Below are 72089 nucleotides of genomic sequence, written 5' to 3' on the forward strand. Positions count from 1 at the left end.
CGGCGTTGGATGGCGGGCTAGGAGGAGCCCAAAAGCGATGGAGCTTGCATGGGTAGAAGTCTTAGTTCATGGTTTTCGATGGCTTTATCCAACTTGGCCATAGGAGCATTAAGCAGTGAGTTGTTTCCATCCAAAGGGAGTGCTTAAAGGTGTGTTTTATATGCACCCCTTGGGGGTTTTCAAAGAGTTGGGAGGTTGGAGCACCATGGAGGATCCACGTGGCACCACATTTGTCCCACATGCAAAGGCCAGCAACAAAATGCCATGGTATACATCCTCGAGGGTTTCACCATTCAATACCCCCCTATATAACGTGATTTCACGCGGTATTAAAAAACCCATCTTTTAATATGTCTAAATGAATAAAATGACCCCTTATTTTAGGATTTTTTTTTGAACTTGAGTATAAGAACACCTTATTTCAATGTGTCTCTATTAAATTGCATAAAATTTGCACATTTTAAAACTTTCATTTTGAACTCACATTATACATTAACATGATTACCTAGTGCACCCCTCGAGCATATAGCCTAAGGCATGGTCCCTTTATGGTGTATCACTTGGAGAGGGAGGATCTCTCCCTTAGCATGGCCATGGCGATCACGCATGAGCGCTGTTGCGTGTTGCAGCCTGCAATTTTGGGCGGTGACGTTTTGCTAAGATAGTGATGATGTGGAACTGCTCGCTTGGTAGGGTTCCCAGGAGGCCTCATAAAATGGCCCTCCTTTTTAATTGAAGAGGAGGCGCTTAGAGGTGGTCACGGCATCGTGACATCCCCCAGGGCTCAAGTAAATGATTCTCAAAGAGAGAGAGAGAGAGAGAGAGAGAGAGAGAGAGAGAGGACTGAGGTGTTGGCACACTATCCAATGTACTAAAATGGGTGTCAAATGGGGTCCCAATTCAAAAAAGACGCTCTCTAGAGGTGCACGTGTAAAAAATCCACTTTTTTTTTTTTGCTTTCTTCTTGGAAGTAAGACTCCTTATAACAGGGATTTTTTAAGAATTGTGAAGGCTTTTTTGCCAAGGAGTCTTTTGGAGGAGGAGAAGAAGAGCATTGTTGTTGACAGGCCAACCTTTCAACAATGTTTCCACAAAGATTCCTTAAAGATTCTCTAAAGATTCTATATGAAGATGTTGATGAAGTGATGAAGATAAAGATGGATGCTGTAATGTGAAGATACAAGCTCATGGACATCATCGAATATCCCGTTATTATCATTTTGAGCCATTATGGCCACTTTTGTAATGTTTACAGGAACTTCATATTTTAAGTCGGCAATTGTATTTTGGCCGCAGAGCTTGTTCAATGAGCAAAGCCAGCTCACGGTGTTGTAATTAAGCTCTATAGGAGCCTAGGGACAAATCAGGTCATTTTGGCCTTACATTAGGTTTTCTAAGGTTTAGTATATAAACCAAAACCTAAAGCTTTGTAAAGGGGACTTCTAATAATCTTATCTTCTGTGTCGACTGGGAGACTGCGAGAGAGTGAGAGAGTGTGTGTGTGTGTGCTACAAGAGCTACGGTGGTCGGAATCGCAAACGGAGAGCAACAGTGTGTTGCCCACGAGGAGAGCTACACATCGATGCTTACATCACGTGCATTCATATGTGTTTTGGCAGATTCACCAGCAAGCTACTTTTGGAGTTTCGATGAGTAAACGTTGTCCGTTTTTGCATTTCAGCATATCCACGCGATCACAGCGAGTAGAGATACGCATTAGGCATGTTAGATTTTAGAACAATGACGTGTAAAATCGGACCAGACATACTACGCGTTTTCTACACGGAGGGTATTGGGTTAGGATTTGTGGTCAAAGACCTAAGGGATAGCGACTTTCCAGTCTGTATAGGACTTCCCTTGAGTTTTGTGAAGTTTCGAGATTGTTTGATGGGCTTTTGGCTTGAGGTAGCATCATAGGAGACTCTCACATTCACAGAACCGATGGCATGTAGATTTGATATCTCTGTAAGAAGTAGTCATTAGTCGGTCGAGTAGAGGTTGACACCCTTTTCTTGATTCCACGTGCCTGCGGGTCGAGCTTCGTCCTCAATTGACATTATATGTTAGGTGAGTTCTCGCTATGTTCACGTTCGTCGCGGCGTATCCGTCAACATTGGCGTAGGATGTCTATCTGCTCCAAATGATCCATATTTTGTCCCACTTAATCCCCTAGATCTTGGAAACACTCTGGTGATACCAGTTTTGCAAAATGTTACCCCAAAATGGCCATAGAGACATCCTATGCGTAGTATGTCTCAAGGCTAGATTTGGGGGGTCATACCAATTTTTGACCAAACCAAAGTGTTTCTTAGCATAAAAGAAGCCTTCACACCAAGTTTGGACAAAATTGGAAATCATTTGAAATGGTAAACAGCTTGAGGAAACCCTAGAATCTGAAGCAAACTCTTGAGGTTTGACTAGCTCAAAGTTGTCAAAATCACCAAATTTGGACATATTGGGAATCAACACACCAAGGAGAACCTCTGGACCAGATCTTACTTCATTTTGAGAAAAATAAAATTTGGGCGTAGTATGTCTCCAGGGCCATTTTGGGCAGGAATTTGACAATTCTGAGGTTGCCAGATTGTTCAAAGGGTAGGTTTTACCCTATGTACACCTTGAAACAACAATCTTGACCTTATTTTGGCCTCAAAAAGGTAAAAGACGGGGAAGATCAAACATCCTACCCATCTGGTGTTTGATGAATGAAAGGAGACCCAAATTACAAGTTGACCTATACACATGTTCTAAAAGTGTTTCTAAGAGTGTCTACCAAGTTTCATCTCATTTGGACACTTAAACTGGGGTGAAGTGGACTTTAGCGTTTTTGGAAAGATTGTGTCCGGAAGAGCCATTTTGGATGATTTTGACATCCAATTGAATTTCTGAGCATATCAGTGTGTTGCTAGACTTCAGGAGAATCTTTGAACCAGATCTTGCTTCATTCTGAGCAAAAAGAAAAATGGGCGTAGTATGTATCCAGGGGGTTTTTGGGTAGGAATTTGGGAATTCTGAGACCACTAGTGTGTTCAAAGGGTAGGTTTTACCCTAGGAACATGTTGACTTGAGTGTTTTTCCATATTTTGGTTGACCAAAAGTTAAAAGACAGAGTCAAAAAAACGTAAAAATTTCATAAAGTGCTTGAAGTGAGTGATTTTTGCACATTTTTTTCATTTGTGGAGCTTACTAGCACTTTCTGTGACCATAAGGAAGCATCAGGAGCACTTCAATCTAAAAGAATAGGCAGTAGACATCCTACCCATAGGATGTCTACAGGGTGATCTGGGCATAATTTTGCAATTTTGAGGTCACCAGAGTGTTTAGAAGGTAGTTTTTACCCTATTTACACTCTCAAACCAGGAATTTGACCTTATTTTGACAGATTAAAGGCAAAAGACGAGAATTGCCAGACATCTTACCCAAATTGTGTACAAGGGGTGATTTTGAGACCAAACCATAAGTTGACATCATATGCATGTTCTAAATGTTGTATTGAGTGTATGTGACAAGTTTCATCTCAGTTGGATGAGTAAAATTGAAGATTAAGCGAATTTTAGCGTTTTGTACCAGACAAAGGCAAGAATAGCCAGCTTTGGGAGCTTTTGGCACCCAAACCTATATCTGAGCATACCATTGGGTTGTTGGACACAGGGAGAGTCTTGGGTTCAAATTTCGGCCAATTCTGAGCAAATAGACATCCTACCCGTAGGATGTCTCTTGCATGATTTTGAGGCCAAAACCCTTCTATGACCATACCATAGTGTTGTATAGCCTTATATAAGCCTGCTAGTCAAGTTTGGTCCAGTTTGGAGCTGATTTGACTTGGAAATTCACCAGATCGGACATCTGGCTTCTGCAACTGATACTTGATCATTTGACCAGTCTACAAGTGTCAGAATCCAAAAGTGAGAATAGTTGTGTGTTTAGCACATCGAGGGGAGCCTTCGATTCAATTTTGGGCTAAATCTGAGCAAAAAGATATCCTACCCGTCGGATGTCTCAAGGTCATTTTTAGGTCCAATTGAAATTTTGAGCATACAAGTGTGTTGTTAGACTCCAGGGGAACCTGTGGTTCAAATTTTGGCCAAATCTAAGAAAAAAGACATCCTACCCGTAGGATGTCTCCAAGTGCTAAATGAACTTCTGGGGAGATTTTGACCTCATACAGTTGTTTATCATGTCCTATTAAGCTTAGCCATCAAGTTTCAAGTCATTTGGACATCAGTTGATCCTGATATAAGACATCCTGCCCTCTGAGTGCACCAGAAGCTTATGCGGCCTAAATCTTGACCTTTTGGCATCCAAATTCAACTTTAAGCATAGCACTGGGTTGCTTGACTAAAGGGGAATCTAGGGTTCAAATTTGGGCCAATTCTGAGAAAAAAGACATCCTACCTGTAGGATGCCTCCTGCATGATTTTGGACCCTATACCAACATTTGACAATACCAAAGTGTTTCATAGCATCTTATAAGCCTGCCAGTCAATTTTTGTCCAACTTGGAGCTCATTTGACTTGAAAAATCAGCTGATAGAGTATCCAGCTTCTGAAACAGATTCTTGATCATTTTACTAGTCAGAGGTGTCAGAAACAAAAAGTGAGGACACCTATGAGTTCAACGCACCAAGGGGAGTCTCTAGACCAAATTTGATTCAATTATGAGCAAAAAGACATCCTACCCGTAGGATGTCTCCAAGCCAGTTTTAGGGTCCAACTGTAATTTTGACTATACAGGGGTGGTCAAAGTGTCACAGAGATCCCGAATCTTCTTTTAAAATTGAATTTGGACTCATTTTGACCTTTCTAAACTGCATTTCACTATTTTGTCCATAACTTTCACAAACGGTATTGGATTGGAAAAGTTTTTATATCAAAACGTAGCCTGAGAGCAACACTAAAGATCTTAGAGCAAAACTTGAACTAAATGTATGACTTTGGCAACCATTTAGGTCAACTTTGAAGAAACAAACTTCGTTTAAGGCCTCAAAATGCATCCGAAAGTCAGGAGTGTCTAAAACCGACAATTCGAAGGAATTGTGAGAAAACGGTCATGGTTTTGAACATAGTTTTGACTTTTTCCTAGGAGAGGGGCTAGTGATCCATAAGCGAGGTCATTGGCTAGAGTCAACCGAGGCTCTGGAAGAGACCGCTCAAATTGACCTAGAGCGGACACGAGTGCATGTGAGATTTTCATCATGGAAAAGCTGAAATTTGAAACCAGATTTGGTCTCTAGGACTTCTAATTGACCATCAAAGACTGCTAAGTTAGCATATCAAAATTATGTTTTGGAAAAACCATTGGTCACCCGCGAGAAGGTGTAAAATTTAACTACGGCCTAGTGTAAAATTTGAGCGTCCATACACAAATCTGGTAGCAGTAAGACCATACACAAGGACTCTTGATTTTGCAACAACAGTCGAAAGTTTTGGATAACTTTAACACAAGATTTTTGCTAGCAAATCACTGCAACTTGTGCATAATTCTCTAGTGCTAGCTTAAGTTTAGTTCAGCTAAAAGAGAACTTGAAAGTCACTTCGGAGCCCATGGAAAAAGTGTGGCCGTCAAAGGCACATCAAGAATTTTTGCATTCATTGTGAAAAAGTTTGCCAGCTAAATAGAATTTTGCAGATTGTGTGCTAAAGTGAACACATGTTATCTCGACTCAAGAATCGCTACGAAGGGAGCAGTCGTTGCAGTATAGTGGTAAGTTGCATAACTTATCACAGTTCTTCCAATAGATCGAGGCCTGCTAAAAAGCTATATGCAAAGCAAATAGCCAGACAAGTCAGTATCAGCCTTGGCAAGCAAGGGAGATAAGAAGTTTAAGCAGTGCAAGCAAAGCCTAGTTTAGAAAAATCAGAGATTAAGGCATCCACAAAAGCTGAAGGACCTCAAGCGAAAAAGACCGACACAAGGGTGCTAATAATTTTTATTAGCATTGAGGCAAGCAATTAGATTTATCACTGAACATGTACAATAAGGGAGTCAAGACGAAAGCAATGGCATCTAAAAGGAATCAGACCAGCCGAGACAAAGCTTCAAGTACATCCATAGAAATTACAAGAGAGAAAATTTGGATCTATCTCATTGGACACTACAAAGGACTGCCTTGCTATGAGGATGTCAATCGGAATTTGTACATCAAGACAAGGAAACATACAAAGGAAACTCGGACATCTTAATATGTGGAAGTTGAAACAACAAAGAATGTACTACACCCACATCCAGATTTAATGGAAGACTGTTTGGGATCAATTTACATGAGGCACGGAAAATACATCGACAATGAGATAGAAATGTTGTACAAGGATCAACTTACAGAACTCTACGCATATCCTCCAAGTATTTTTCTGTACAAATCTCAAGATGGGAAATGGCAAATTGGTACCCTCTATGTAGATGAGGATGATCGCTACTACAGAGCTGCCACAAATCATGAAGTTCCTGCAGAGAGTAACCAATATTTTGTAGCTAAAATATTTGGATCAAGAGGGGAAGACTAAAAATCTGAAGGTGGTGATGTTTATCATCTAGTCATGGCTTTACCTCTTGATATGTAGCTAGAAGAGTTAACAACTACAGCTGTCACTACACAAATGAGTGACACACCACATGACACACAATAAGGGACAACACAAGACACCACATGGAAAGACACGGCACAAGTCTTGTGCAATGCACCAGCACCAGACAAAGCACAAACACATCAAATGGCACAAATAGGGAATACGCCAAAAGTATCAGCTATGAAGATAGCACAACTTCAAAAAGAACTAGATCCATCTCAAGAGCTACTTATTAAAGCACAAGAAGTCATATCATCAGGCATTAAACAGATGCCAACATCAGATATGGAACCCTCTTCGATGGGGGAAGTTCAAACACAACAAAGAGACCCTATCTCTTGAAGAGCGGGATTAAGAAGTCCAGTTTTACAAGAAGCAGTGTCATTTTCAGGAGCCCAAGTGGAATTTCAAGAAGCATTGGAAGATGCCAAGCCAGAGGAGAGACCACCGGAAATTCACAATGTCAAATGTAGAGGTCAGGTTAGCTATATATGGTTGACTTGGATCAAGAGGATGTGGGATTATACAAATTTTGGAATTCTGAGACTAAGTCTACCACATACTACATATGCTTAGATCCCAAACCTGGAGAATTAAGTAAAATGAAAAAGTTATATTGGTTTAAATATGTGAACCCAACAAGTCAAGATGTCATTGTGGTCGACAAATACGGTAGGAACTATGAAATAGCCAATGTGAAAAATATGGATGAGTTTACCATCTGTGGGCATCGGGTAAGTCACATACTTAGACCCTATTCAAAAGCACCATCCAGGGGAACGAAAAACAAAGATTTGGTTTGACCTTCACCCTCCGTGCAAACCTCGCCAAAATCAACTCGAAAACATAGCCCTAAGGCTATGCAGAACCCCCACGTCAAAGACCATATGCTAATGGAAGAATTAGCATTACGACTGCTAGAAAGCATGGATAGTGATTTGATCATGTATGCAAGCAATAATGGAAGCTATCTTGAGCTTCTCAAGGACAAGACAATGGAGTATAAAGAGACGAAGCCAGTGGATACACCTAAGTCAGTTGTAATCTACAAGTTCATGCATGCAAAGAAGAGGTCATATCTGTATCTAGATACCACAGGAAACCATTATCAGCAGTATTATGGAGAGCTACCTCGTCCAAAGGGTGCACATGTTGAGAAAGTGACATATTGCAACCGATGTGCCATTGGTCATTTAGTGAAGGACTGCCCAGCAAAGCTCTACATGGAAAAGAAGAGGCAACAAGACAAAAGCAAAGTTCAGACAGTGACAACAAGGGAATAGAATCAAGAATCCCCAATGAGATCTCTGAAAACGAAGCAGATCTTGTCGCAGAGCACAAAAGATAGGCTCAAGACACAGTTGCTTGAAGTCAAGGGTGTCAACGACATTGTCATAGAGAATTAGGCTTTTAAGAAAGATCAATTGAATCAGCCGATTCAAGATCGCTTAAAGAACCTGAGTGAGGACAAGTCAAAGCATCCACAAGGTGATGAAGATGAAGCTCGTAGTTCAAGGTTCAAGAGAAAAAGAAGCCAAGATTCTGAAGATGGTAGGCAAACCCAAGAAGAGGTGGTAGAGGTAACAACAAAACTTAGTGTCACCTCACGAGACAAACACAAGCAAGTTGAATCAATGGATGAAGCTGAAATTCTACAAGAGAATTCCTCTACTATAGACTCTACAAGGATGATTGAAGAAATTGAAGAGCAAAAGAAGCTAAAAGAAGATGTGGCTGAAGTTTTAGATCCCACAGAAGAAAGGGAAATGACCAACTCCAAAATTGACTAGCAAGGACAAGCAATGCAGGATATGAATGAATATTTTTGAGAAGAGACTCTACAAAAACCCATGGAACAATGGGAACCAAGGCCACGGAGACCGTTGCATCAGAAGAAGAGAGTCAACCTCAACATCCAGCTTCTCTCACACCAAAAGTGAAGCTCACAAAGTGGACGTTGCTACGCCTAAGCCTCTCCCTCATGCATAGTGTGTTGGGGTGCTATGTGAGATATTGGAGGTCGGTTTACAAGAAGGAGAGGGGCATTTTTATAGGTTGGAGACCTCTCATTAAGGTTGTTGGAAACCCAAATTTACAAGCTAGAAAATCAATATTATGATTTTTTCTGAGTATCAAAACACTACGGGCCTTCTTTGTCTGCTTGAGTCATGGATGTGGACTAAAAAAAAAAGCATTATTGATGGTAGATAAGGTGAAAGTAGAGCTTTAAGGAAGGATATATATATATAGAGAGAGAGAGAGAGAGAGAGAGAGAGAGAGAGAGAGAGAGAGAGAGTTACTATGCACATGTAGGCTTGAGGTGAGGTGTCTTTTATGGTTAGGTCAATGGCTATTTTGTGTGAATATGTTCGCGGTTAGTGTTGGTAGTTTGTAGTTAGTAGGATGTGATAAAATTACATGGCATATACACTCAAGGTGCATTATATGATTTTATACAATGAGAAAAAGTAAGAGGAGGATTAGAATATACATAATTTGATGGAAACCACAACATGGAAAGGGAAATTTTCACCTATCTCCTCCAGTGAATGAAGCGGTTGTAGAACTCCATTGGTATAGTTCTTGTGACCATGGAAAAGTTGAATTTTCCATCATCATACTCCTTCTTTTGTAGAGATTTAGCTTGGTTATTTGCTGATTTTTCCTCCTTTTGTGAAAGAATGAAGAGGTTATGGTAATATGAGTTTCAATCTAGAGAGATAAATTGAGCTATATGTATGTAGAGATGATAATTTTGAGCTATTGAGTAAGGAAGAAATGGGAATGGTGAAGAAGATAAAAGAAGCCATGAAAGTTGCAGGTTTGAGTGAGGGATGGAGAGTAATGAGTGAGTGTGTGTGTGTGTGTGTGTGGAAGTAGGAAAGAAGGTGAGAGAATACTATGGGTTACTTTGAGAAAAGTGGGCAGATTGGGGTCCACTCAAAAATTCCTATCTCACCGGTGGTAACTCCAAAAATTATCAAAATTTTTAGGGTATAATTCAAATTTTAGTACACATTTTTTCTTCTAACCACCGCTTCAAATTTGGAGTGGAGATGGATATAAACAATCCCATCAAAAAACCTATTTTTCTTCATAAAAGAAGTCTTCAGTGGCCCACTTGTTGTTGAATTTGCATAAGACTCCAAAGGTGATCCCCTCCTTGCATTAGAGCATGACCTAATAGAATAGTGTGAACTATATCAAATATATATATATATATATGAAAATATAGGGAATCAAGTGAGGAGGTCCCTCATTTATTTTTATTGATGTATATTTGTTTACAAGATGTAAAAAAGAATACCTATAGAAAATAGGAATTTAGTGAAAGGCAATGATTGATGGTGGAAGGTATTTTCTTGAGGTTTTTCCTTGGAGTGGATTCACACCAAAAATAAGAGAAGCTTGCATGAAATGATTTTTTATAGAATACATAGGTAAAAAAGATCATATTAATGGTGAGTAAATATACATACCATACTTATGTGAATAACACACACCTAAACAAAAATATTTGAATAAATACCAAAATAACTATAATAAAATGTCCCTATATCTAGGCCCTATATACAATGAAATACTTATACACAAAAGGGCCACAATATACTTTGGATGTTTTATTTGTTTAATTTTTTGGCTCAACTAGCCCAGTGACTAGCTAAGGGAGGGTTTTTAAGAAGATATGGGGTAAGTCCCCTAACTTACACACACCTATGTACAATGAAAAGGTAGGGATAGCCACAATGTTTAGGTGATTTTGGTAGGGTGAGGTAGCTCATTATTGAAATTACGGAGAGCCAAAAAAAGGCTTCCAATATACGAGATCGAGACGGCCTATGATAAGGGCTATACAAATATATAGGAGGAGAAAAGCAAGAATGCTATGTTAAATATTGATGCTAATTTGTTTGGAGTCACTGTGGAAGGCTCTTATGCAAAAGAGGAAGTGCATCGCAAGTTCATGACATAGTTGCACAAGAGGTAGCCAATATGTTGAGCGAAGATTTGACCAATAAGGAGAGAGAAGTCTATGTCCAATTGTGTGCCTCCTTTCTGAATCTATTTACAACGGAGTACAAGGATTTGCAAAAAGCAAAGGATGTTGAGCACAAGATAGTTCTCAAGCAAGGGTACAAGACAAAAGCACAGAAGCTAAGGAGATTGGGGGAAATTCAAAAGAAAGCCCTTGTAAGAAATGCAGAATATAATTAGAATATAGTAGCAAGGAGAGTAGAGAAAGATACTATGTAAAGTAGATTAATGGGAAATCAAAAACTTTAGATTATCACACTATTACAAAGTAATGGCATCATCCACAAATGCTCTATCAAGGTAGAGCTTAGATGGCAGTTTAAACAACTAGAGCAAGTAGGGATACAAGGGACTAACAATCCTTCAACAAGGATATGTTGTGCGCATCAAGTGTGCACACCATTCTATCCAATTACTCATGAGAAGGCCTCCTTATATAGATGTAAGGGAACCTCTAAACGTCCATGTGTAGTCGCTCTTAGATAGCCAAGTCTAAGTAAAAATTTCCCATGGACCCATGTGTAGCCGCTTTTGGGTTGACAAGTCTTCCTAGAACTCGGCCACCAGCCAAGCAAATCCGACCACCGACCAAAGACCATGGACCATCGGACACCGGACGACCATTTTCCGATTGTCTTCCAGCTGTCGTCCAACCAAGATATTTTGATGAAAGGAATATTCCAAGGAATAAAAATTTAGCCCTAATTTTGCTTCATACCATCCACGATCAGAAATAGAGATCTCATTAGAGTGCAAAGCTGGAATCCACCAAATATATGTGCATCATTGGCTTCTCCTCATATGGGGGCCTTACAAAGTGTGCAACATATATTGTGGTGGCAAAACTGAGAGAGGTGAGCATTGCAAGTATACCAACAACCCTTTGGCAGGGGATCAAGCAAATATTAGATGCGAGTATTATATACCCCTGAAGGCGTCTTAGTGGGGTTCCTTGGTGGTTATCACTCCTCAAACAACGAGAGATGGTGGGTGTGTGTCGACTACAAGTCATTCAATGCGGTGACCAAGAGAAATCATTATCCCTTTCCATTTTAGGATGAGATCTTGAATCAGGTAGCTTGCCATGAGAGGTATTCCATCATGAATGGGTTTTCAGGGTACTTTCAGATAGGGATTGCATTTGAAGACCATCTGAAAACGACATTTATCTCTCCATGGGGATGTTTTACCTACCATAGGATGCCATCTGGTTTGGTAAATTCCTATGCCACTTTTCACGATTGGATGAATAGGGTGTTTGGTGCCCTATTTGGACAGGTTTATGAGGGTGTTTATTGATGATATAGCATGTTATAGATTAAGATTAGAGAACCTTTCAAAGCTACAACTATGTTTTCAGAGGCTTGACAGAGAACGAGGTCAATTGAACCCAAAGAAATGCAAGCTAGCACAACCTAGAGTGTAGCTACTGGGCCATGTGGTGTCGCAAAATGGAATTGAAACCGATTTGGAGAAGATTCAGTCTCTAGTTTTGATGGATCCTCCCTCTTGTACTCAAGTTTTGGTCTCATTTGTGCATAAATTAAAGTATCTGTCAAGGTTTTTTTGGATGTTATCTTAGTATGTGTATCCTCTTCAAAGAGGGTGCATTAGGTGCATGGATTTGAATGGGATGAAGAAGCTCAAGAAGCCTTTGATAAAGTGAAAGAAATTTTGTGTAAGATACCTAGGGTTTATCCTCCCAATCGAGAGAACGATTTCTATGTTGTCAAGACGGCAGGTACCATGGCTATTGGAGTGGTGTTACTGTAAAACTCGGGAAGGAGCTATAAGCCTATCTAACTTTGAAATAAGGGCATAAGTTTTGGAGAGGCGACCTATACCAAAGGGGAGTAGTGGGTCATAGCCTTGGTCTTTCCTTGCAAGAAGTTCAAAGTGCATCTCATTGTACAAAATATTTAATGTGTTGACGGCTAACAATTTGTTGCCTAAGGTGGTGTTACACTTAAAGCCAGGGAAGTAGATCATGAAATGGGTGATATAAGGGTGGTGTAGAAAGCACGAGGAGGTATGGTGATATGGGATCTCAAGAGGGTCACATAACAAAAAAAAAACCTATCACGTGGGTTCAACAGTAGGGATTATTTTATTCTACATTTTCTCTCATATTTATATATAGAAGGGTGTCAAAACAATGAGCTTGAATTTTTTTACAGATTGAATAAAAAAGGGTTACTTTTATTAAAAATTTCTCATAGTTTAGGGTTTTTATAAATAGTTCATGAACGCACGTGATATGTAAGTTCTACATAGAGTGAACCCCCCCTGCCCCCCCCCCCCCCCCCCCCCCGAGTATGAGATCCACACAACAAACTGATTTTTTTCAAAGGCTTATGACTTAGAGGACGTTCATACCAACAATGAGCTAGAGTACCTTGACCTCCATTTAGGTTTGAAGCAGTGTGTGGAGTTTGGCATTTCCATGTTGGTGGTAAAAGGTGATGCAATTCTGCAATGTTGGTCATCAAGAAATTGTTGGGCCAATGGCATGTAAAACGGGATTCTTTGAAGCATTGGTTTTATGCCATTAAAAAGTTTCTAAAGTTTTTTGAAGAGATTTAGTTCAAGCATGTTAAAAGAGAGAAAAACCAAGAGGAAGACCATCTTGCAAGGAGTAAAGTGTAGATACAAGTTGTAGGTTTGTATGTGGCCCTAGTCACTTATGCAGGTCATGAGACTTTGAAGGGAATTGAAGACTTTTTGGGCTTAGGCCAGTGTCCATAAAGGTTTTCTAAGCTACATAAAGGGAGGATAGTCCAAAAATCTCGCAAGTTCACATTGATAGGGGAGGATCTAATGCCCTATGGAAAGGATGAAGTGTTGCAAAGAGTCCTCAGGAGGTCGCCTAATAAAAATGTAACCTATCACGTGAGTTCAACATAAGGGTATTTAAAGTTCTTGAAACTTACAAGAAGGGCATTATTTTTTCAAATTTGAAAAAAAATGACAGATTTTAAAAGAAAAGATTTTCTTAACAAAATTCACGGATAAGGGGTTTTACAAACATTTCTTGACCGCACGTGATATGGTAGTTTTACACATAGTGAATCCCCCGAGCAAAGAGTTCTCTATAAGGAGGATAGTGACATGGTGTTGCAACAATTTCATGACAAAAGTGGGTATCAGGGTAAAGATCAAGTTCTGTTTTGAATTTTAAGAGAAATTTTTTGTTGTTCTCCATTAGTACGTGATGTGCACTATTGGTGCAAAACCTGCCATGAATGCCAAACTATGGGTGAAAGAAGACTGAAATTGGAATCACAAGGGGCTATCTTTGCCCAAAATTATTTTTAAAATGGGGTTTGGATGCCCTGGTCCACTTCAAAAGTCGACAAGTGGGAATAAATACATTGTGGTAGCCATTGACTACCTTACCAGGTGGATTGAGGCGAAGGCAGCTATGGGGGTAGATGCTCATGTTGTGGCTCAGTTTGTTTTTATAACATCTGTTGTCGTTTTGCAGTTCCAATGGGTGCCAGTTCTAGATAGAGGACATGGATTTAGAAGCAAGCTTATGTGGGCATTGATAGAGAAACTAGACATCCAACATTGGTTATCTTCACCCTATCATCCTCAATGAAATAGTCTAGTAGAGAGTGCCAATGGAAAAATCATAAATATGCTGCCAAAGTATGTGTACAAGTAGGAAGCAGAGTGGGAGGAAAATCTCAAGAAGTGTTTATGGGCGTATACAACATTGAGTTGGTATATCGTAAGGAGGCAGTGTTGCCAATGCATACACATATATGTGATTTAAAGAGGATGTGAAAAGTCAATACCATATAGCATGAAGTTTTGCAAGACACGATTTTCAATCTTGAATTTTTGCAGATGAATAGGGAAGGAGCATTAGATTACTATGTAAAGAGTTGTAGACATGCTTCAAAATTATCTTTATGAGTAGACCTTGAGATTAAATAGCCTATTTATCCATAAAAGCCCTTACAAATTTGCCACTACATGGCCCAAAACCCATTTACCCCCTTTGAAAAGTAGCATAGGCATTACTTAGTAGAAAGGTATTTTAACATAAGAAAAATATCCCTAGGGTGTGATAAAAGTAGTCTTTAGCCTATCTCCTTTAGTAATTGTGATTTTCAAGTATCCCAAGAAATTATCCATCATAGAGTACCTCTTATAGTCCGTTGTCATCCCGCTTTGCAAGCTTAGGGGGAACATCAAGTATTAGAGAGCCATTCCACACTTTGATAAATTTGATGAAGATTTTGATTTTCTCCGTTTTGCCAAACAAGGGCTACTAGAGCTAAATGATGTGCTTAGCCATGCTTTGACTGGTAGGTGTGCTAGGTGTTGTGCTTAGTATTGTCTAGGTTAATACGTAAGTCGAAATGTTATACTTGGTGGTTTCTAGGTTGATATGTAAGCCAAAATGTTATGCTTGGTGGTGATTGGGCTCATATGTATGAAAAATGTGATGCTTTTACAAAAGCACAAATAGTTCTTCATGGGATTTCCATCTGGAATGTGATCACATTGAATGCATTGATTGCGGTATATGTCCAACATGATAGGGGCAAGTAAATCGAGTCATTTTTACATGATGCTAAAGAAAGTCCTTTCTTTGAATGCTTTCATCTATGCATGCACCTTGAAGATGGGTAGTCTTCTACAAGGCATTGATATAGTTGCATGAATTCACAATAAGAGTTTTTGTTGTGGATTGCAAAAGAAAGATGCACTACTTGCAAACAGTGTCTTGGTTGACAAGCACATCAAATGTGGTTCACTTCATAGTGCAAAAAAAGAACCTAACAAGCCTATTGTTTAAAATGTTATCTCTTGGATTACATTGGTTATGGGATATGCTTGACAATGATTTTTTTCAATATGCATACGAGTTAGTAGCCATGGAGTGCCATCACCCCCTCCCCGTGGCACCGTGTGGTGTTGTAGGCTACGGAGTTGTCATGTGCAATAGCTCTTCATAAGTTGCCTTCATGGGAGGAATTGTTTTTCTTTAGAGAAGTAAGGGAAGGAGGAAACTCCCCAATCCCTTTTTGCTTTAAGTTGAGTCACTATGTATAAATTGTGTATATCACGGGCGTTCAAGGACCATTTCTATATATATATATACAAAATTACTCCTTATCTATAAATTTTTGACATATAAAACAGATCCTTTTCCTATTCAATCTATAAATCTTTTCTCCAGTTCCATTTAAGGATACCCTTCTGTATGTGTAAATGTGAGAAAAAATTATATTTAATAGCCCGTTTTTGTTGCAGTGCTAGGGATTTCATTAATGTGATCACAAACATGTGAACCCTTTAATAACGTTGAGTGATCACGTTTCAAAATATGTGATCACGTTAAATATTCACGTGACTTTCCCTTAACCTATAGAAATCATCCAAATTGGTAAGCCTGGTGGGATTTTTTCATTTTTTAATGGGCTTGGTTGAGGGTTCACATAGTTTTCTAGTAAGCTCATAAGGAAAAACACATACTTTAGTGGGTTTTTGGTGGGTTTCCACATCACCACTTATTGGCTTTTTTGCGATCACATTAATTATGATTATGTGAATGTGATTATAAACTTTGTGATCACAAGAAATTTCATGTGATCACATGAATATTAAATCTCCGCGTTACACTCATGTGATAGTCACATATTCTTTTTAGCGATTCCCCCTCCCCCCCCCCCCCCCCCCCCCCCCCCCCCCCTCCCTCCCCGAGGGTCACATACATTCCAATTAAAACCAATCACAAGGAGCCCCAACCTCGCATACATGAAATCGTCATAGACGTGATGGTCAGAGTTATCCTATTCCACTCATCTAAGATCTTGCTTTTTCCAATCCCAATGATAATTTCCATGCTTTCTTGGATAATCTCTGAGTAGCTGGTGTTGTGCAGCTCCGCTGCCATGAAGAGAAAAAGAGCAGAAAAATGAAAGCTAAGCTTCTTTGAAGTTTACACATTTAGTGAGCAGTGATCAGGGCTTGATAAGAGGTCAAGTTTAATGATTAATGTATGCTAGATGCGGCTTAAAAGGTCTAATTGATGCCTTAATGATGCCAAAAATGGACTATGCTTGAAGTGAGTACATGTAGGATATTATGATCTAGAACTGTAGTGCTTGAAGTGCTCTACGGACCTGTCTTTACGGCTCGTCAATTGGAGCTACAGTGAAGAAGTTATGGTAGTTTGAAGTTTAAGTCGATTACAGATCCGTACCGGATTGGGCAACTGCAGTTGAGGTGACAAAAATGAAATGAATGCACGAGCTTGAAGTGATCACTTTTTGGAGCACGTCGGTCTTTTCAGATCGGCGTTCGGATTTACGGTTTCCAAGTGATTGGCCGTTAAAGATTCTCCGGGGCCCGGTTTCGCACCGGTCCGGTCTGCTCGGTCTGTGTGCCATCTAGGAATTTTAGCCTCCTCAACAGGGTTTATATGCATTTTATGTAGTTTGAGAAGTCTAATGGGATTTACGGCTTGGCAGGCAGGGTCCCGTGTCAATTGTCGGACTGCTGAGCTGGATGAATTTTTGGCATTACTTAAAACACTGATATGGGCGATGAAATTCAAGACAATATTGTTATTTAGGGGCTTCGGGATGTTGATAAGGTTGTGGAAAATTGATGATATTGTTAGTCAAGGACTGGTGGAAGAGATTGTCGTGCTTGGCATTGCTTTGGCCGGCCTATGTATCAAATGTGGTGCCCAAAGCAATGGAATAAAGCCGCTGATGGGGGCTTTTCACAAGCCAAGCTCACATACCCCTCTTCTCTCGTCCCCACCCCATGGAAACCTCCTCTTAGGGAGGGAGTGATAAAAGACATTGGAAAAAAGTAAGAAAAAAATAAAGTATGATTATGTAAATATATGAGAAAGGTAAAATAGGCCACCTCATGCCTGCGGGGCAGCCCATCCCCACCTTGCCTCCTTTTTCTTCACTGTTGCCCCGTCCTGTGTCCCTTTTCCTCTCCTCCACTCAAAAGGTCAACCCCCTCTCTCTTCCCCTTGTCATTTCTCCTTTCTCTCTCCCCTCAAGCTACCCCACCTCTCACCAATAATGCATTCTAACTCACCAATAATGCACCCTAACTCACATGCAACTTATCATATCTTCCAAAATAGTATACCCCACCCCCTCTTTCTCTCTCCTATCATATCCTATGACCCAAATACCCCCCTCTCTCTCTAAAGGGCGCCATGTCTCTTGTCTTGTAGCTAAATAACCTTCCCCACACTCACACACACTCAGTTTCGCTGAAAAAGGTGCCCACAGACCCATCCCCACCCAGTGGTTACCTGATTTTTCTTGTGTTCACACACATCTGCACACAGATTCACCTTTGAACACACTCCCCTCTCTCCCCTCTTGTAATTACTTTATTCTCCATGTCACCTCTCACTTTTTTTCATCAACCCATCTCTCTCTATTAGTCTCTCTCTCATGAGACTGGTGTTTTGGCACATATACACACAGCCAGACAAGTGGGGCCCACTGTCACATGGCCTATGTAGATACTGATTTCTTCATTTATAAATTCTAGGAGTTCTCCCCCCTCCTCCCCTATATAAAGAGGGGTCACCATCACACTAAACACACACACAACATCACCAAAGAACACACTATGCACTGTGTGTGCCTAGTGCACACACACACACACACACACACCATCACCATCACCGCAATCACCATGCTTGTCTTGAGCATGACCTCTACTCCCTTGGCTATGGAAGATGAAGGGCAACTAAATGAAGGATGATGGCCATAATCCTCGTGCGAGTCTTCGCCATCAACTCCCACCTATCCGCCATGTGCTCTACCACTCTCTCCCTTCTCATTCCCCTACCCTATGCTCTCCATTTCATCGCCTAATTCTCTAAATAAAGCTTGAGGTTTTGTGAGTATGTTTTCTTGCAATGTTTTGCCCATGTGAGGTGTGCGGAATCGCCACCTAGTCTTGTGTTTTGGAGTGAGCTTGTGTATGTGTGAAGGGTGTGCGGATTCGCCATCCTTTTGTGATGCCTAATTACTAAGCCGCTATACCCCCTCCCTCACTCTCTCTCTCTCTCTCTCTCTCTCTCTCTCTCACTTGATCTCATTCCTTTTCCTTTTCATCATTACTCCCAAGCATCCATCTCTCTTGGATGAAAACTTTGTTATGGTGGTGTGTTGTTTGCGTCCTAGCCGTTGAAGCTAGGTGGTGCCCCCTGTTTGCTTTACCATGACAGGCTCGAGGCGCGCCATTCGGTCCCCGGTGTTTTAGAGGCCGTCGGGGTTCGGGGTTCGCTTTGCTCCCGTCATTTGCTGCCCCCACTGAGGAGGGCTTTCTAAGACCCTTCAGTTTACAATGCTGAAAGTGACGCCCACTATCAATCATGGACGAATGGCTGAAGGAATTTTTTAACTGGAGGACGGAAGAAGAAGAGACGAAGGAGGCACTAGCCGCCTTCATTGAGGTGCTACTGCCAGGCTGCAGTGTCGTCAGAATTCAAGAGGTAAATTCTCCATCTCGTGTGGTTCATTCTAACTATAAATTGAGAGCATCAGGTGGGAGGTCGGTGAAGTGCCATCACTGTTGTCAACCAAGGCACACTGTCAATGAGTGCCAGCAAGGAAGGCAGTGAAAGGGCTGAAGTCATCTACATCAACATTCATCGCAAAGAAGTCATTCACATCAAGGAAGGGAAGCAAACGGTGAGACCTCTTTTCCCTAAAGAAACTATAGTCAAAGTTATAACTCCAAAGTGGCCTAAAGGGGCTGCTCGAGCCAAAGGCAAGGAGAAGATAAGCCAGTCTGGAAACACATGATCCCAAAGGGAGAAGCATCTGGCCAAGCAAGTGCTTCAAGCTCAGAAAGCCGGGTTGTACCCAGTTTGCCAAAGAGGAAGTCATCCGAAGCTAAGCGGCGAAAGGTCGCCTACCAATTTGCACGACACATGCAAGTGCTACCAATCCACTTCAACAATCCGGAAGAAGAAGTGGTAAGAAGATCCCCATGTCCTAGAGAAGAGTGGTTTGGCTACTGCTCTCGCTGTTTTGGGAAGAGAGTGGAGGATCTTCCTCCTCTCCCTGTACAACTTATCCTGAAGAAGCTCTCTACCACGGGAGAAACCCAGTGGGCTGGGGACGAGTTGCAACTGAATGGAGTAGAATTCATGCAACACGCCGACTACGGAAATTACCTGCAATTGTTTTTAGCCAAGAGGCTGGGAGTGGTCAGACGCGTCGCCATCACCCCGTACGTGCTGAGCAACGAAGGAAAGGTAGATCCCATAAAAGGCGACGACCTCTTGTGGATGTGCCGACTCATCAACACTAGCACGCTAAGAGTATAAGTAAGTATTTCATCCTCTGTGCATGATGGAAAACCGGCCAACGGCATTCCCGTTCAGATTCTTGCAGCATATGCATGTGAATATCTATGTAGATAGGAAAGTCTTCTACCAACAGAAGATCGTACACCTATTCGGTGCGGCGGTACTAGGAGAAATCCTCAATTCCGCGAACCCTATCATTCTCCCCATATTAGATTACCATCATTCCTTTAATGTTTCTATCTTTATCTTGTTCTAACCTATCCACCCACCCCTGTAAAAAGCTGCTATGAGCCGCTACTGTTAATGTAATGTTTTTTAAAAAAATGAAAAAAAAGAAAAAGAGGTTTGTAATTTTCTGAGTCACTACCATGGCAAGTGTTTCTTTCCCCACGTTCAGTGGAAAGAAGGGAGAGGATCTCACCACTGACTTTTTGGATGATTTCGACATTGCTTGTATCGTCTCCAACAAAGATGACGACGCTTCACGACTTAGAATTTTCCCTCTACTGATGAAAGTAGAGGCCAAGTCCTGGTATAATGCATTGCCCCAGGCCACCAAGAATGCATGGTATGTGTTAATGGCTACTTTTGTAAAGAGGTTTGGTGGAGGCACAACCTCGGAGAGGCTATGGCAGTTACTGACAGAATTAAAGCCGAGGCCTGTTGGAGTATGCCACCTACGAGTCTAAATTTGTGGACTTATGGGAGAGATGGTTTGCCTCGCTGGAGGAAGGTGAAGGAGCACCTAGTTTCCTAAAGAAGGACCGTTTTATTGCTGGTCTATGGTCGCCGCTTAGAGAGAAGGTGAAGGGAAGGTTTCCTGCAAATTATGAGTTGGTAGTCGAAGTAGCCCGCCTTAAAGACAAGAAGCTACGCATGCAAGCAAGAGTAAACGAGTCAGAGGAAACAAGCTCGATACAGCCAACCCCAGTGACTGCAACAGCCAATCATAGAGTCCCAACCGTAGGAGGCATCAGAAGAGCAAGACCTACTGAGTCGCATCACCACCCAACTAGAGAGTTTATCTGTGCATCTGGTGCAGTAAGGGCATACACCTGGAAGGAACCCAGAACAAGGAAGAGGACAACGAAGGCAGAACCCAGAGTACCATTGTTACAACTACGGGGAAGATGGCCGTGGAGTTTACTACTGCCCACACCTGAGGAGGCAGAATTTCAATAGAGGGGGGAGACAGAATCAGATCTCTCCACCAAGAACACCACCGCCACTCAAGCAACCAATCCCACCTATTCAAATCCCACCACCAGCGGTGCAACCACAGCTAGCCACACCAGTTCAACGCCAGTCACCAATGCAACCACCACCACAATCACCACTTACAATCATCCTACGCCCACCATCAATTGGTACCCGCACACCAAGTATCATTGGTCTTGCAGAAGAGGTCAAGATGAAGGTAACGGAAGAAGGATCAAGCGAGAAGTTTATTCAAAGAACTGAAGCAGTGGAACAAGAGGTTAAAGAATCAAAAGATGCTACCCAGGTGGGGGAGGTAAGTCAAGAAAATTGTGTTACAAATGTGAGTATATCTTTAACCTTGAATGAAATAGGCACCAAAGCGATCAATCGACACCATTGGGCAGTAAGGGTAAGAAGGTGTAAAGTCTTGATTAGGCCTCGTTAGAGTAAGAGGAATGCAAAGGTCATGAAAGATACAAGAGAAGAGGAAAACCAGCCTGTTAGCAAGGCTTTGCAGAAGATGGACAACATATCAATCAAAGGGGAGGGCTTTGAAAACGGAAGCCTGTGCACCAGCATGGACCCAGGACAGTGTAGCAAGCTAAAGGAATCTTGCATCAAGGCAGTTTCACATGAGGACCATAACGAAGAGGTAAGTATGACTAAAGGTTTGGAGTTGGATATTGCTCTAGAGGCTTGGCAGCCGAGCAAGACTTTACTGTGTAGTGTTATAGACTTAGAGATGGGTAATGCCTCTAGTCTACTGAAGGGTGTTATAAACTTGGAGATGGGTAATGCCTCCAGTATATGTGAGGGTGTTCAGAGTAAGTTTGATGATCAATATGATGCAAACCTTTTAAGGATGTTCCAAACTCCTCCACAACACAACATTGTGTTTGCATGGGATGCATCAGACCTATGGCTATGGCTAGCTGCTATAACATATAGAGAGAAGATCAGCATGGAGATAAGAGCAAAGGAGCCATGGATAGACAAAAGCCTGATAGAATGCAAGAATGAAGACCTCATTCACAATTTGGTACAATTTTTTACAAATAGTGCATCCTCTCTTTGGAGAAAGGTAAGTGAATTACGCTTGTATTTAAGCCGAAAGGTAGGTGGCTTGCTATTAGCATCAGTAAAGGAAGCTGACATGTTTGAGCACACCCAAAAGAAGCATGATATGCTCGTAGTTTTTTCTAGTCATGGCAGTAATCAGGATTTTGAAGACAACGTGAGCTCACCACACCAACAAGGCGGCCATATATGGTGGATTCTTGGTACACTCTTGGAAATCATAATTTTCAGTTCTGTCTTTACAGGAGCCAAGATGCTCATTTCCCCTCTCGCTAATGGTGGTTACAAATTTGATCCAATTTGGCATGCAAATTTTATTGTTCGGACACTGCAAACAATGATCCTATTTTTCACTTGGGATCCAGGAGGACATTGGCACAAAGATCTGGAAGCCATGGGCTTCCCCTTTAATCAACCCACACTATTCCAAGGAACGAGTTATCACTCGGACCTGTTACAGATTCATGAATATCCCAGAAATCTCACCAATGGCCAAATGGAATGGCTAATTCAGAAGGCAACTCGATATCGGATCCTACAGCTAAGTGGAAGAAGAAACAGATGAGCTAGAGGCATGAATGCCTCTAGCCAAAAGGGGAGGGCTAATGATGGGGGCTTTTCACAAGCCAAGCTCACATACCCCTCTTCTCTCGTCCCCACCCCATGGAAACCTCCTCTTAGGGAGGGAGTGATAAAAGACATTGGAAAAAAGTAAGAAAAAAATAAAGTATGATTATGTAAATATATGAGAAAGGTAAAATAGGCCACCTCATGCCTGCGGGGCAGCCCATCCCCACCTTGCCTCCTTTTTCTTCACTGTTGCCCCGTCCTGTGTCCCTTTTCCTCTCCTCCACTCAAAAGGTCAACCCCCTCTCTCTTCCCCTTGTCCTTTCTCCTTTCTCTCTCCCCTCAAGCTACCCCACCTCTCACCAATAATGCATTCTAACTCACCAATAATGCACCCTAACTCACATGCAACTTATCATATCTTCCAAAATAGTATACCCCACCCCCTCTTTCTCTCTCCTATCATATCCTATGACCCAAATACCCCCCTCTCTCTCTAAAGGGCACCATGTCTCTTGTCTTGTAGCTAAATAACCTTCCCCACACTTACACACACTCAGTTTTGCTGAAAAAGGTGCCCACAGACCCATCCCCACCCAGTGGTTACCTGATTTTTCTTGTGTTCACACACATCTGCACACAGATTCACCTCTGAACACACTCCCCTCTCTCCCCTCTTGTAATTACTTTATTCTCCATGTCACCTCTCACTTTTTTTCATCAACCCATCTCTCTCTATTAGTCTCTCTCTCATGAGACTGCTGTTTTGGCACATATACACACAGCCAGACAAGTGGGGCCCACTGTCACATGGCCTATGTAGATAATGATTTCTTCATTTATAAATTCTAGGATTTCTCCCCCCTCCTCCCCTATATAAAGAGGGGTCACCATCACACTAAACACACACACAACATCACCAAAGAACACACTATGCACTGTGTGTGCCTAGTGCACACACACACACACACACACACACACACACCCACACCATCACCATCACCGCAATCACCATGGTTGTCTTGAGCATGACCTCTACTCCCTTGGCTATGGAAGAAGAAGGGAAACTAAATGAAGGATGATGGCCATAATCCTCGTGCGAGTCTTCGCCATCAACTCCCACCTATCCGCCATGTGCTCTACCACTCTCTCCCTTCTCATTCCCCTACCCTATGCTCTCCATTTCATCGCCTAATTCTCTAAATAAAGCTTGAGGTTTTGTGAGTATGTTTTCTTGCAATGTTTTGCCCATGTGAGGTGTGCGGAATCGCCACCTAGTCTTGTGTTTTGGAGTGAGGTTGTGTATGTGTGAAGGGTGTGCGGATTCACCATCCTTTTGTGATGCCTAAGTACTAAGCCGCTATACCCCCTCCCTCACTCTCTCTCTCTCTCTCTCAATTGATCTCATTCCCTTTCCTTTTCATCATTACTCCCAAGCATCCATCTCTCTTGGATGAAAACTTTGTTATGGTGGTGTGTTGTTTGCGTCCTAGCCGCTGAAGCTAGGTGGTGCCCCCTGTTTGCTTTACCATGACAGGCTCGAGGCGTGCTATCGGTCCCCGGTGTTTTAGAGGCCGTCAAGGTTCGGGGTTCGCTTTGCTCCCGTCACCGCCAAAGGGGATTCACAGTCGAGTGCCTACTGCATTGCTTGGTCGGCATGTATGTTTAAAGGGTTTCCCTTTAAGGGCCACCCGCCCATGACTTTAAAGTGCTATGGCCGCCCACTTGTTAAATTAAAAGCAGGCCACCCTATGTGTTAAGGAGGTGTGAACAAAGAGGAAAGAAGGCATGGCGTAGACAAAGCAGGCAGCAAGCAACATTGCAGAGAGGGAAAGAAGCATTCCCGCAGGCCAGGGAGTCACCGGATGACGCCGACCAAGAAACGGCATTTCCTCAGGAGGCTGTGGTGAAACGCTTAGGGCCCAATTTTTCCGCAAAAGGGCGTAGCAGGAAAAACCACTGCCACATCATCTGGAGGAGGTTTTTGTGCCTCCCTTGCAACGACGGCGCTGTCATTGCTAAGGGACAGAGGGTGCTATTAATAGCATTTTTTTCTCATGAGAGGAGGCCATTACATGCGAGGAGCTTGAGGAGGAAGCAAGCAAGGCGAGAAGAAGCAAGCAAAGGAGAAGAGCTTGAGGCAAGCAAACGAGAAAAGCCTGGTTAAGGCAAGCAAGCAAGGCGAGCAACCTCAGGTGAAGAAAGCTATCTCTCTCTCTTGTCCTCGGCTCATCCGCGGCATGCAAAAAGGAAAAGATGCGAGGAAGGTCAAAAAGCATACAGAAGATAGGGCATCGAAGAAGAAGGGATTGAACAAGCATGGGGAGAAGTACAAGGAAAAGTATCTTTTTGTTGCTCTAGTCCTTTGTAAGTAAGAAAGTGAAGGCCTACTCTCTTGTGCTTGAGAAGTAAGACTCTTGGAGAGGTGAGGTGAAGCTAAGCAAGCATGAAGTCTCTCTCTCGAAGAGCACAAGATGAGCAGCCATGATTAAAAAGGCAAGGAGAAAATGAGGTTAAGCAAGGAAAAGGAGCACTGCAAAGAGCTCTTGAAGGCACTTGAAGCAGGTAATTCAAAGACAGTTTCAAGCGGCAGAGAAATGATCATCAACGTCATCAGTCTAAAGAAATTAATTAAGCGTTTTAGTAAGCCCAGTGCCATTAACGGCCCGGTCAATCTGTAAAGGGAGCTTAAACTCCTATTTCAATTGATCCAAGTGTTGGTGCTGGTAACAACCCGCCTTGGCTACCGATTTCATTGTATTTAGAGATTGAATTGATTAATTGATGAGTATGGGGATTGCCAGAGTCAATTACGTCTGTTGTTCTTGTTCTCTCTCTTTCACACCTCTCACAATCAGAGGCTCGGCGCCTTCCCGGCTCACGTTTCGAACACATATCCCCCGACACTGGCTACTTAGAGATTTTGGACAAACACTACCGTTGTTGGCCTTCTAGATATGGTAGAAGAAGAGAAATCTAACAACTTGAGTACATATCAGGAGCGCTTGGCTTTTCATCCCTTTCCCTTCAAGGAGAAAATCATTCTTGGAAAATCCTATCTTCCAAGTCCTTTGGATCCATTTGCACACCTTACCTGTTTGGACTCTAATCCTTGGGCACTCCATGAATAAGTGAGGCATGTCCTCCCTAGCCTCTTTCTAGCATGAGCACCTATTGAAACCGATACCTCGGGCTAAGACCTTCTTGCTTGTAACACCTTCCATAGAGAAATCTTAATATTGACAAGGGTAATTGAGGGCTACATGTGTAGATGCACCCTTCAGCTATTGCTAAAGAAGCCTTGGAGGGGGGGAGGGATTCTCATGATCTCAACGCTCAATTTTTTTGATGCTCGACTTTTGGTTATGAAGATCGTGGTGAAGAAGGGCTTGGACGAGGGGGGGGGGGGGGGGGGGGGGGGGGGGGTGGTTCTCATGATCTCGCTTAATTATTTTGATGCTCTGCTTTTGGGTATAAAGACCGTGGTGAAGAATGAGAGGAAAACAATTTAAGGTAAACAATGAACAAAGAGGAAGGAAAGGAACAGAGGATCTCTCTCGCTTTCTACCTCGAGAGAGAAGACATATTTCAAGGGCATAAGTGAGAAAAAGTGGGAAGCAAGGGTGAGCATCAAAGGCGTGCAAAAGGGCATGTGCTTTGAAAGAAAGAAATCAGGGAGAACTTGAGTGAGTAGGGGGTAAAAAGGAAAGTTGAGTAAAGACTTTAAAGGATTCTTTGTCATAGAGTTCTCCATCAATAGCTTGCGGATTCAAGAACATGAGAACCGTACAAGATGGGAACTTTGTGTGGCGATTATGGATTGCTTCCATTGGATTGGGGATTTTTTATTAGCAAATCAAAAGGCATACTAACAATGGCATATGCAATTGACTTGTAAAAAGGTTATCGAAGAACAAAAATTGGAAGTATATGTTGGTTGCCAGCATCAATTAAGTGTCATTGTCTTCTTCAAATTGTTTTATCCATTATGAGTCATGATTTTATTGCACGATTTCTCTCTAAACCTTACTATAAACTCTTGTTAACACTTTAAAAGACCCCTGTCTGCATTCATTTTCCCTGGTTTGGACCTCCATTGATTATATGTCTATAGCTAGAAGCCCAGTGCTTTTCGAGTCGATCCTGGAGAACCATATACTTTGCCATCGTTACTTGATTTACTATCTCATTGTGGAAAAATTGAAGTGTAGCAAAGCTGAGTGTAGCGAAGCTCATAGTACTCAAGGAGTGTAGTAGAGGACTCCCACACACACCTCTTGTCGAGCGTCCTCTCGTCCCCCTAGACTAGTGATCATTGCCTCTTGCATGGGCAAGGCATGAGCCAACTTGCCACCTGGCTCTCGTAGACTTTCATAATTTAACTCTTACTACCTAAGGGCGATTCACCCAACCATTACCCCTAGCTCAACAGTGTGTGTGTCGCCCATATAGGATACATCACATTCCTTCCCCCTATGGATTTTAAATTCACGCAATCACATGTTTTTTAATGTGATCACAACGTTAATTAACAAAACTCTCAATTGACAACTTTCCACATTCACAAGTAATGCCCATGTGGCCTGAAGACTACCAGACAGCCGTGTCATTTTTGCCCATTGAGCAACAACCCTAGCCCTCTGTGGCCCTCCGAGATACAACACTGGTACTTCGAGCAACATGAGGGGCCCTCTAGGAAGCTTTAAGGGTCCTTTGGGAAACATTAATACCCCAACAAAAGTGATATGTACGCAAAATAAAATTTTAAAAAAAGCGTGAAATTGGTGTAATGATGAGAAACGCTCCATTCCAGCAATAGAAATGAGCCCCAATCACTTGCACCACCTAAAATCTCCATGAGGATGTTTCCTACCCAAACCTATTTACAGGAAGATAGACACCCAGGGGAGACAACTAGTCATAAGATACAACTATGTTGTTGTGGTGAAGAGGAGCACTCCATTCCAACAATAGAAAGGATCCCCATGCACTTGCACCACCTAAACCATCCAAGAAAATGCTTTCTACCCAAAGCTGCTTCAGGCGGATAGACACCCAACGGAGGTAACAATATGAGAGAGTTTTTACAGGAAAAAAAGACGCAAAAAATTTACATGATAAAGCTCAAGGATAATCCTCAAGCTTTAGCTCTGGTGAATGCTCTAGAAAGTGTGCCAAAAGGGGTGTGTGAGAGGATGGGCCATTGTTTATATAGGATCCTCCACACTTGGCACCTCTCTAAAAATATGGAGGGATTTTATAGCCTATCGGGCTGCGCCCGCTGGGCAAATCAAATATCCCGTCAAGAAAATAGAAACTCCCGGTTTCAACATTTCAAAATGTGAATTTGATGTTATTAACACTCCCATGGGGTGTTAATAACATGAGTTATTGCCACTTCATACTTCACATGAAGACGTCAATGAAATCCCCGCTTCCCCCTGAAAAGAGTTTTCGTCCTCAAAAATTTCACTAGGAAGGGGTAATCACAAAGTTGGGGAACCATTTTTGGAGAGTTCTCCCCGCTCCCAGTTAGAACTCTCTTTAGTACAATCTTTCCACTTCACTACACACTATTTACAAATTGTATTACTAGTTCTTTTTTCTCTAGGGTCTAGTATCTTCTATGGTTCATGTGGAAGAGATTGAGTGTCTATGAGTTCCACTATCTGATCATTTTGAATAACATTTTTAGATTGGCCCAATTTCCTTATGATCCCGCTAACATGGAATATTTGATGTATGCCACTTGTCTCTGGTAATTGCTGTTTGTAAGCCATATCTCCAACTTTCTTTAGTATTGTGTAAGGTCCACAATATGTTGGCGATAATTTGGGCACAATCCCATCTTCATGGTTTCACACTTTTCACAAACTTTTAAATAAACTTGCTCCCCTTCCTCAAAGTTAAGAGGAGTTCTATGCAAATTTTTATATGTCCTTGCTCTATCTTGAGTCCTTTTAATGCTATCTTTAGCAAGTTTAAGCATTTCATTTTCATATCTTCTAAAAGTCTCTAGATGCCTTAACCTTTTCCTTTTGCAATACTAATCCATAAGGAGCTCTAAGATTAAACCCATACATTAGCATAAATGTACTATATCTAGTGAAACAACGCTTGGCATTGCAATATGCAAACTATACTATAGGTAAATACTCTTTCCAATTAGTTTGTCGTTGATTAAGATATGCTTGTAGCATATCTTCTAGGATCTAATTAGCCCTTTCAGTTTGACCAGATGCCTTAACCTTTTCCTTTTGCAATACTAATCCATAAGGATCTCTAAGATTAAAGCCATACATTAGCATAAATGTACTATATCTAGTGAAAAAACGTTTGGCACTGCTATATGCAAACTATACTATAGGTAAATACTCTTTCCAATTAGTTTGCCGTTGATTAAGATATGCTTGTAGCATATCTTCTAGGATCTAATTAGCCCTTTCAGTTTGACCAGATGCCTTAACCTTTTCCTTTTGCAATACTAATCCATAAGGATCTCTAAGATTAAATCCATACATTAGCATACATGTACTATATCTAGTGAAAAAACGCTTGGCACTTCTATATGCAAACTATACTATAGATTAAAGCCATACATTAGCATACTATATCTAGTGAAAAAACGCTTGGCACTTCTATATGCAAACTATACTATAGGTAAATACTCTTTCCAATTAGTTTGCCGTTGATTAAGATATGCTTGTAGCATATCTTCTAGGATCTAATTAGCCCTTTCAGTTTGACCATTCATTTGAGGATGTTCAGCTATGCTCATGTGTGTTTAGTATCCAAACTTTTAAGAATATCTCTCTATGTACTATTTTTACAAAAAATGGGTTTCTCAAAATGCACCCAACAACATGTACTATTCACATGACAATGACACAACATGAGAAACTCATCTACATGATCATGATAAGCTTTAGACACATTAGTGTGTTCATTGAGTGCATTCAGAGATGATGTGGATTTTGTGGGTGCTTCTGCCGATTTGTTAGGGTCTTTCTTTGGACAATCTCTTTTCATGTGACCTTAAGTGTGACACTCAAAAAATATTTTTTCTTATGCATATTCGGCTCTTCCTTCAATATTTAACTAGCCTCCTATGATTCCTTGAGGAGATTTTTCATCAGGTGTCAACTTAGGGGTATCTAGAGTTGTAGCCTTTCCTTTATCATCATTGTGAGACTTATGTGCCCTATGTGTAGAAGAAGATTGAGAAGAAGAATACCCATCATGCTTACCAATGGTCTTACCGTGCTTACCATTCAGTTGGTCTTGCAAAATACTCAACTTGTACTCCTTCGGCTTGCCTTTGTTGTGCTTCATTTCTTGTGCTAAGGCGATTCTGACGGCGTCATTATACTCCTTAGGGTTGAAAATTGGCACATCAAACTTGATGTACTTGTCTAAATTAAATGTCTGGTCTTGGAAGTTGAACCAATTGAAAGATAGCCCGGGTACACATTCCTCGGCATGCTCAAAATGTTCAACCATCTACGAATCAAGCCAAGCTTGATACCAATTAATGGTATCACCCGCTAGGTACATGGCAACAATCAAAACTTTACTGTTACTTGTTTTCTTGACAATCACAAAGTAAGCATTAAATTGATGAATCCAAGAATGAATCAAAGAAGCATCCATTTTATTATCATACTTACTAAACTTCAACTTCTTAGTGACTGGATTATTGGAATCTTCGTCTCTACTTGTGCTACCTTATGACTTGCCAACCTCCTTGAGTGGCTGACTAATATTGTGTTTGATACATACCAAAAGATTATGGGCTTGAGATAGACTTTCATTGGAGTGTTTGGAAATTTTATTTTGGGTTTTTATGATTGCTTTTTCAAGCACAAATACATGCAAGTCAAGTCGCTAGGGTACCACCAGTTGTTGTGTTACTGTAAGTGCCCATAAGCTTTTGAAAGTGAGACTTGTATATAACTAAACCTCATGTAAAAACTTAAAAACTTTCAGCAAAAGTCAAAAAATTTGCACGTTTTAGCTCGTCGTGCCTCATTGATGGTTTTTGATGCAGGTTTTTCCCTTGAATTATCTTCTCTACGTGTACTCGTATTGGGACAGCTCTCTATTGGCATCAATTTTTAATGTTGCGGAGTGTAGATTCAATTGTGTTCATGTTCACCTTTCTCACCCAGTCATTTTTCAAGATTTATTATAGCTTCAAAGTGCCCCAATTAGAGTTGTGCTCTTCAAGTTAGGAGTAGTTCTTTGTAAGATTATGGCTATGGAAACCTAGTGGTAAATTGTGTGTAAACAGATTGGGAGGGCATATATCTATGAATTTTGAAGTTGATGTTGAATTTGTGGGTTTGTGATGTTCAATTGTGAAAGGGTAGACCCTTTTCTTCATATGAATTTATTGGCATGTGCTATAAATATGTGCTTTGACATGATTTTTCTCCTTTGTGCTATAGTCCTTCGGGTGGGCGTGTGCTTGTAAATTCCCAAGGGAGCATAGGCCTTTTGGTTGGGGTTTACTAACAGTGGTTTTGGTATACCTTTTGGTGCTAAGGTTGAAGTTTTAATGCTCTTGGGTTGTAAAGCTATAGAGATCCCACTTTTTCTTTTGCTCAACAACGCTTTGTGGTCTTATTTCATTCAGGTAGTATGCATGATGTGATTAGTGACTCTCTCATGAAGAGCGCACGTTTAGAAGATCCCCATAGAGCCCATTGTAATCTTTGGATTTTCTCATGGCATGCACTCTTTGTCCACACATGAATGTCCTGATGTGACAGTGTTAGTTCAAACTGTCGATTTTCGCCGTTGATTTGTGGTTTTTCGTGTCGAAGAATGTGATTGGATTTTTGGCATCAAGTGGTTGAAATGTTATAATCCGTAACATTGATTGGAAAGAAAACGCTCTCTCTCACACAGCTGAAGGAGCACCTCCTGTGGTCCTTCATTGTGACAAGAACATTCCTTCTTTGCCATTAGTCTCTCACTCTCATGATTTGAAAGAGGTTAAAACATGCATGAGTCATTGCATGAAATTAATTCTCTTGTTGTCATGTCTTCTCCGAAGCACAACACACATTTTTTTCATGATAGGGATGTGATTGTTCATAAGGAGAAATGTGGTGGTTTGGATGATGATGTTTGTAGAAAAACTAACCTTATTGCAGATATGATCTGTTTCGTAGGACCAATCTTGGCCCTTGAGTCAAGGTCCAAAGAACCCATTTAGCGCATGATTAGTTAGTATGCATTGTTTGAGTGTCTCATTCATGACAATTTCTTGTATTTTCTTTACCATATTTATGTGTTTCCTTTCCACACACATGGCATATTGTAGGACGCAATGATTCACTCATGGATGAGCACGGATGTATGCGGATCACTCTAGAAAATATAAATATTTTGGATTTAAGGAATTCATAATATCTCACAGTTTTCCATTTTGTCAATCGATTTTCCATGTTTATTCCTTGGAGTGAAACATTTACAGAAAGATCACGATCACGATTGTCCATCAAGCATTGACGCTTAGATCACGATCACGATTGTCCATCAAGCAATGATGGTTCTTCCATTGTGATTTGCTACAATTGAAAGGTTTAGGCCAGAAAGTCAAGTTTCAATCTCACTTTGGCATGTGTTTGGGGAACGGTTTGGCGCTCTGTCACTTTGTTCATCTCTATTGCATGCAAGGTCATTTAGGGAGATTAGTATTTTCCAATCACTCTACATGGAACGAATCTGTTTATAGTTTTTTGTTTGAAATGGTTTTAAGAATTTTCCTCATCAAAGATTGTTGAAGAAGGTGGACCCACGAACATAGACAAAGTTGAAGCATTGGAGCCGTAACAGTTCATTTTGTGTTGCATTCGGCACGGCTTAAAGAACCAAGCATTGTAGACCTCCATGAAGTTCAAGTATCCCTTGACTCACACAACATAGTGGGCCGGCGAGAAGCATTTGGCAGGATCCCAAAAGTTGTTGGTGGACTTTATGAATGCCATAGAGCTTGATACCAATATCTCACCTTTGAAAGGGGGGGATGTCATGTGCACATCTAATCCTATGTGTATGTGGACAAGACGTTCCTACTTCTAGGGTTGAGGAAGCCTAAGAAGTGTTCAAGAAACCCTTTGAGCCTCTGCACAGGCTGTGCATGTCCATGCATTTAGAGTAGCTGCATACCCCCTGATTGCACACCCACGATCATTAGCATTGATGCATGGTTTTTAGGACCCCTTCTGAAGATGCAATAAAGGCACAGTCAGTTGTTGGGGAGATGAGGATACTCTAGTCCAAGGGATCTCGAAAGAGAAGAAAAATCTACTTCACAAGCACCAAAGAGTAAAAAGTGCCATGGACAGAAGATACGTGGGAACGAGCTCTTATGCATGCCTACAACCTATATCTTACAGAATAGCCCATTCTAGGTGTGAATTTCTAGTGAAATTTACACGAGGATGTTCATGTGGACTCATAGCACAGCATACTCCGTTTTTACTTTTTTACCGACAGTAAATATTTTTCACCTACATGGTAAATACAAATCACTTTTTACCTACAGTAACTTTTTTTTACCGATGGTAAATATTTTTTACTGCACCATAAGTATTTGGTAGGTAACAGTTCACTGTTACTAGAAGCAGTGATTGGGCATCAACAATGCAGTTACAGGAGGAGAAAAGGGGAAAATATTATGGTAAAGGTGAGTCAACAGGGATAAAGACTTTTGAGTTGAAAAGAGACATGCTGATTTTTTCAAAGAACACATGTCAAAAGAAGCCATGGTTGAGGATTTTTTGAGAATTTGATATTCAGGAGGACCCAGCTGCCACCTCCCCCTCGCAGGTCCCCCCCTGACATGTGCAGAACCTCCAGTTTCAACAGCCACCTTACCTACTCTTAAATGCTGGTCAAGGCCTTATCCCCATGTGTCACAATCAAATAAATCAGCATTTACCCTCCCCTCTCACATCACTCTAGAGAATATCTTGATGGTGACATATCAGGTGACCTCAATCGGTTGACCACCCTAAGCAAAAAGTAACCCCAATCAACGGATTTAAGCATGTTTATCCCTAATCCTAAACCCTCTCAGAAACCTATATAAAGAGGCCTTCTCTCACTCAAAACCAACACTTCACCCACTTCACCAAGCAACGAAGCTATGACGACATTGCTCACAACGAGGAGCTATGGATGGAGCTCTACTCTCTCTCCCTCTCTCTCTCTCCCTCTAGTATGCTACATTACTAGCCCTAAAACCTAAATAAGGAGTCTTCTCTCATGCTCCATGGCCACCATCCTCTCCATCATTCTCTAAGGTATTGATGTGTTGCTAGTAGGATCATACCTACTTGCTGGGTTGATTGTTTTTGACAAGGGATTATGCCATCCTTGGCTTGCTTCTCTATATCCTTGTTATGTATGATCAGATGATGTTGTATTGTTAAGCTGATTTCTTGTGTATATATATGCTACATAAGGTGCCTACGCTTCGTTTCTATGTGTTTTGCCATATGTTTTGATGCCATCATAATGCCAGAAGTCTCACTTGCCTATGTGCACTATGTGTGAGGTCCCTAAACCTCTTAATTTAGGGTGGTGCCCCCTTTGTTTTGGTCTTTGCTTGTTTGCATGAGGCGTGGTTTGTGGAGTGTGCACGAGTAGAGAGGCCACCCGATTGCACTGCTCTTTTTTCCGCTATCATTTTGGTGCCCCCACTGAGGAGGGCTACACAGACCTTCAGTCCACAAGCAATGAAGATGTGCAATCTACAACATGGACGAATGGCGTGAGGAGTTTGCAAATTGGAGAACAGAAGAGGAGGAGGCTTTAGAGGCCTTAAAAGCTTTCATCGAGGTCTTGTTACCAGGTTGCAGTGTCATTGAAATTCAAGAAGTAAGTTCTTCTACATGCCTTGTTCGTGATCGTCGCCAACGAAGGAGAGTAAGAAGAAGAGCTTGATATACCTCTCCTCTCAACCTATGAGTGCTCCAGAAACCTCCAACGCACACGAGCTTGAAATATTCTACATCAACATACACGAAGGTACTGTGACACACATTAAGGGAAGAGAAAGCATCACCAGACCTCTCTTTCCTGAGGAGCCGACTAAGAGGAGGAAGATCACCTCTACACCTAAGTGGCCCAAGGCCGCAGCACGTGCTCAAGTGTAAGGTAACATTTGGCTTAATCTCATTAATAAGGGATTACATGATCACTACAGGCAAGAAAAAGGCTAGTGAGCAACCAACTTCAACCTCCAACTTGCAACCACGACTCTCACCCCTAAATCCTCCTGAAGCAAAGAGGCGAAGGCTTGCCTACAAGATTGCCGCACGTCTGCGAGTGCTCCCAGTGCACTTTGTGAATCCAAACACCACCAATCCCAAGCCAACCTCCTGTCCGCGTGAAGATCACTTTGGATATTGTCCAAAGTGCTTTGGAGATCGGGTGAAAAGCCTCCCTGCCCTACCTTTGCTGCTAATTTTCAAGAAGTTATCTCAATCTAAGGAAACTATCTTAGTTGATGATGTGCTGCACATTAATGCTGTCACTTTCATTCGTCATGCTGATTATGGTAATAGCATCCAATTGTTGCTTGCTAAAAGGCTTAGCATCACGCCTTACGTCTTCACAGATGCATCAGGAAGAGTCGAAGTGATCCGAGGTGCTGACCTTCTGTGGATGATCAGGCTCATTGGTCCCAAGGTGGTGCAACTAAGCTAGGCTCTTGTGTGTAAGTATGGATGCCAATAATGAGAATGATGATCCCCGTATGTTTCCTTTCCATTTTGTGCGTCATATCCGTGTGAATATTTGTATTGATAGAAAAATCTTTTATCAACAAAGAATAGCCTTGTTGTTTGGAGCCGAGAGACTTGGGGAAATCTTGCGCTCTCCTCATCCTGTCATTCTACCCTTACTAGACTATTACCATTTCTTTGATGTGTCGATCTTCATCCTATTTTGAGCTAAGTTGTGCTAAAGCTCCAAATTGTAATTACCATACTCTATTTTAAAATAAATTGGAGCTGTTTGTGTAATTGTTTACTCTCTCACTTATGGCCTTCCCTAATTTTTATGGTAAGCCTAGGGAGGTTGCTCCAAACTTTTTGGATAATTTGGAAATGGCCTTTCTGGTATCGGGAAGGGATGACGAAGCTACTAAGTTAAGGGCCTTTCCTTTGGTCTTGAGGGAAGGTGCAAAATTATGGTATCAAACTTTGGCACCTGAAGAAAGAAGAGACTGGGAGTCCTTAAAGATGGCCTTCATCAAAGAATTTCGCCGCCATGACCCTCCAGAGGAGATATGGAGACAGCTCTTAGAGCTACGCCAAACATCACCCAATGACTATAGAAGCTATGAAGGAAAGTTTTCCAACCTGTGGGAGAAATGGTGTGCATCACTAGGTGAAGGAGAAAGGGCGCCAGAATGCCTAAAGAAGGACTGTTTCCTGGCAGGGCTTTACCCCATCCTTCAAGAAAAGGTAAAAGGTAAGTTCCCAGATACCTTTGATAAAGCTATGACTTATGCAAGGGAGAAGGATAGGAAGTTAAAATTACAAGCTCAACTACAAGGAGGAATGGAGCCTCCACCGCTAGCTCAACCTACGGCAAGGGTAGTAGCAGGGACAGGAGCAACAGACCAAGAGTCCTCTCAACAAGAATTACTTCAAAAAATCACCAATCAACTAGAGAGCCTGTCCATCAATCTAGTTCAAGGTGTAAGGGCTCCCCAGCCAGGAAATGAACGAAATAGACAAGAAGGACAAAGGCAAGCACGTGAGTACGTTTGCTACAATTGTGGAGAGGTAGGTCACGGCATGTATTATTGCCCCCATCCACGACGCTATCAAGGAAATGGTAATCAAAGACGGCCTCCTCGCCAACAAGTCACTCCTCCTCGAGCTAGGCCACTAAATGGACAAAATGCACACGTGGCTCCACCAATCCAAATATTGAGACCCCCTCCTCCACCACCACAAGCACCAGCAGAGATCCCTCCACTACCATCGAGAGGGGAGTACAGGGCTGTCTCTGTCATAAGTCTTGACAATGGTAAGGATAAAGGGAAAGAAAAAATGGAGGAAGCTATTGCAATGCCAATAAAGAGAGTTAGGAGACAAAGAACTGATAAAATGGAAGCTTCAGAGCCGGATAAAGGGAATGAGGGTTCCTCCCAAGTGATAGGAGACAAGAAAAGGAAGAGTAGGTCAAGGAGGCACATAGGAGTAGAAGACTTTCCTCTTGGGGTAGGATCCATACCTTACGACCTGGTAGCAGATGTGAGTAAGCAAGGACCAAAGATTTCATGGCAGCAACTCCTCCACCTTTCCCCAAAGATGCGTAGAACCTAGTCTAAGATGGTCAGCACCAGGAGGGCTAAGGCAAAGTCAGTTGGGTCTATTAGTGCAAGAGGCATGAAGGATATCGTGCCAGTCATTGATGTAGAGATTAAGAGTCAGCAAGTCTTCAATGTGTATGTAGATGGTGGAGCCGAGATTTGTGTTATGACAGAGAAATTAATGCACAGGTTGGGTTTGGAAGTAAACGAGCAAACTTCCTTACAAGCTAAGATGGCAAATAATGTAAGGGTGGCTTGTGTGGGAAAGGTTAATGGAGTGAAGGTTTCAGCTTTTGGTGTGGCAATCTCAATTGATGCTTATGTGATCCCAACTAAGGGGGAGGGCTATCCGCTAATCCTTGGAAGACCTTGGCTTATGGCTATGAAAGCTAGGCAAGATTGGGAGACAGGTTCCCTTGAGTTGCGACCAAATCATAAGGTAGGTGGCAAGCAACAAAAGATTGTGTATGACATGAAGCAGGGTAGACAACAATACCTAGAGATGGAGACTTATATGGATGAATGGAGCACAAGCAGCTGCTCTTCATCTGAGGATGAGTCATCTGAGGAGGATGCTAGCTCTTTGGAAGTCATGGGTATAATACTGCGAAACCCAGAAGGAGAAGGTGGTCAAGAATCTCTAAACAAGGAAGAAGCCACAGGCTTAGAGGAGATGCTAGCTAAGGACCTACTAGAAGAAGAGAGAGAACCCTATTTGCAGGTACTAAAGAAGCATGCTGGCCTCTTTATAAGTGATTACGAGCACATTAAAGAAGTGACGGTAATCCAACACCATATCCAATTAAAGGAAGGTGCCAAACCAGTGGTGCAAAGGCTGAGGAGATTAGGGCTAGTGCAACAAGATGCACTCTTAAAAGAAGTAAAAAGATTACTCAAGGCAGGATTTATCTACCCAGTGGAAGATTCTGAGTGGGTGTCTCCAGTTGTGGTAGCACCAAAGAAAAATGGGAAGTGGAGGGTATGTGTGGATTACAAGCCTCTAAACGCAACCACAAAAAGGGACCATTTTCCTTTGCCTTTTCAAGATGAAATACTAAATGAAGTGGCTGGTCATGAAAGGTACACAGTGTGTGATGGGTACTCAGGCTACTTCCAAATCAGAATTGCAGATGAAGAACAAAGAAAGACTACCTTCATAACACCTTGGGGGTGTTTTGCTTATAGAGTTATGCCTTTTAGTTTAACTAATGCCCCAGCTACTTTCCAGAGGTTTATGAACTTGGTGTTTCAACCTTACTTTGGTAAGTCCATACCAGTCTTCATTGATGATTTTTGCATTTACAGCTCTAGGGAAGTACATCTGTCCAAGGTTGATGAAGGTTTCACCCGTCTGGCCCAATTGGGTGGGCAATTGAATAAAGACAAGTGCCACATAGGTGAGATCAAGGTCACTCTACTAGGCCATGTTGTGTCTCAAGATGGTATTGAGGCTGACCCTGAAAAGGTAAAGACATTGTTAGCTTTACCTACTCCTTCAAACGTGAAGCAGCTAGTCTCCTTCATTCAAAAGGTTCGCTACATGGGACGATTCATACATCTCCTTTCTCAGGCAATCTATCCTTTGCAGCAGCTCACTAAACACACTACATTGACATGGAGTGAGGAGGGTGAAAGGTGCTTTCAAGAAGTTAAAACCATTTTGAGCTCATTGCCTGTCGCCCTACAACCCACATGGGGTGAATTATTCTATGTAAATCCTAGTGTAGGTCCAGAAGCTCTAGGAGCTGTCTTGATGCAAAAAGACCCAAAGACATCTCTCATGAGACCAGTCTACTTCTCTAGTAGAGTGATGACAGCTGCTGAAAAGGGTTTCAACGCAACTGAGCAATTGGTGCTAGCTCTTAAGTTTGCAGTGGAGAAGTTTCGGGCTTACTTACTTCCGAGACAATTTGTGGTGATCACAACTGAGGAGGTTTTTCCATAAGCCCTACAACACATGGAATTGTCTCAAAGAATAGCAAAGTGGGTGGTGCAGCTTCAAGAGTTTGACTACACACTACAAATAGAGGATTCCACCCGTGCTTGTTTGGCAGATGTCCTCACACAAAGGTGTTATGAGAAGGCCAAGAAAGAGGCACCTAGTAAGGTACCGCCTATCCCGGAGCCTGAAGTTCTACTGGGAGCACACAGTCTATATTTTGATGGGGCTTACAAGAGGACCAAAGACAAGGCATCAGCAGGCATAGTAATATTAGGTCCAGAGAAGGATAAGATCTTTGCAAAAGGGTTTCATCCAAAAGAGGTTCATTCTAACAATGAGGCAGAGTACCATGCCCTTGTTTTAGGGTTGCAATGTTGTCTTTCTCAGGGCATCACAAAGCTAAATGTTTTTGGTGACTCCATGTTGATTGTTAAGCAAATGGTTGGTGTATGGGCCTGTATGGTGTATGGGCCTGTATGGTGTTAAGCAAATGGTTGGTGTATGGGCCTGTAAAAATGACAAATTGTCTGTTAAGATGAGGGAAGCAAAGGCCTTGTTGAAGGGTTTTAAAGAAGTTCGAGTGCACTTTGTACCTAGAGATCAAAATCGAGAAGCAGATGCCTTAGCAGGTGAAGAACTACAAACTCTCATAGTAGGTGCTATTCTTGTGAAAAGTCCTTTATACCAGGGAAAGGAGGAGCTGCATGATTTACTTTACTTTCTTCAGCATTGTGAAGCACCCTCTGGTATGAGTAAAAGTGAACGTAGGTGGTTGGCAAAAAAGGCTACTAGCTATAGCTTAGTGAATGAGGACTTGTATTGTAGAGGGAAAGATGATGTCTTAAGGAGAGTTCTTGCATCCCAAGAGATAAAGGATATTTTGTTTAGTTGTCATGAAGGTGTGTGTGGTGGCCACTTTGCACAAGAGATTACTAGCAGAAAGATTTTACAAGCAGGATTCACGTGGCCAAGCCTCCATCGAGATGTACAACATTGGTGCCGCACATGTGAGGTTTGCCAAAAAGCTGGACCAAGGCGTCTTACCCATGAAAATCAGCATCCAATCAAAACCTATGGGCCATTTGAAAAATGGGGGATAGATGCAATAGGGCCACTACCTTGCATTCAATCAGGGAAGGAATACATCATTATGGGGGTGGAGTACATGACCAGATGGGCAGAAGCTCGTCCCACAAAGCGCATCACAGCCAAGGACGTGAGTGATTTCATTTTTGAATGCCTTTGTTGCCATTTTGGCACACCTTTGGAGATTCTCTCGGATAGGGGACCGGGATTTCGAGCTGATTTAGTCGGGTAATTGATGAGCAAGTTAAAAATCAAGCGCAGGCACTCTACACCATACTACCCTCAGTGCAATGGTCTTGTAGAAAAGGTAAATGTTCTTATATGTAAAATCATCACTAAGCAAGTGCATTTACATCCTAAGACATGGGACAAACACCTAGATGAAGCACTTTGGGCCTACAGAACATCCTTTAAAACATCCTTGGGGTATACACATTTTCACTTGGTTTACGGGCAAGAGGCACTATTGCCTATAGAAGTGGAGCTAGCGAGCCTCCGAGTTCTAAAAGCACATCAAGAGGATAGTCAAGAGAAGCAGATGGAAGGAAGAATCATCGATTTGGAGAGGTTAGGGCTAGATCGAGAGTCAGAAGTGAAGTACTATGCAGCCCAGGCAGAGAAGAAACGAAAGAAGTTCAATGGCAACCTTGTCAAGAAAGGTATCAAGGAAGGTTCTTTAGTGCTCAGATACGATAATCGCTTTGATCGCAGGAAGGACGGTAAGTTCTTGCTTAAGTGGGAAGGCCCTTTTGTAGTGATACAGAGGTTCTCAAATGGTAGTTACCAACTAGGTGACCTAGATGGTAAGGTACATCAGACCCCTGTAAGGCGATTGAAGGCCTACCAATGTCGTCTTTCACAACCATATGCTGGTGAAGTGGAAAGGCCCTTTTGTAGTGATACAGAGGTTCTCAAATGGTAGTTACCAACTAGGTGACCTAGATGGTAAGGTACATCAGACCCCGGTAAATGGTTGGCGATTGAAGGCCTACCAATGTCGGCTTTCACAGCCATATGCTGGTGAAATCAATGCTAAGGATGGTTCAGAGGAGAGCTCATCATATTCGAGCTCCAACTAAGGTAACAATCATGTACATAGTCCTTCCCTATTTTTTTTTTAAAAAAAAAGAGAAGAAAAAAGAAAAAAAGAGAATGCTACCAGTGAAAGCGGATATTGACAATGGATGGGGTATGGCTTTCAAGGGTCTAGGAGACCAGTTGTTAGTCATGGATGGATACAATTATTCATCAGAAAGGGCTAAACAGGGTGCAACGGCCAAGAAAGCAGTAACATGGCAAATTCAATTGGTACCAGGTGGGTAAGTATTCAAGAGAACCCTATTGTAGCACAACCTACAGCTAGAGGCATCAAATACCTCTAGCTTAAGGGGGAGGGCTATATGATGCATGGTTTTTAGGACCCCTTCTGAAGATGCAATAAAGGCACAGTCAGTTGTTGGGGAGATGAGGATACTCTAGTCCAAGGGATCTCGAAAGAGAAGAAAAATCTATTTCACAAGCACCAAAGAGTAAAAAGTGCCATGGACAGAAGATACGTGGGAACGAGCTCTTATGCATGCCTACAACCTATATCTTACAGAATAGCCCATTCTAGGTGTGAATTTCTAGTGAAATTTACACGAGGATGTTCGTGTGGACTCACAGCACAGTATACTCCGTTTTCACTTTTTTACCGACAATAAATATTTTTTACCTACAGTAAATATTTTTCACCTACATGGTAAATACAAATCACTTTTTACCTACAGTAACTTTTTTTACCGATGGTAAATATTTTTTACTGCACCATAAGTATTTGGTAGGTAACGGTTCACTGTTACTAGAAGCAGTGATTGGGCATCAACAATGCAGTTACAGGAGGAGAAAAGGGGAAAATCTTATGGTAAAGGTGAGTCAACAGGGATAAAGACTTTTGAGTTGAAAAGAGACATGCTGATTTTTTCAAAGAACACATGTCAAAAGAAGCCATGGTTGAGGATTTTTTGAGAATTTGATATTCAGGAGGACCCACCAGCTGCCACCTCCCCCCCGCAGGTCCCCCCCTGACATGTGCAGAACCTCCAGTTTCAACAACCACCTTACCTACTCTTGAATGCTGGTCAAGGCCTTATCCCCATGTGTCACAATCAGAAAAATTAGCATTTACCCTCCCCTCTCACATCACTCTAGAGAATATCTTGATGGTGACATATCAGGTGACCTCAATCGGTTGACCACCCTAAGCAAAAAGTAACCCCAATCAACGGATTTAAGCATGTTTATCCCTAATCCTAAACCCTCTCAGAAACCTATATAAGGAGGCCTTCTCTCACTCAAAACCAACACTTCACCCACTTCACCAAGCAACGAAGTTATGACGACATTGCTCACAACGAGGAGCTATGGATCGAGCTCTACTCTCTCTCCCTCTCTCTCTCTCCCTCTAGTATGCTACATTACTAGCCCTAAAACCTAAATAAGGAGTCTTCTCTCATGCTCCATGGCCACCATCCTTGCCATCATTCTCTAAGGTATTGATGTGTTGCTAGTAGGATCATACCTACTTGCTGGGTTGATTGTTTTTGACAAGGGATTATGCCATCCTTGGCTTGCTTCTCTATATTCTTGTTATGTATGATCAGATGCCGTTGTATTGTTAAGCTGATGTCTTGTGTATATATATGCTACATAAGGTCCCTAAGCTTCGTTTCTATGTGTTTTGCCATATGTTTTGATGCCATCATAATGCCAGAAGTCTCACTTGCCTATGTGCACTATATGTGAGGTCCCTAAACCTCTTAATTTAGGGTGGTGCCCCCTTTGTTTTGGTCTTTTCTTGTTTGCATGAGGCGTGGTTTGTGGAGTGTGCACGAGTACAGAGGCCACCCGATTGCACTACTCTTTTTCTCGCTATCAGCATCATGACCCAATACCCATAGCATGAGCATTTTCCATTGCATGAACTAGTTTCAACCGCACATAGTGACGGGAGCAAAGCGAACCCCGAACCCGGACGGCCTCTAAAACACCGGGTACCGAATGGCGCGCCTGGAGCCTGTCATGGTAAAGCAAACAGGGGGCACCACCTAGCTTCAGCGGCTAGGACGCAAACAACACACCACCATAACAAAGTTTTCATCCAAGAGAGATGGATGCTTGGGAGTAATGATGAAAAGGAAAGGGAATGAGATCAAGTGAGAGAGAGAAAGAGAGGGAGAGAGAGAGAGGGTATAGCGGCTTAGTACTTAGGCACCACAAAAGGATGGCGAATCCGCACACCCTTCACACATACACAAGCTCACTCCCAACACAAGACTAGGTGGCGATTCTGCACACCTCACATGGGCAAAACATTGCAAGAAAACATACTCACAAAACCTCAAGCTTTATTTAGAGAACTAGGCGATGAAATGGGGAGCATAGGGTAGGGGAATGAGAAGGGAGAGAGTGGTAGAGCACATGGCGGATAGGTGGGAGTTGATGGCGAAGACTCGCACGAGGATTATGGCCATCATCCTTCATTTAGTTGCCCTTCATCTTCCATAGCCAAGGGTGTAGAGGTCATGCTCAAAACAAGCATGGTGATTGCGGTGATGGTGATGGTGATGGTGTGGGTGTGTGTGTGTGTGTGTGTGCACTAGGCACACACAGTGTATAGTGTGTTCTTTGGTGATGTTGTGTTTTTTTGTGTGATGGTGACCCCTCTTTATATAGGGGAGGAGGGGGGAGAAATTCTAGAATTTAGAAATGAAGAAATCATTATCTACATAGGCCATGTGACTATGGGCCCCACTTGTCTGGCTGTGTGTATATGTGCCACAACAGCAGTCTCATGAGAGAGAGACTAAGAGAGAGAGATGGGTTGATGAAAAAAAGTGAAAGGTGACATGGAGAATAAAGTAATTACAAGAGGGGAGAGAGGGGAGTGTGTTCAGAGGTGAATGTGTGTGAACACAAGAAAAATCATGTAACCACCGGGTGGGGATGGGTCTGTGGGCACCTTTTTCAGTGAAACTGAGTGTGTGCGAGTGTGGGGGAGGTTATTTAGCTACAAGACAAGAGATATGGCGCCCTTTAGAGAGAGAGAGGGGGTATTTGGGTCATGGGATATGATAGGAGAGAGAAACAGGGGGTGGGGTATACTATTTTGGAAGATAGGGTAAGTTGCATGTGAGTTTGGTGCATTATTGGTGAGTTATAATGCATTATTGGTGAGACGTGGGGTAGCTTGAGGGGAGAGAGAAAGGAGGAAGCACAAGGGGAAGAGAGAGGGGGTTGACCTTTTGAGTGGAGGAGAGGAAAGGGACACACGGCGGGGCAACAGTGAAGAAAAAGGAGGCAAGGTGGGGATGGGCTACCCCGCAGGCATGAGGTGGCCTATTTTACCTTTCTTATATATTTACATAATCATACTTTATTTTTTTCTTACTTTTTTCCAATGCCTTTTATCACTCCCTCCCTAAGAGGGGGTTTTCATGGGGTGGGGACGAGAGAAGAGGGGTATGGGAGCTTGGCTTGTGAAAAGCCCCCATCATTAGCCCTCCCCTTTTGGCTAGAGGCATTCATGTCTCTAGCTCATCTGTTTGATCATTATCGTTGGAGGTGGCGACTGATGGTGTGTCCTCACCTGGAATGTCAATTGGTGGAGCCTGTTCAAATCAAAGAAAATAAGGTTTAAGTCGCCAACCATTTACCCTGGTTTTATGAAGTTTCCCATCAGCCTCCATAAGCTGGTAGCTTCCATTGGCATACATTTTCCTGACGATGAAAGGACCTTCCCATCGAAGTAGGAATTTCTTATCCTTGCGCGTGTCGAAGCGATTGTCGTAGCGGAGCACCAACATTCCTTTCTTCAATTCTTTTTTTCGGAGATGCTCGTTAAAGCTAAGCCGTCTATGCTCTAATTGTGCTGCATAATAATTTATTGCTTCTTCTCTATCTAGCTGCAGTCTTTCCAAGTTGATGATGTGATCTGTCAAATGCATGTTGGGATGTTGAAGCTGGCTTGCCATTACTCTGAGACTTTGTAGTTTCACTTCAATGGGCAAGATTGCTTCCTTACCAAATACTAGATGATACGGTGTGAATCCCAAGGATGTACAAAATGAAGTTCTGTAGGCCCATAAAGCTGGTAGTAGATACTTATCCCAGTCTCCAGGATGATTGTTTACCGGCTTGGTAATAATTTTAGAAACCATTCCATTTACCTTTTCAACTAGGCCATTACATTGAGGGTAATATGGTGAAGAGTGCCTCCTTGTAATGCCCAGTTTCTGCATTAATTCTCCTACCAAGTCTGCTCTGAAACCTGGCCCTCTATCAGAGATGATCTCTAAAGGTGTGCCAAACCTATAGCATATGTGCTCGTAGATAAATTTAGCTACCTCTACCGCTATGATTCTAGTGGTGGCTGTAGCCTCTGTCCATCTAGTCATGTAGTCGACCCCCATGATAATGTAGAATTTTCCTGAGTTGGCCCTAGGTAATGGCCCAATGGCATCGATACCCCATTTTTCAAATGGGCCATATGAGAGAATAGGTGTCTGTGGTTCAGGCATAAGTGACCTAGTGCCGGCCTTTTGACACAACTTACACGTTTTGCACCAATGGTGTACATCACGGTTGAGGCTAGGCCATATGAAGCCTGCCTGCAAGATTTTCCTACTTGTTATGTCTAGGGAAAAGTGACCACCACAAACCCCGTCGTGACAGCTAGCAATTACTCCCGTGATTTCGTGAGAGAGAGGGACCTTCCTGAGTATTTGGTCCTTACCCTTACAGTACAAACTGTCATTGATGAGTCGATACCTTGTGGCCTTCCGCGTCAGCCATTTCTTCTGTCCCTTTGTTAAATCTGATGGGCATTCCCCTGTTTCCAAAAAATGCATGATGTCAGGCAAGGCATCACTTCCTTGAAATAAAGGGAGCTTTAGTTTTATTGCTCTAACCACCACTTCCTGTAGTCTTTCACTTGCTAGGGCATCTGCTTCTTGTTTTTGAGCCCTTAGGATATGGTGTATTTGAACTTCTTCAAACTTACCCAACAAGGTTTTTACACCACTTAAGTGAGTCCTTAAACTAGGATTCTTGCATGTCCATGCTCCATTTACTTTCCTTACCAGAAGTAGAGCATCCCCAAATACATTAAGGCGTTGTACATCTTGTGAGACGCACCATTGTAGACCCTTGGTTAGTGCTGCATACTCAGCTTCATTGTTAGAATGTGAATCTAACAATTGGCCCAACGAAAATACCTTTGTCCCTTTGTCATCAAAGACCACTATGCCTGCAGCTGCTTTGTCGGATGCTCGCTTGTAGGCTCCATCAAAGTAGAGAGAGTATGCTCCTTCTACCATCGGTGGTACTGGAGGTAATTGGACTTCTCCTTCCTTAGATTGCTTCTCCTTCCTTTCAAAGACTTGGTAGGTCATGAGTCCCCCCAAACTTGCCCTTGTCGTGCTTTCTACCTGTACCGTGTAGTCAAACTCTTGCAGACGAACTAGCCATTTAGTAATTCTAGCAGACACATCCATGTGTTGTACAACATAGGGAAATATTTCATCCGTGGTTAGAATCACAAATTTCTTAGGCAGCAAATATGACCTAAACTTTGTAGTTGCAAATCTAAGAGCTAGGACTAAGTGTTCCACATGGGTGAAACCTTTCTCTCCTGCTGTCATCATTCGACTAGAGAAGTAGATTGGCCTCATGAAAGATGTCGTCGTATCCTTTTGGAGTAGCACAGCCCCCAATGAGTCATCACCAACACTTGAGGTGACATAGAATTTTTCATCCCACTTAGGTGGTGAGATAGTTGGCAGAGTGGCTAAGACCTCCTTTACCTTGTTGTAGTGATGTTCACTTTCCTCGTCCCAAGTGAAAGTTGATCTTTGAGTGAGTTGTTGCAGTGGTAGAACAAGTTGTGATAGTAGATGTATGAATGTACTCAAGTACCTCACCTTCTGTAGAAAAGAGACCAATTGGCGTGCGGTCGTTGGTGAAGGTAGGGCTATGAGTGCGGACATATTACTTGGGTCGGCGTTGATACCTTTTGCTGAAATTTCATGGCCTAGTAGAATGACTTTACTCTCCCCAATGTGGCATTTATCCACATTTAATTGCCCACCTAGGCTCTGCAACCTGGCCAAAACTTCAGTTACCTTTTCTAAATGTGAAATACGGGAGCTATATATACAAAAATCATTAATGAACACTCTTATGGATGTTCCAAAGAACGGTTGAAAAACATATGTGACATATCTTTGGAATGTGGCAGGTGCATTTGTGAGACCAAATGGCATAACCCTGTATGCAAAACAACCCCATGGCGTGATAAAAGTGGTTTTTAGCTGATCTTCCAAGGCTATGCGTATTTGAAAGTATCCAGAATAACCATCACAGACGGTATAGCATTCAAAACCCGCTACTTCATTCAGAATTTCATCCAAGAAAGGGAGAGGAGAGTATCCAGAATAACCATCATAGACGGTATAGCATTCAAAGCCCGCTACTTCATTCAGAATTTCATCCAAGAAAGGGAGAGGAAAGTGGTCTCTCTTTGTAGCTGCATTTAGTGGTTTGTAGTCAACACAGACCCTCCACTTACCATTCTTTTTAGGCATCACCACTACGGGTGACACCCATTCTGAGTTTTCTACAGGATAGATGAATCCCGCCTCCAATAGTTTCCTTACCTCGGCCAAGAGTGCCTTTCTTGTATGACCCCCAATCGTCGTAGCTTTTGCACAACTGGTTTTACCCCTTCCTTCAGCTTAATATGATGTTCCACCACTGTAATGCCTGTGATTCTTTCATAGTTGTCAATGAACAGGTTAGGAAATCCCATCAACATTTGCAAAAAACTATCTTTCTCCTCAAGTGTTAATTCCGTAGACAACATACCCTTCAAACTACTTCCTCCTAGGCCAGGTGATTTGCTCTCCTCTTCATTGGGTTGCCCTTTTGGTGATGGATCACCAGTTGTGCTTACCCTTTGTGGATCCTTCATAATGATACCCATCACATCAATGGAACTGTCACTTTCGTCGGTGGATGTGGTCTCCTCCTCAGAACTGGAAGATTCGCTAGTGGTTTCATCTGCCGATGTTTCCAGATTCATTTGCTTCTACTTGCCAATCCTCATGTCGTAGTAGATTGTCTCCCCTTTCTTATCGGTCATGCGTAGAAGGCCAGTACCCCAGTCATGTTTTGCCTTCATGGCCATCAACCATGGCCTTCCCAAAATTAGTGGATAGCCCTCCCCCTTAGTAGGCATTACAAAAACATCTACCTCTACCTTAGTGTTGAAAGCTTTGATTTTCACGGCACTTACCACACCCACACACTTTACTTTTGTGTTGTTTGCCATCTTTGCCTTGCATGGAGAAGGCCTATCAACCTCGAGCCCTAATCGAAGCATCATAGATTCGCTCATTACACAGATTTGTGCACCTCCATCAATGTAGGTGTTTCCAACCCTCTTTCCTTTTATGTTTACGTCGACAATTGGAAGGATGTCATCCATGTTGCATCCCGAAATTGCTCCGGCTACCTTTGTTTTGGAGCGTCTTGTACTTACCATTTTAGACCATTGTCGCCTTACTTTTGGTGCAAGATGTAGCAGCTGTGGCCATGTAATCTTCGGTCCTTGCTCTGCCACATCCAATGTTAGATCATCGGGCTTAGAACTTTCCCCTAGTTGGAAGTCGGTGATGCCCAATTTCCGTCGTGGCCTAGATGGCCTCTTGCTAGTTTCTCCTCTCATGCTTCTCTCATCATCTAGTTGTGTAGCTTTCTCCCTCCTAACTCTTTTCACAGTCATGGCTTCAAGTGGTTCTAAAAAGGTTACCTTCTCCTTACCCTTGTCCCTCTCCTTTGCTCTGGGTGGATCCACTACTACGGCTTTTCCTTTCTCTTCTAGCCTTATGATGTTTACAGGGAGATCAGGTGGTGGGGCTGGTGGAAGAGGTCGGATGGATGCTTGTAGTGGTGTCTGGGGTGGACGTAGAATTTGTGTTGGTGGGGGTGGTGCTCGGGGTGGGGGTGTTCTTTCTCTATGGGGTGACAATTGGTTCCTCCTACCTCCTCTATTATAGTTTTGTCGTGGTTTGGGACAGTAGTACATACCGTGACCGTCTTCTCCACAGTTGTAGCAATGATACTCCCTGTTTTGTCGTCGTGCTCTTCCAGGGTCTTGATTTCTTTCTTGACTCCTCCCTTGTTGTATTAAGTGGACAGACAAATTCTGCAATTGGTCAGTAATATGGGCCAACATATCTTGTTGGTCATCTCTTACCCCAAGAGCCGGTGGTGGTGGTGGAATGGTGGTTGTCGTAGTTGCTGGTCGACGCGATGTTCCTGATTCTGTTGACTCGGTTTCTTTGGCTTTCATTCGCAGCTTCTTGTCTTTAAGGCGATCAATCTCAACGGCTAACTCGTACGTAGCCGGGAATCTACCTTTCACCTTCTCCTTGAGAAGCGGCCATAAGCCATGCGTGAACCGATCTTTTTTTAGGAAATCGGGTGCCGCTTCCCCCCTAGCCAGTGACTCAACCCACCGTTCCCACAAATCCAAAAATTTGGACTCATAGGTGGCATATTCTAAAAGACCCTCCTGCTTCAAGTCTCTCAACTTGTCCCACAACTTTTCTGAAGTGGTACCTCCCCCAAAGCACCTCTTAAAAGCGGTTTTTAAGGGTTCCCAGTCATCCTTGGTTGCTTGTGGAAGTGCATTGTACCATGATCTAGCTTCTAGCTTCATGAGATGCTTAAAGATTCTAGCCCGGGATTCATCCGTATCTTTGTTGCTCACTACACATGCTACTTCAAAGTCATCTAGGAAGTCTGTTACCAAATCCTCCCCCTTCTTTCCTTTAAATGTTGGAAATGCTACACTTGCCATGATTACTGAGAGAAAGCTAGAAAGACACACTGCTTAACTTGCAAAAGTTTTTTCTTCTTTACAAGGAGGCGTGTATACCCTCTTATACTAGGACATAGATTAAAACTTCAAACGGTACATTGCCTTGTACCAAAGGTAAGACAAATGGTTGATTTGATGCCAGAACCTCCAAAAACCGCTCCCCACCCGGCATGGTGTCAATGACGTGCTGGTAGTGAGCCTTCAAATCCAGTATTACCTTGATTGAGCGTACACGTGTTGGTATGTGTGATCTGTCTTGAGGTAGGTTGTATTGATTCATGTGAAGCTTAGAGGTGCTTAGTCACTGTCCAAGCTTGTGGGAGAGGGTGGTGTTCTTTCCTGAAACAAACTCAGTAGATCCCTAGTTTCTCTAGCGAGAGTGTGAGCCAATGCTTCCGTTATCTGTGCTGCAGCATCAGGTGCGACTTGAAAACTGACTGTGATAATTACCTCAGTGACTTGACTTACCCGATTCTCAAAGTAGAATAGTGTTGATTCTCTATTGTGTAAGGCTCCTTCCATTTTGTTGTTGTGGGTTGGTTGTAGGTTGCGGACATGGTTTCGACCTTCTCCTTCTTCTTCTTGGCACTTGGCCTATGTATATCCACTGGGTTTGGCGTGTTGGTTGACTCTCCCACTGCAAATCGATTACCGTTACGCCTGGCACTCGAGCTTCGATGGAGATGCGGAGTTCGTCTAGTTGTGCTTGGAGCTCTTCTTCTTCTGTCGTCCAATTAGCAAATCCTGCTAGCCATTCATCCATTCACAATAGTTTAAGGGTTTCAGTCTTGTAAACTGAAGGGTTTCATGAAAAGATCCTCAGCGGGGGCACCAAATGTCGGGAGCAAAGCAAACCCCGAACCCTGACGGCCTCTAAAACACCGGGGACCGAATGGCGCGCCTCGAGCCTGTCATGGTAAAGAAAACAGGGGGCACCACCTAGCTTCAGCGGCTAGGACGCAAACAACAGACCACCATAACAAAGTTTTCATCCAAGAGAGATGGATGCTTGGGAGTAATGATGAACAGGAAAGGGAATGAGATCAAGTGAGCGAGAGAGAGAGAGGGAGAGAGAGAGAGGGAGAGAGAGAGAGGGTATAGCGGCTTAGTACTTAGGCACCACAAAAGGATGGCAAATCCGCACACCCTTCACACATACACAAGCTCACTCCGAACACAAGACTAGGTGGCGATTCCGCACACCTCACATGGGCAAAACATTGCAAGAAAACATACTCACAAAACCTCAAGCTTTATTTAGAGAACTAGGCGATGAAATGGGGAGCATAGGGTAGGGGAATGAGAAGGGAGAGAGTGGTAGAGCACATGGCGGATAGGTGGGAGTTGATGGCGAAGACTCGCACGAGGATTATGGCCATCATCCTTCATTTAGTTGCCCTTCATCTTCCATAGCCAAGGGTGTAGAGGTCATGCTCAAAACAAGCATGGTGATTGCGGTGATGGTGATGGTGATGGTGTGGGTGTGTGTGTGTGTGTGTGCACTAGGCACACACTGTGTATAGTGTGTTCTTTGGTGATGTTGTGTTTTTTTGTGTGATGGTGACCCCTCTTTATATAGGGGAGGAGGGGGGAGAAATTCTAGAATTTAGAAATGAAGAAATCATTATCTACATAGGCCATGTGACTGTGGGCCCCACTTGTCTGGCTGTGTGTATATGTGCCACAACAGCAGTCTCATGAGAGAGAGACTAAGAGAGAGAGATGGGTTGATGAAAAAAAGTGAGAGGTGACATGGAGAATAAAGTAATTACAAGAGGGGAGAGAGGGGAGTGTGTTCAGAGGTGAATCTGTGTGCAAATGTGTGTGAACACAAGAAAAATCATGTAACCACCGGGTGGGGATGGGTCTATGGGCACCTTTTTCAGTGAAACTGAGTGTGTGTGAGTGTGGGGGAGGTTATTTAGCTACAAGACAAGAGACATGGCACCCTTTAGAGAGGGGGGGGGTATTTGGGTCATGGGATATGATAGGAGAGAGAAAGAGGGGGTGGGGTATACTATTTTGGAAGATAGGGTAAGTTGCATGTGAGTTGGTGCATTATTGGTGAGTTATAATGCATTATTGGTGAGAGGTGGGGTAGCTTGAGGGGAGAGAGAAAGGAGAAAGGACAAGGGGAAGAGAGAGGGGGTTGACCTTTTGAGTGGAGGAGAGGAAAAGGGACACACGGCGGGGCAACAGTGAAGAAAAAGGAGGCAAGGTGGGGATGGGCTACCCCGCAGGCATGAGGTGGTCTATTTTACCTTTCTTATATATTTACATAATCATAATTTATTTTTTTCTTACTTTTTTCCAATGCCTTTTATCACTCCCTCCCTAAGAGGGGGTTTTCATGGGGTGGGGACGAGAGAAGAGGGGTATGGGAGCTTGGCTTGTGAAAAGCCCCCATCAATAGGAACCACTTCTTAGTAGCACTTATCAATTTAGGAAGTGACTTTTGCATTAACCAAATGGTAGAGCCTTCAAGATGCTTGTTTGACCCGATTGCAAGTGCATATAAAAGGAGCCCCTTGGCGCTAGAGACAAGTCAAAGACAAGAAGGGAGCACACACCTCGGAGCATTTTCTCTAGATCAACCCAATGTTTGCAGGCCACGACCATTATCATTTTTTTAGTTTCCAGCCTTAGCCTTGCGAGAATCGAAATCATTCGGTTGCAGATCCTAGCCAGTTTTACCGTTGCAATTGAGATTAGTCTGGCATTTTCAGTTTTAGCAACAACAACCAACATTTTGCAACCTCTGTCTAGATCAGCTATCATTTCTGCATTTCAGCCCTTGCATGACTTGGTGGTTACAGATCAGTCCCATTGTGCCTCTAGAATTGCAGATCATAGCATAGTATCTAGCATTTCCAAATTTCAGCATTGAACTTGTCGTTGTTGTCGACACCATCATTGTCATCGATATCTTCATCTTCACAATCATCATCATCTCATCATCATCATTGTCGATATTGTCATCGTCAATTACCATAGCATCTAGAAGAATTGTACTAGACTTTCTGCAATCTAAAGCAAATACCTCTTAGTGCCAATAGAGAGGGGGGCTCTTGGACCCCATCTGGTGTTGTCTCTTCTCTCTCTCTCTCTCTCTCTCTCTCTCTCTCTCTCTCTTGCACTCTCACTCAAAATTTTCATTCCACTCTCCTGTTTTGATCATTGCATACTATCTCATTAAGTCAAGGAAGGTTCTCCCTTCCCGACAAAAAGGAAACTTGAGCACCCACTGATCACTCATCGTGAGCCATACACCATATTCACTTCCCCTACAAGTTACATTGGTAACAGAGCTCTTTGGAAGTGTTCGGTATCATCACTCAAGGAAAGAAGCACAAGAACCACAATAATTATTTTGTGCTTATTGTGGTTGCACATAATCCAAGACCACTTGGGCATGTTGATCCCTATTTTATGTTTTTGAAGAGTGCCAGGCCCACAAAAGAAGGCATTTTCCAGCCTCCATTCGTTCCTCTTTTCCACTCAGTGAGAGAGAACCTTGCACTTAGCGGTAGGCCAATCCACATGAGGTGAAAAAAAGAAACCTTGGTGTGAGCGCAAGTCCGCCAAGGGGTGCACCTGTAGGAAAGACTCGAGCTTGGGTAACAGAAAAGCCTTCTTAAATGAAAATTGCAAACCCAAGAACCCCAAGTACTCAAGACCTTAGTGCATGATCAGCACCCGAAGCGGAATGTATACTTTACGTGAAGGTGATGAGAGTGCACGAGTTGGAGAAGATGAAGTCTCTACACCAAGAGGATTGTTCCCCATTCTTCCCCCATCCCCATCTATGCCATGGTTAGTACCAAATTCTATGGAGACTCTGGTCAAAGGGAGAAAGAAGGGCATCCATGGAGCGTGAGTAAGCGTGCTTGGCGGTCAAAGAATGAAGGGAAACTATGGAGCTGGAGCATGAGCAAGTATGCGAGGCTCAACGCATACGGGCCGAAGACAAGCGAGCGGCTATGGAGTTAGAGTGAGAGGCAGAGAGAGACCAACACATGCAAGAGTTGGTCCTACATGTACTCCCCTAAAACCGCGAGCCACTTAAGGAGGTTGGCGAGTCATCATGTAGCATAGGTAGAGACAAAGATTTCAAAAATCCAATCACTGAGAAGTTGACGTTTAGTAAGTATGATGGTAAGATGGGTGCTTCTTTGATTCATTATTGGTTGCATCAATTTAATGCTTACTTTGTGCCTGCCAAGAAAACAAGTAACAATAACTTTTTGACTACTGCCATGTACCTAGCAGGTGATGCCATTAATTGGTATCAAGCTTGGAAATAGTCACAAATAGCTGAGCATCTTGAGCATGCCGAGGTATGCGTACCCCTTTCTTTCAGCTGGGTGGACTTCCAAACAAGGTCAAGGCTCGTTTCATGCCATGATATTACCTTGATCAATTAAAAGAAGATTGGCATGGTCTCAAGAAGAATGGATCCCTTGTTATGTCTTTTTGTAAACTTTTTTTGCAGACTGGTGTGCAATTATATAAGTGAGATGAGGATTGCAAGGAGGCTTTCTTTGGGCATGGGATGCTTAGATTTTTAAGGGGAAAAGGGCGAGGATCAGTAGCGGTAGTGCTAGTGCCCCCCTCTCCTTGAGAAGAAAATTGTTTGCAAAGACAAAAGGTTGGTTTGATGCATGGCCACACTCAAGCACAGTTTTTGTACATAACAGTCTTGATCAGAAGCATGGATTCTCCTCAATACCTCCATAGAGCATGCTCATCAGAGGTTGGTTTGATGGCCACACTCAAGCACAACTTCTGTACATAACAGTCTTGATCAGAAGCATGGCTTCTCCTCAATACCTCCATAGAGCATGCTCATTAGAGGTTAAGTTTTGATGCAAAGGCAAGGCCAAACAACATTGCTTTCCACTCTCAAGGCTATCGGCACACCCTATTGTTAGCATTTTTACAAGAGACACATATGCTTTGTATGACTCCACTTTTGTTTCAATTCTAAGAAGAAGTATTGGCCACCTCAAATGGATTACAGGAGAAAGGCTCAATATATCGGCACTTAAGACATTGACTTGTATTACAATGACTTATATTTTTGATATATCCTCCTTCTCCTACCTAGAGGAGGGGGAAAGCAAGGGTTTGAGGTGCATGGATCCATGCATTGGATGCATAATCACTTCAAAGTTGTTTTAGTTTGCCAGGGAGCAAGCAACATAAGTAAGCAAAGCACATTGAAAATCACTCTATGACCTAAATCCAATGCGACCACCACACATATGGGGTGTTATGACCTTCGATGCCAAGGCCAATCGATAAGTATGTTAACTTTGAGTTCCGCTCTTCGCTTTTGTAGGAATTTTCACAATGCCAAATTGTCAAGAAAATGTTGCTTTAATCAAGCAGTATTTGGCAATATTTGACACTTGATATCTAAATTGTAGTTGCTATCTCTATCAATATTGGGCAAATTGTGGAATCTCAATAAGCTGCACAATTTTGCAGGAGCTGATTCTCTATGAAATTCTGACAGGTCGATTCTTTTCTTCTTTGAAATATGTATGTCAACAAGAATACTTGTTAGCTACTCAGGATATGTTCTGTCTCTTTTTTTTTTATGAACTTAGGTGAAGGAAGGCTTCACTTCAGGGCATCCTGCATAGACGTTTCTAAAGTTTGAAATATGCTCCTAACATATGGACTTTAGGAAACTTGGCACAATGTCTATTTGATTTTATCTTGTAGTTCGGTATGACCCAAGCCACGATGGAATGTGGGATACATCTGATAGCTCTGAATTTTTTTGCATATATGGCAGGCTAGATTCAAGCGACAGCTACTCATCTCAGAGGGTGGACAAGATTTCATGCAAAACAAGGCTTCTCTTATGTGCGGAGGACCTATCACTTGACTTTAGATCAAGGATAATGACACACATATTTGATATCAAGTGGATATAAGCTCACCCTTAAGCCATCAATGAAGCACTATGCTATGATGTTGATAGCCATTTTTTGGCTCTCCCTAATTGCCATGGTGAGTTACCTCACCCTACCAAAATCACCTAAACACTGTGGGTATTCTTACCTTTCATTGTACATAGGCGTGCATGAGTTAGGGGGCTTTTCCCATATCTTCTTAAAACCCTCAGCTAGCTAGTCATTGGGCTAGTTGACCTCCCCTCTTACTTCCATAGCTCTCATATGAGCTTTACATGTACATACACCATCTCTATGCTTCTCTCTATTACTTCCAAGGTACAATTCCATCTTACCCCTTCTCTATATACATAAAATTCAGCATGTAAACCATGCTTAACCTCTACAAATTGAGAAATCTCATAAACCAAATTGCCATTTTCATCACGGTAATCAACCTTGACGGCGGTGGAATAAAGAAGAGAAGAAGAAGAAGATGATTGATAGTCATTTTGGGAACCTACAGAAGTAAGTACTTCTTCAAGCTTCACCATCACAAGGATTTCCTCACTTCATTCAACCATCTTACTTCAACCATCCATATCATTCTACCCATTGTAAATATATCATTAAATTTCTAGTGATTACTAACACTAACCACTAACATACTAACAGAAAATAGCCATTGACCTAACCATAAAAGACACCTCACCTCAGAACATGTGCATAGTAACTCTCTCTCTCTCTCTCTCTCTCTCTCTCTCTCTCTCTCTCTCTCTCTCTCTCTCTCCCTCCTTCCTTAGAAATCTACTTTCACCTTATCTACCATCAATAATGCTCCCTTTTGAGCCCACATCCATGACTCAAGCAGACAAAGAAGGCCCGCAATGTTTAGATTTGCAGAAAAAATCATAATCCTGATTTCCTAGCTTGTAAATTAGGATTTTCTATAATCTTAATGAGGGGTGTCAAACCTATAAATAGTCCCCTCTCCTTCTTGTAAAGCAACTTGCAATATCTCACACAACACCCCAATACTCTATGCGTGAAGAGAGACTTAGGCGTAGAAACCACTTTGTGCGCTTCACTCTTGGTGTGAGAGAAGCTTTCAAGCTACACATTGAAAGTGAGAGAGCGTGAGTTCGAGAATTTCAAAACCAATGTTGTTTATGCTCCTCCATCATCAATAAATTGAGGTTTGGTGCATCAAATGCATGATTCGACGTTCAAACCTCCGTCCTTCCATTTGTGCAATACGATTTGGTGAATTCAAGGTGACTTGTGTATTTTGAGTTTCTATCGGTTGATCTTGTTTTAGAAAGTGTTTTAGTGTGTTTTCATTGTCAATTTTGTGTCCATTGTAAGAGGGTATTGTGGTGAGTGGTCTCCCACACCCTATGAGAGTGTGTGTGTGTTGGCACTGTATAGCATTCACTAAGCATTGAGTTAGTTTTGTACAAGCTCTACGATAGCATCATAACAAGCCATCTCCATTTACAAGTCACAAATAAGGTATTACACAAGGTCCATTGCTCTCTCTCTTTCATTATTTTCTCTAGCTCTCTCTAGTCCATTTTGTGTGTGTCTTGGTGTGAGGTTTCTTGTGTGTGTTTTGTGGTGTATCTTCTTGGTTGTGAAAAAATCTCTCTTGCCTCCTAGTTCGCATACCATAACTAGGTGGTGCCTCTATCTTGTTTGGATTTGGCTGTGGGTTTGTTGTTTTGTTGTGCTTGTGGCTGCCCCAGCCCCAATTCAGCAGCATGAGAGCCTTGAGGGATGTTTAGAGGTCACCTCTCTTGTTGCTCACCCCGGACCGCGTCAATTTTGGTGCCCCCATGGAGGATGGCTTGTGTATTTTTGTGTAGGATCAACCTTGAGCATAGTCAAGTAGTTTGCATGAATCACGAGAATTTGTATGATCTTTTCATTCCCATTGCAAGGCAAAAGGTACACATAATTTTTAGTACTAAGTTGCAATTTCAACGTGTAATTAGTAGAATTCTAGGTCCTCTTAGGTTGGCCGAGATAAACGCTTCAGTAAATCGTTTTATTTTGCCTCTCATTAGGTATGACCTTAGTTTGGACGTCTATATTTTTGTTTTGTTTTAATCATTAGGTCAAGCATAGACAATGGATAATGGCCCAGGAATGGAGGTTTTCCCCTTCCATTTCACTCCACACATTAGAATAAACGTTGTAGTTAGTAGAAAAATCCATTTCCAACAACATATGGTGTTCATGTTTGGTGCCCAAAGAGTAGGAGAAATTCTCGCATCACCAAACCCTGTCATTCTGCCTCTTATTGATTATCATCGGTCATTTGATGTGAATATTTTTATTTTATTGTAGAATAGATTGCAATTTAGAAAATATTATTGTTTAAATTTTTTTAAGAAAGAAAAACAAAAACGTGTTGTCACTTTGAAATTGATTCAATGGAGGCCGAACGCCAAATGTCCGGATATCCTCTTTTCTTTGGAGATCTTGGAGAGGATGCAGAATTATTTTGGCAAATTTCAAGATGTCTTGCCGTATCAAGAGGATAGTAATTGATCAAGAACGTGTAGAAATGTTTGAGGTGGTCCTTCCAAAAGATGCTAGCACTTGGTTTGACTCTTTGCCTGAGGAAGTTAAGGGGAACTACATGGAAGTTTTGAATCGTTTCAAAAAATATTTCTTTGATCCCCAAAACACTCAAAAATTATGGCAAGACATTGTTTCTCACAAAAAAAAGGACTTAGATGAATACTACATGTATAAACAAGAGTTTCTACGTCTTTGGACAATATGGGTGAGAAATGTTGCTAACCCCGGTGATGGTGCAGAGTTCCTCAAGAAGGAGATATTCATAGCCGGTCTCTTTCCCACACTTAAGATAAAAGTTGAGGTGGGTGCACCTGCTACCTTTGACGCTGCTGAAACTAGGGCTGTTCAGAAGTATAGGAAACTCAAGTGTGTAAGAGGAGAGGTTCCAATAGAGGGTCTTGGACCTAAGGGAAAATTGCAAGCATCAACATATAGAGAAATTCCTGACGTAACGTCTCAAGTGATTGAGAAGTTAAATGAATCTTTAAGCAACCTGTCAATTCACCTTGCATAAGCTATAGGTCCTAAGGGACAAGCAAAGAAGTCAAAAGAGCAAGAGCCACCACGACCTAGGAGAGTCTTGCAATGTTGGAATTGCGGAGAGTCTAGACATGGGATGTATAATTGTCCTTGGCCCCGTGGGGAGCCAGGGAGACCTTAATTGAATTACCCAGTGATGAATGCAGGTGAAGGTACTAGTCAACAACCATGACTTCTACAAAGGCCAAATGGAGCAAGACCACCTCCACAAGGAGTGGAAGGAGTTCCACCTTTGCTCGACCCAAATGTGCATGTGGTAGAGGTGACAAATTCCAATGAGGTGGAGATGGAAGCAAATGGCATTAATCGTGGCCGAGGAAAAGGTAAGGAGAAAGAAGGAGTTACGTCACAAAGTGACCATGGACGAGAAAAGAAGGCAAAGGAGACCAAGGAAACCAAGAGGACGTGATGTCGTATTAACCTCCAAGACTTTCCTCTTGGACATGGTATGGCTCCATACAACTTGTTGGAAGACATGAGAGATAAGGGTCTTGATATCTCATGGCCTCAATTTCTTACATTATGTCGACACGTTAGGAGGGATTTAACAAGGGTAGTTAACACTAGGAGAAAGGTAAAAGAGAGTGTGCCTGTTGTAAAAATTTCACAAGCTAAAATGAATGAGGATATTACACCTGTGCTAGATTGTTATATCAAAGGAATATTGGTTAGGAAAGGTTTAGTGGATGAAGGTGCACAAATTTGCATCATGACATAGGGACTCATGGAAAGACTAGGTATGTATATCCATGAGACACCTAAAATCAAAGTCAAGATGGCAAACAATAGCAAGGCTAGGTGTGTAGGCATTTGTAAAAATGTCTTTGTAGAGGCTTGTGGCATTAAGAAGGCGGTGGATTTTTATGTTGTGTCAACCAAGGGAAGTGGTTATCCATTTATCCTAGGAAGACCATGGCTAATGAAAATGCGAGCTGTGCTGGATTGGGAGAGTGGAAAATTAATTTCCAAGAATGAAAATCATAACAAGGTTGTCTTTGACATGAAGGAGCAACTCCAAGAGTAGCTCCACGAAGAATCATCTCAAAGTGAGACGAAAGAAGATTGGACCAATAAAACTTCAGAAGAAGAAAGTAGCGGCATCATTACTGAAGAGGAGTGTTCCATCGAAGTGATGGGGGTAGTGTTTAATCCAACCCACCAAGTCTTGTGAAGGTTTGGAGGAGGTAGATTCCCAAGAGAACCAAAATGTGGAAGATGAAGGAATGTTATCTACAACCCTTACAAAGGATGAAAGAGAGGAGTTCAAAGGTGTGTTAAGGAAATTTCCTAGGCTTTTTGCTAAAGACTACACCGATGTGCGTGGAGTAGATGTTGTTCAACACAAGATTGAGTTGAAGCCAGAGGTCAAACCTAAAGCTCAAAAGCTACAAAGGCCAGGAGTCATCAAGGAGCAGGCTCTACTCAAGGAGGTAAGAAAGCTTCTAGTAGTAGGTTTCATTTATCCAGTGTAGAATTCAGAGTGGGTATCTCCCGTTGTTGTCACTCCCAAGAAAAATGGTATGTGGAGGGTGTGTGTGGATTACCGTCCGCTCAATGAGGCAACAAAAAGAGATCACTTTCCCCTCCCATTTCAGGATGAGATATTAAATGAGGTAGCTGGTCATGAGAAGTACTCTATGTGTGATGGCTACTCAGGTTACTTTCAAATAGGGATTGCATTGGAGGACCAATTGAAAACAACCTTCATCACTCCTTGTGGTTGTTATGCTTTTAGAGTCATGCCATTTGGTCTGACAAATACTCCTGCAACTTTCCAACGTTTCATGAACATGGTGTTTCAAGCATTCTTTGGAAAGTCAATTAGGGTGTTCATTGATGACTTGTGCATTTATAGTTCAAAATCACTACATCTACAAAGGGTAGAAGAAGGTTTGAAGAAGCTCTATGACATGGGAGTTCAACTCAACCCCAACAAGTGCCACATAGGTGAGGATGAAGTGATCTTTCTTGGTCACAAGGTTTCCTATAAAGGTATTGAGGTAGATCCTTCAATGGCAAAGGCTCTTATTGAGTTACCGTCACCGAAGAGTCTTAAGGAGGTTATCTCATTCATTCAAAAGGTGAAGTATATGTCACGCTTCATTCACTTATCCTTGGAGTTACTTCAAACTTTGCAAAAGTTGACACAACAAGTCGAGTTTGTTTGGTCTGATGATCTGAAGAATATTTTTGTAGCATCAAAGTCATTCTGTCAGAGCTACCAACACTCATGCGTCCTTGTTGGGAGTGCACATTCTTTGCTAGCTCTAGTGTTGGGAAAGAAACAAGTGGTGTTGTTTTGCTACAATAAGATCCCCATAGTACAAGGATGCAACCCATCTACTTTGCTAGTAGGGTCATGAATGCTTTGGAGAGAGGCTACAAGAAGGTGAGAAAGTTTAGATCCTACTTGCTACCAAAATCTTTCGTAATTCTCACTGTATAAAATTTGTTCCCTTGGGTGTCATCTCAAAATGAGTCTTAGTACTAGGATCTTAAAGTGGATTATGGAGTTGCAAGAGTTTCAATACTCTTTCAAGGTAGAAGATAGTGTGTGTGCACAATTGGTAGGGATTCTCACTTATACGGTGCATGAAAAGGAGATTAAGGCTCTTGAAGTAAAGACCGTATCATTGCCACCACCAAAAAGTATTCCTAATGCTTTTACCTTGTTCTTTGATGGCGATTTTTGACAAGTCACAGGAAAAGAAGGGGGAGGGCTAGTGTTGCTCAACCCAAGTGGAGAGGTGGTCATGAAAGAGAAGGTCAATCTACCAAGCTCAACTAGCAGTAATGAAGAAGAGTATGAAACACTACTTCATGGTTTGAAGATGTGCATTAGTCAAGATATACAACGTCTCATGGTAAAGGGTGATGCACTCCTCATTGTGAAGAAAATATTAGGCATTTGGGCATGCAAGAATGAAAGCCTCAAGAAAAAAGTTCATGCTATTCGTAGGTTTATTTAATCACTTTGAAGAAGTGCAACTATATCATATTCCTAGGAAACAAAATGAAGATGCCAATTTACTTGCACAACAAGCAGTTACATGTGTTGAGAAAGGAGTGCAGGTCATCATGGTGGGAATAGTTGTCAAGCAACCAAGATACCAGGGATTGGAGTCATTGGCTCCCATTATTGGCTAAATTTTGGAGGGCGAGTTTCCACAAGACTTCACAAAAGCTCAGAAGAGGAGACTCATGAAGAAGGCAAGTTTTTATCTCTTCCTAGAAGGATCCCTCTACCAAAGAGGGAAGGATCAAGTGTGGAGAAGAGTACTAACTATCAAGGAAATTCCAGCCATTCTAAAAGGTTTGCATGAAGAGGCATGTGGTGGTCATTTTGCCCAAGAATTAACCGTGAAGAAGATTTTTCTTGCGGGGTATGTTTGGCCAAGCTTGCATGTGGATGTCCAACATTGGTGTAAAAGTTATCACAACTGTGAGGTAAATGGAAATAAAAGGCAGGTGCATGGTCCAAGGCAAATAGTGCTTGCAAATGGACCCTTTGAAAAATGGGGCATCGATTCTATGTGTCCTCTTCCTAGAACAAAAAATGGTAAACTCTACATTCTAGTGGTTGTAGATTACATGACTAGGTGGGTAGAGGCTCAAAGTGTGGCAAGGGTAAATGGAAAAACAATAAGCAGGTTTGTCTACACTAATATTTCTTGTAGCTTTGGCACACCTCTGGAGATTGTTTCTGATAATGGTCTAGGGTTCAAGAAGGGTTTACTCACAGAAGTTTGTGAAGAGCTTCACATTCTACATTGTCATAGCACACCCTACTACTCATAGTCAAATGATTTGGTGGAGAAGGCTAATGGTGTCATTGCACGCATCATTAGGAACATGGTGCAAAAGAAGACAAAGTTGTGGGATGACTTCTTGGATGGTGCCTTGTGGGCATATCAAACCACATATAGGGAGGCAATAGAGTTCACGCCATTTCACTTGGTGTATGGTCAAGAGACTTTGCATCCTATCGAGCTCAACATTCCAACAATGTGGCTTCATGGAAAAGGTGCACAAGATGATCAAGAGGTATGGATGGATCGACTTCTTACGTTAGTGGAGCTTGAGTGGAAAAGAGAAGCAGCTTACGAGTGCTACAAGAGGAAAGCCACACAAGCAAAAGAAAAGATCGACAAGAAACTGAAGGACAAAGGCATCAAGGAAGGAGAGCTTGTGCTAAGGTATGACAATCGACTTGACAATAATTTTGATGGCAAGTTTGAAACTAGATGGCAAGGGCCATACATAGTCAAGAAGGCTTTCAATTCAAGTTATTGTCATCTTATGGACTTGAATGGTAAAGAGCACTCAACGAAGGTAAATGGGTATTGCCTGACGCTCTATTTGAGTTGCCCTCTACCAAAGGATCTACTGAAGGATTGTCAAAGAGCGACTGTCTCATGTAAGTTTTGTTGCATGAAGCATGAGTGTGACAAGAAGCCACACAATGAAAATCATGTCAAGGGACCAGATATCATAGAGGACTCAAAAGCACTCTCTTTGCAAAAGATTCTTTATGATGGTACATGAATATACCATCATCATGGGGAAGGACTAATGATAGCCCTTTTTTGGCTCTCCGTAATTTCCATAGTGAGTTACCTCACCCTACCAAAATCCCCTAAACACTGTGGCTATTCTTACCTTTCATTGTACATAGGCGTGCGTGAGTTAGGGGGCTTTTCCCATATCTTCTTAAAACCCTCAGCTAGCTAGTCATTGGGCAAGTTGAGCCAAAAATATAAATAAAATTAAAAATTAAAATATATTATGATCCATTTGTGTGTAATTATCTCATTGTATATAGGGCCTAAATATAAGAAATTTTCATTATTATTTTGGTATTTATTAAAATATTTCACCTAGATGTGCGTTATTTTCTTATATATGCTATGTACATTTACTCACCATTACCATAATATTTTTTACATATGTATTCTATAAAAAATCATTTCATACAAGCTTCTCTTAGTTTTGGTGTGAATACACTCCAAGGAAAAACCCCAAAAATACCTTTCACTATCAGTCATTGCCTTTCACTCAATTCCTATTTCCTAGAGGTATTTTTTCTTATCTCTTGTAAATAAATATACTTCAGTAAAAACCAATGAGGGTCCTCTCATTTTATTCCTTGTATTTTTATATATATCTATTTTTCATTTTATATTTATATATAGCTGACACTATTCTAGATTCCATAAATTGTGTTTACATATACTAGCCTGTTTTTCCCCATCTTATCCATGTATTATATTTTGCATAATCCACAACCATGCATATTTTCAAACCCCTAAAAATCAATTACGTCATGCTCTCATCCAAGGAGGGGCTCACCTTTGGAGCCATATGAAAATTCAACAAAAGGGGGGCCACTGAAGACTTTTTTGTGCAGCAAAACAGGTACTTTGGTGGGATTTTTTATATCCATTTCCACTCCGAATTGGAAGCGGTGGTCAAAAGAGAAAATGTGGAGAGAGAGCTGAGTAATCACCTCAAAGATTTTGGTGATTTTTGAAGCAACCACGGGTGAGTTAGGATCTTTTGAGTGGACCCTAGTCTGCCCACTTTTCTCACAAGTAGCCCATAGTCTTCTCTCACCTCTTTCCACACTTCTACACACACACACACTCATTCCTCTCAATCCCTCACTCAAACCTGCACATTTCATGGTTTCTCTCACCTTCTTCACCATTGAACTCCCCTCTTACTTCCATAGCTCTCATATGAGCTCTACATGTACATACACCATCTCTATGCTTCTCTCTATTACTTCCAAAGTACAATTCCATCTTACCCCTTCTCTTTATACATAAAATTCAGCATGTAAACCATGCTTAACCTCTGCAGATTGAGAAATCTCATCAACTGACTTGCCATTTTCATTGAGGCTATCAACCTTGATGGCGGTAGCATAAAGAAGAGAATAACAAGAAGATGACGGATAGTCATTTTGGGAACCTACACAAGTAAGCACTCCTTCAAGCTACACCATCACAAGGATTTCCTCACTTCATTCAACCATCTTACTTCAACCATCCACCTCATTCTAAGCATTTTAAATATATATTTAACTTTCTAGTGATTACTAACACTAACCACTAACATACTAACACAAAATAGCCATTGACCTAACCATAAAAGACACCTTACCTCAAGACATGTGCATAGTAACTCTCTCTCTCTCTCTCTCTCTCTCTCTCTCTCCTTTCTTAGAACTATACTTTCACCTTATCTACCATCAATAATTCCCCCTTTTGAGCCCACATCTATGACTCAAGCAGAAAAAGAAGGTCTGCAATGTTTTGATATTAAAAAAAAATCATAATCTTGATTTGCTAGCTTGTAAATTAGGATTTCCAATAATCTTAATGAGGGGTCTCCAACCTATAAATATGCCCCTCTCCTTCTTGGAAAACGACTTGCAATATCTCACACAACACCCCAACACTCTATACGTGAGGAGAGACTTAGGCGTAGCAACCACTTTGTGAGCTTCACTCTTGGTGTGAGAGAACCTTTCAAGCTACACATTGCAAGTGAGATAGCATGAGTTCAAGAATTTCAAAAACACTTTTTTATATGCTCCTCCATCATCAATAAATTGAGGTTTGGTGCATCAAAGGCATGATTCGACGTTCAAACCTTCGTCCTTCCATTTGTGCAATACGGTTTGGTGAATTCAAGTTGACTTGTGTATTTTGAGTTTCTATCGGTTGATCTTGTTTTAGAAAGTTTTTAGTGTGTTTTCATTGTGTCCATTGAAGAGGGGTATTGTGGTGCGAGGTCTCCCACACCCTAAGACAGTGTGTGTGTGTTGAAATGTTTAGCATTCACTAAGCATTGAGTTAGTTTTGTACAAGCTCTACGATAGCATCATAACGAGCCATCTCCATTTACAAGTCACAAATAAGGTATTACACAAGATCCATTCCTCTCTCTCTTCCATTTTCTCTAGCTCTCTCTAGTCTATTTTGTGTGTGTCTTGGTGTCAGGTTGCTTGTGTGTATTTTGTGGTGTATCTTCTTGGTTGTGAAAAAATCTCTCTTGCATCCTAGTTCGCATACCATAACTAGGTGGTGCCCCTATCTTGTTTGGGTTTGGCTGTGGGTTTGTTGTTTTGTAGTGCTTGTGGTTGCCCCAGCCCCAATTGAGCAGCACAGGATCCTTGAGGGGTGTTTAGAGGTCGCCTCTCTTGTTGCCTGCCCCGGACTTCCTCAATGTATCCATGCCTCGAGTGTAATAGTTCAAGGCACGTGCCGCAGTAGCTCACAAGGTTGAGAATATTTTTGAAGCAAAGGGCTTACCAATCCATTTTTTTGATATGCATGCATGGAATGCAAATATGATGGCAGTACGTCTGCTTCATCATTGTATACACTTCCACAAAAACATTAGCTACTCTATCCAAGAAGACTTGAGACTCATAGTTGGGCTTCTGATCGTGTATATTTATACTGCAGTGAGCACTTCACATCATTGGTTCTATGCACAATGTGCAACAAATCCCAGTGACGGTGTTTATGGGTAGCAAGTAGGCATGATCAAGCTATCAAACAACTAATTCATGGGTAGAAATGAATACATTGAGAGAACCTCCATGTGGGTAGTCTCTTCTATTAACACCTAAGAAAATATAGTATGACTATTTTTCTTTGGGGGTATTTGACATATCTCTCCTTGGTTCATAGAGGGATGAGATCTATTGCTTAGTTGAAGCATGGATAAGATTTATTACTTAGTTGCAACATGGATAATGTTCCTAGGAGAAGATCTACTGCTTAGTTGCAGCATGGATAATGTTCCTAGGAGTGGTATTTCAAGGAATATGACTCCACTAATACACAATCACTCCATAGGTGTTGAGCGTCATGAATTGAACTCAACACAATTGTACTTTCAAGGAAAGAAGTCTGCAATCTACTAAGGTTTAGTAAAAAAATACAACTTTATTAGTTGATTCCAAAAAATTTCGATCACAGTGAACTATGTTCATCATTGTTAGATGCTATTTTGCACAGTTTCCATGCAAAGTCTAAGCAAGAGGTTTGACATTGCAGAAGCTAACCAAGGGGTTTGGATTGCAATGGAAACTCCTACAAGCGAACCAAGAGGTTTGTATTGCAAAGGCAAGACCCACAAGATAACCAATGGGTTTGGATTGTAAAGGAAACACATAGGGTTACCAATTCTTATTGATTGTTTTTTACTAATATTTCCTTTAGTGTCTAGGTAACCGATAACTACATATTCAAAGCTAGTTTGCAGAGTGCTCATAACTACATGTAAGTGAACTTTATGTTCAACCTCCAGGTACACATCTTATTTGCTTTAGTTCCATTTTTTGAATATTCTTTGCTTGTATTTTTCAATTTAGATAAATAAGCTTCAATTCTTTCATTCATTTTTTCTCTTCAAAGAGATGCGAAGGTCATGTAAGAGCCAAGAATTTTGGATCGTAGTGTCCAAAATATATTTATGCACTACGCAGCTATGGACCCATTTGTAGGGTTTGATTTGGCACATGTTGTCACATGGGATACAACATGATCTAGGAACTCAAGGAGTTTGGTGTAGCCAGTGTGGAGCATGGTTAATGAGGGTCCCTCTTATGCACGTCACAATGTGTTTGCGCAGTTACCTCCACACACAAGTACATCTTGTACTTGAAGGATGTCCTTTTTCCATACATTATTATTTGAAACATATTCCACATGTGGAGAACATGAGTCTCTGGATTGACACGGGTGCCCGCTATTTCAATTATGTGTCCCAAACAAAGCCCTTAAGTGCTGGTCAAATCTATCTAGACTATTTTGAGCACGTTGCATAAAAAATAATTTCAATGACCATAATTTATCAAAAACCTAGTTAGACTTGTTAAGGTACAAGTAATGTTAACCAGAAATTATCGAATACCTAGTTAGACACATGTCGAGAATATGAGTCTCTGGGACTGACAGGCACATACAATTTCAAGTATGTGTCATGATAAAGTCCCTAGGTGCTCGTAAAATCCATTTGAGACCATTTTGGGCACGTTGTATCAAGAACAATTTCAGTGGCCAGAAATTATCGGATACTTAATTAGACTTGTTAAGGCGGGGTTGTTTACTGATGCGATAAGGTAAAAAGTCAAGGACTTCTACTTTGATAATGAGTTACGTTAAACAATTACTTCCATGGAAAGTGAAAGCCTAAAGGCTATACTCTTTTGGATACATCCTAATGGTGATAGCTCGCTTAGCATAATCATGTGAGTTCTGAATGGAGTCTACATGCTATGTTGTATATGAGCCAGTTACACAAGACGGTTGTAGAGGGACAACAATGTGAAAAATCAAGACTTTACTCTTGGTTTCACTGGACCTCTTACAGAACCGTATTCTAGTCCAACAAACAGATGGACTCATGAAGGATGCTACTGTGGAAAACAATTAGTGTTCTTATGAAACTCCATAGAGCAATGATTCTTTCAATTATAACAAATCATCATGGAGTAACACCATGGTATCATAGAATAGAACCATGGTACAAGAATCATTGAAATTATAAGAAATCATTACAAAATAATTATATAAAATAAAAACTTTCAAGATCATACGAATCATTATGAAAGAACTTCATGGCATCCTAGAATAATAAAAATAACAAAATATCATGAAAAGATATCATGACATCATAAAACGGTCATCTTAATCATTACAAATGAACATAAAATAATAACATGATATAATGATGACTTCATAGATTAATACTTCTTTCAATCATGATGAGTCATCATGGAACAATACCACCGTATTAAAATGACTCTATCCTATAAAAAAACCATCTCAATTATATTGAGTCATCCATGAAACAATGCTCTGGAACAAAAAACCATCTCAATAAGAAACGATTTGTACAAACGATCTATAATCATCATGAAAATGCATCATGGTATCATCTCACTAACAAACAATCAAACAAAAGACTTATAATTATTATTAAAACATATCATGTATCATGGGACAAATCCATGAATTATTAACCATCTCTATAATATACTATCTTGAAAACATATCATGTCATTATGAAACAACTCTATAATGAATAAATATATCTCAGTAAAAAATGACCAGTATGAACGACTTCTAATCACCATCGAAACACATCATGACATCATGAAGTAGCTCCATGGTAGAATAACCATCTCAATGAGAAATGATCTATACGAACTATAAACCTCAAAAAATAATCAACAATTGCATTGAAACACTTCCATACGTAAAGAAAGCCAAAAGTAGCAGATTGATACAAAAATACCAATTATGACAAATTCACCAAACCGATCCTCAAAAATATTGAAACGCTCAAAACTTAACCAAAGAGGGCACAAAAACACTCTGAATCATGCTATCAATATGTATCTCAAACTGCTCACCAATATCATCATTTATCAAATTTTTATGGAATTATGTAAATTAATGCAAAAACTAGCAAATAAATGCCAAAACTTTGCACATATTATCCAAAAAATACCAAAAAACGTTTTGAACATTATCCACACGTGGATGAATGGTGGAGCCAAATCAAATCTCAATTGGAAGATTTGTTTCAATTGCCAATAGATTTTACCAATAAAAAACTCCACAACTAGGCAATTAAACCGACAAAATCAAGTAGAAAGCAAACATAATTGGAATGTATGAATCCGTGTTTTGGAATGAGTTGGCCCTTGACTCCTTGTAATGTGCCTTAAGGCTAGTGAGGGTGGTTTTGTGTAGGAGATTGGGAATCATTGAAAGTGAGAGTACCTAGTGGGTCACACATAATAAGCTAGCACTAAAAAGATATTAAGCGGGTATTTTTCAAGGGAGGAGAGAGAGTGGATGCGGTAGAGGGAGAATGGGAGAGATAATAAGTGTGATTAGTTGTTGGGGGAGGGTCCTTTACTTATTTTTCAACCTTAGTCTCACAAGAGGAGGTTCGCACCCAAGATTTATTGTCGAGTTTGACTTTTGATTAAAGCTCAAAAACTCACCTTACCATTCATCCAAGATTGTGCAACTTTTCCATACCACACAGTAAAGCTCCTGAATGATTGTGGGCTCAAATCAAGGCCAATTTTTTACAATTTTAGTTTTGAAATTCAAAAAAAATGTCAAAATTACTTCAAAAATTATAAAATATTTCCCAAAATTAGGTAAATTGCTAGAAAACTCAAACAGTTTTTGAAGAGTTCCATAAACCTCAAAAAATCATTGGCAATTGCATTCAAGCACTTTCAGTATTTACAAGTAAGGCAAGAATAACAAATTTTATAAAAAATACTAATTACGATAAAGTCATCAAACGGATCCCCGAAAATAATGATGAAAGGACATGGGAAGTGGAACATGCTCATCATCACCCATCCATGCCCTATTATAGACCCTTGGCCTGCCAAATATAGGGACCCCCTTGACTCCATGTCGGTCCTGGCCCTTGGCCGTGCCTGGTCTTACCCTTGGCATGACATTACTCCCCCCCTTGGAGAAGCGTTTTCGTCCTCGAAAACAAGAGTGATGATACAGTAATGTTTTCTATAGTGGCATTCTTCATGGATCCAGCTATTTGGTTGACCGAACACTGTTCAGCAGGAGGTTCAATGAAACCAAGAGTAACATCCTCACTTTTTCCATTGTTGTCCATTTGCAACCAGCCTGTGTTACCAATTCCCAATCATAGTGTGTAGACTCCATTAAGAACACACATGAGTATGCAAAACGAGTTATCACACAAAGATGTATCCTAAAGAGTACCTCTTTCCATGAAAGTAACTTGCTAATATAACTCATCAGCCAAGTTTAAGTCCTTGACTTGTTTTCCAATTTGAGCAGTAAACAACCCCACCATCACTAGTGTTCAAGGTTGAGAACTTGATTTATACACGAAGAGACTACACCTAGTCGCAAACATGCTATAAATTATGGTAAACAAACTCCAAGTAGAGCAATAAATGCTTACTATTGGATTGCTTGGTTCTAACGTACGCACTTTGCATATCGTTCAACACAAGATTACTCTTTGTAATCTACCTATCCTCTTGGATAACTAACAGTACTGAGGTGTGTTTCCCTCATGGTTTAAAGACAATCTTCCGAGATGACTAGTAAATGGGAATCACAATATCATGTAATCATTGTTGAAAAATCAACAATGTCCGGAATAACCATTGTAGTTAGCTTAAAAAATCCACAAACACCCAAACCGAGCCATGACCTCTATTGGTGATTAGTAGACCCCAAAAGTAACCTCATAGATGTACTGCACATAGAGTGAAAAATACTTCATAAGCAACAACTTGATGAATATGCTTGCCGTTCCAGATAAGCCTTTGCTAAGCACTAGGGCCCATAACATCTAGTGCACATGCATTTAGAAAAAAAAGTCAATCGTGTACAGAATGATGAGAATCGACTTGAAAAGTTGAAGCTGTCCACTACCCCCTGGTAGAGTGCGGACTGCTTTCCTTGAAAGTACAACTAGGATAGATCAAACTGTGATCCTAAATGCCTATGGGGTGATTTAGTAAACACCTGCTGGGTCTTACCCCAAAACTGTGATGCCATAGACACTCATAGTGCTATAGAAAGAGCAAGAAATCTACACAAGTGATATTGCTAGCTCGTATGAACATCCATGATGTCTCTAGATTCCGTGGCATAGATTAGATGAGGTGAGTTTAAGATTATCAAAAACTCAACTTGAGCATCGCACAAAAAACATATAGTGCAATAATGACACCCTAAACATCTATAATGACAAGACTCTTGCTTGTCTATTAACGTCCATGTGTTCGATGTATAGTCCATTGGCAGATCTTTTCGATCTGAAGAACAATCACCCAAGGAATGCCAATAGTTGGGTCGTACCCAAGATCTGACAATGACTCTTAGCCAACATGTTTGGCTCATAGCCCTTATGGAAATTAGGGCTCAATTGACGATACGATGAAGACTAATGTAGAGG

The sequence above is a fragment of the Adiantum capillus-veneris genome, chromosome 20 (genome assembly GCF_014529385.1).
Source record: "Adiantum capillus-veneris isolate H3 chromosome 20, ASM1452938v2, whole genome shotgun sequence".
Taxonomy (NCBI): domain Eukaryota; kingdom Viridiplantae; phylum Streptophyta; class Polypodiopsida; order Polypodiales; family Pteridaceae; genus Adiantum; species Adiantum capillus-veneris.